The 70,188-nt window shown below is 40.2% G+C and overlaps 4 protein-coding genes across 5 annotated transcripts; 2 read left to right on the top strand and 2 right to left on the bottom strand.

The window, feature by feature from the left end:
- Nucleotides 1–3,059: 3,059 nt before the first annotated feature.
- Nucleotides 3,060–3,596, top strand: LOC141677631 (uncharacterized). The gene has a single exon (XM_074483638.1). It carries the CDS (start codon nt 3,060–3,062, stop codon nt 3,594–3,596), a length of 537 nt encoding a protein of 178 aa, XP_074339739.1.
- Nucleotides 3,597–9,864: 6,268 nt separating this feature from the next.
- Nucleotides 9,865–15,709, top strand: LOC141676835 (NADH dehydrogenase [ubiquinone] 1 alpha subcomplex subunit 1). 2 transcript variants are annotated; one of them, XM_074482556.1, is made up of 4 exons: nt 9,865–10,117; nt 10,193–10,271; nt 11,522–11,606; nt 15,427–15,709. In XM_074482556.1, exons 1-3 carry the CDS (start codon nt 10,007–10,009, stop codon nt 11,587–11,589), a joined length of 258 nt encoding a protein of 85 aa, XP_074338657.1. In that variant the 5' UTR covers nt 9,865–10,006; the 3' UTR covers nt 11,590–11,606; nt 15,427–15,709. The 2 variants fall into 2 exon arrangements, with proteins under 2 accessions (XP_074338657.1, XP_074338658.1); XM_074482557.1 differs by lacking the exon at nt 11,522–11,606 and having other exon boundaries at nt 9,878–10,117.
- A 618-nt stretch (nt 15,710–16,327) lies between these two features.
- On the bottom strand, nt 16,328–19,339 carry LOC141676737 (protein SCARECROW-like). The gene is made up of 2 exons (XM_074482443.1): nt 17,345–19,339; nt 16,328–17,006 (listed from the first exon to the last, which is right to left on the bottom strand). Exons 1-2 carry the CDS (start codon nt 19,072–19,074, stop codon nt 16,565–16,567), a joined length of 2,172 nt encoding a protein of 723 aa, XP_074338544.1. The 5' UTR covers nt 19,075–19,339; the 3' UTR covers nt 16,328–16,564.
- A 12,229-nt stretch (nt 19,340–31,568) lies between these two features.
- Nucleotides 31,569–38,523, bottom strand: LOC141679110 (uncharacterized). The gene is made up of 2 exons (XM_074485599.1): nt 38,266–38,523; nt 31,569–32,040 (listed from the first exon to the last, which is right to left on the bottom strand). The coding sequence occupies exons 1-2, from the start codon at nt 38,502–38,504 to the stop codon at nt 31,833–31,835; spliced, it is 447 nt and encodes a 148-aa protein (XP_074341700.1). The 5' UTR covers nt 38,505–38,523; the 3' UTR covers nt 31,569–31,832.
- Between the last annotated feature and the right edge of the window lie 31,665 nt (nt 38,524–70,188).

Genomic DNA, 70,188 nt, shown 5'->3' with positions numbered 1-70,188 from the left:
AAAATTGATTTTGTTTAGCCTGACCGGGTGAATTATATATATTATTTTATTTTAACGAAAACCATTAGACATATTATAATTCTATTATGAATGTGTATTTATATGTGATTATGAATGTGTATTTATTTGTGAGAGTGTTTTATTTTAAAGGGTTTTGGTCCACACCCCAGGTGGTTGCCTGGTGCCCCGCATTGTTTCATTGCTGCAGACCTCCAGCAATGAGACATTGTGGGAGGTACCTACCACAATGAAATAATGCGGCAGGATTACTGTTTTTATTTAATTTCTAAAATAACAAAAAATTATATTTTAATAAATTAATTTTTTTCGATAATAACGGAGTTAGAAAATATATAATTAATTTTAACAACCATTTGTTCTATATTTTCTAATTTTATTACTACTTCCCATTTATTATCAATTGTATAATGAGTTAAAAATTTAAAAATAAATTAGATATATAATCGGAAAAATAATTAAAATATTAGTTTTAATGAAAAAAAATAAAAAACTGAGATAGTAACTGAAATGAATGAATGAATTATTGCAAGTATGATTGTTTATTGATCGAAATATGTCGTCTTCTCTAAAACTTTTTTGAGTAAATTCCAATCAAACTATTTTAATTTAAATTTTAAATACGTCAAAATTATATATAATAACACATTTGTACTCATTAATGAAGTTATGATGAATTAAATATTTTTATAAATATTTTTTAATTTTAAAAAAAACAAATGAGAACAAAATAATAATAAAAACCCTCCCGCAATGAGTCATTGCGGGAGGTGTTCAGTCCAGCCCCAACATATATAAAATTTTGCGGCGGGTGGTTAAAGAGCCACCTACAGCAATATTTCATTGCACTAGCCGCAATATTGCGAAGCAATGCTTTAGGTGGCGGAGGGTATTTTTTTTATTTGTTACGAAAAAATATTTAGCATTTCGGGGGCTGTGTTGTTTTATATTTTTTATAGCTAACGAAAATCGATAAAATTTCTTTTTTTTAGTTTTCCATATTTTCAATTTTTGGCATTATATTCGTTTACTATAAATTAAAAATTGATAAATTAAATTGGACAAGTACAAGAAAAATAAAAAAAAAACATAAAACTCACAATATTAAAAAAACATAAAACTCACAATATTCCGTTATAATACAAATTTGAAAATACTATTTCGAACAAATAATTAAAAATACTTTTTCACTCAAAAATTTTAAATTCAATATTAAATTTAAATATTTTATTTTAAAATATTAATTAAAAAATATCAAAATATAAGTTCGAAAAAATATTTAAAAATTTATTTTTAACAAAAAAAATAAATTAGAAAAATAAAGCGAGCAAAAATCGTTATATTTAAAACAACGTCCACCGGCAATGTTTCATTGCACTAGCCACAATGAAACAATGTTGTAGGTGGCAGAGAGTATTTTTTTTATTTGTTACGAAAAAATATTTAGCATTCCGGGGGCTGAGTTGTTTATATTTTTTTATAGCTAACGAAAAATAGATAAAATTCCATTTTTTTTAGTTTTCCATATTTTCAATTTTTAGCATTATATTCATTTACTATAAATTAAAAATTGATAAACTAAATTGGACAAGTATAAGAAAAATAAAAAAAAACATAAAACTCACAATATTAAAAAAAACATAAAACTCACAATATTCCGTTATAATAAAAATTCGAAAATACTTTTTCGAACACATAATTAAAAAATATTTTTCCACTCAAAAATTTTAAATTCAATATTAAATTTAAATATTTTAGTTTAAAATATTAATTCAAAAATATCAAAATATAAGTTCGAAAAAATATTTAAAAATTTATTTTTAACAAAAAAAAATAAATAAGGAAAATAAAGCGAGGAAGAACCGTTACATTTAAAGCAACGTCCTCCAACAATGTTTCATTGCACTAGCCGCAACGAAAGCAATGAAACAATGTTGTAGGTGGCAGAGGGTATTTTTTTTATTTGTTACGAAAAAATATTTAGTATTCTGGGGGCTGAGTTGTTTTATATTTTTTTTATAGCTAACGAAAAATCGATAAAATTTCATTTTTCTAGTTTTCCACTTTTTTAATTTATTAACAAAAAAATAAATTTGAAAAAAAATAAAGTGGGCAAACAGTGTCCTCCAGCAATTTTTCATAACAGTGTCCTCCAACAATGTTTCATTGCACTAGCTGCAATGAAACAATGTTGTAGGGGGTGACGCAATGTTTCAATGCGGCAGGTGGTTGCTAGAACCACCTGTGGCTGTGGAAGGACACCCTATTTTAAATATTATTATAATTACGGTGATTGTTGGAAATTGTCTATGTTAAGAACCAGGATCTGCTATGGAGTTAAGATCTGTCAAGAGTCATCAGGATGTGTAACCAATCAGGATCTATCTGACAGTCAGGATTTGTTAAGCCGTCAGGATCTGATACAATCAGGATATGCATGAGGATTTGAAAACTGGCAGGATATGATTGGATAAGTCACAACTACAGGATAAATCATAATCTGCTGATTTATAGCGTCGTAGTTGTTGATTTAAATATGTATATAAATTATATTGTAACATAACTTGTAATTGATAGAAATTGATTGTAGTTGTGTGATATATAAACACAGGTTAGGTTATCACTTTGTGTGTGCACAACTCGAGAATTCTATAACCTAGCAACTCTTAAAAATATTGTTCTTGAGAGAGTTTTGTAACAGTTTATTAAAGATCAATATAAAATGTTATTTGATTAAACTGTTTATTGTCATTCTTACTTTACTTCTTTAATCAATCATTTTATTTGATAATTGTATCTAACCCCCCTTAAACAATTATCATTACTGGGAAATAAGTGGTATCAGAACAGTCAAATTAACAGTTAATTTGAAAAGATCATATATGTATGGAAGTAAGTATAAAAACATGAAAATTCCTATCATAAAGAAAGCCGATTATTCTACATGAAGAGTAAATATGTTGATGTTCCTTGAGGCTATTGATGATGCATATGTTGACATCATCAACAAATGACCCCCTTATCCTGAGAAGGTTGTGTCCATGAAAACAACTGTTCCTGAACACTACATCAGGAAAGAGAAATCAGAATGGTCAGAACCTGAGAAGGCTGCTATGCTCAAGGATGTAAAAATCATGAATATTCTGCACAACAATTTGGATAATGTTATGTACAACAGGGTGATTGCCTGCACGACTGCGAAAGAGATATGGGATGCCTTGGAGACACAGTGCCAAGGTACAATGACAATAAAGAAGAATAGAAGAGTTGTTCCTGTACAAGAGTATGAGCAGTTTGATGCAACGGCTGATGAGTCATTTACTAACATTTATGATGGATTCCTAACACTTCTGAATGATCTATCATTGGTTGGAAAAGAATATGATAGGGAAGACTCAAACACCAAATTTCTGAGAGTTATCCCTGAAGAATGGAATACTCAAGCTTCTATAATCAGGCATCAATATGATCTTGATTTACTAACACCGGATGAAGTCTATGGAATGCTGAAAACCCATGACTTAACAAAGGAAGAACATGAAGGGTCAAAAGATGAAAGTTGTGGCTCTAAATGCTAAAACTCATAAAGGCAAGAAAAATATGGGTGAAAGGTCAAGAAGAAGGAACATTGTGGAAGAGTCAGATACTAATAAATCATCAAATCCGGATACAGATATTGACGAGGATTCTGAGATTGAATTAGATGATCCTCAAGTGGTTCAAATGGCTGCTATGCTGGTGAAAGGCTTTAGAATGATGAGGTTTGCAAAACCACAAAGGAAAAATGGTTTTAACATAAAGTACTCCAGTGATGGCAAAGGCAAATTCAGAAAGAATGACGGACAGTACTCCAAGGGAAGGAAGTTTTGATAAAGCTAAGATGACTTGTTACAACTGCAATGAAAAGGGACCTCTGGCTACTGAGTGTCCCAAGTCAACAGAAAATGCTTTGTTCACATTATACTCCAACAAAGACCGGATGGACTCATGAGGAACTGACAATGATGAAGAATGCTATGCAGTCATGGCAACTAATGGAGATGATATGTCAGGAACTGAAAAGGGAAACAGGAATAATTTGTTTGTATTGGATAGTGGCTATTCTACACATATGACTGGAAATAAATCCTTGTTGTCAGAATATGAGGAGAAGGCTGACCCAATGGTTTCCTATGATGATGCCAATATAGAAAAAACACTATGATATGGCAATATAATCATCGAATATGTTATCATCTCAAATGTAGCTCTGGTAGAAGGACTGAAGCATAATCTGTTGAGTATCAGTCAAATTATTAACAGAGGATTTTATGTTGTGTTTTATGATACTCACTATGAAGTAGTTCATAAAATCACAAAGAAAGTTATTTTCAAATGATACAGACATGGAAACATCTATGAAGTCAAACGTTATGCAAATACCGATGGACCTGAAACCTGTTTGATAAGGAAAGCATCAGTAGATGAAAGCTGGAACTGGTACAAGAAGCTTTCTCATCCCACCTTCAATAATCTTAACGAACTAGTGAAGAAAGATTTGGTGAGAGGTCTACCAAATATGTTTCACTCCCCCGATGGTTTATGTGATGCATGTCAACAAGCCAAAAAAAGAAGGACCTCACAAAAGCAAGCCAGAATCATCCATCAAAAAGCCATATCAATTGCTACATTTAGATCCCTTTAGCCCTGTGAATGTCATGTAAATCAACAAGAAAAGGTACACTCTAGTTGTTGATGAATATACTAGAATTACTTGGTATTTTTCTTGCATAGTAAGGATGAAACATCAAATATTCCCTTGAATCATTTGAGACTGATTAAAAATGGCACAAAATACAAAGTGCAAATTCTGAGAAGTGACAATGGGACTGAGTTCAAAAATAGCAAGATGGATGAGCTATGCATATACAAGGGAATTTCTCAACAATTTTCACCTCCTGGCACACCTCAACAAAATGGAGTTGTGAAAAGGAAGAATAAAACACTGATTGAAGCAGGAAGGACTATGCATGTATAATTGTTACAAAATTATGTAAGATAAAAATATGATATCATATTTTTTTGGATTTCGGGTTCGGATCGGGTTAGAAACGGATTTCAGATTTCGGGTCGGGTATCGGTTCGATATACCTAAAATCCAAATCCATATCCAAATTTTTTCGGGTCTAAAATTAATATCCAGATCCAGATCCAAACCCAAAAAATTGAGTTCGGGCAAAAATCAAACGAATCGGAACAGGTCGGGTATTCGTCGGGTCGGGTAATTTGCCATCCCTACGTTAAAGGAGTGAACATATGGATAGTTCGGTGATATGTGAGAGGCTTCTAGACTAGCCGGACATACTATGGAGTATAAATACTCCCTCCATCCCTCCTGGTTCTTTAGATTGAGGACGGGGGATCGACACACATTTTAAGGTCCCGTAAAGTATAGTTCCCTAAATAGTTTTAAATATTTTTTCCTTAAATAAAAATATAATGTTTAAATTTTTATATATAAAAAGAAAATTTTAAAAATAAATTATAAAACTATATTTTATAATAACCTTAAAATATATGTCAAATTTGAGAAAAAAAATATGCAAGAAAATGAGTGGGACGAAGGAAGTATATCTTTTTTTTTATTATTGTTAAAAAGAAGGTTGTTGGGCTATATATACGGGGAGTTGGAAGTGGGCTGAAGCTTAAAAATGGATTACATGTCATCTTGCATGAGCCTTGGGTGTAGAGCCGGCCACATGTGCAGGTTTGAACCGCTCATTCGGGACCGGTTCGTACGGAAACCATAAAAAATTCGGACCGAACCGGGCCGGTTCAAACCCGCCCAACTCGCTAAATTAGGTGAACCGAATACGAATTCTAATTTCAGAACCCGAAACGGCACGAGCCCGCACGTGCCTCACGTGCCAACGTCTTTCTCGTCTGATCTGTTTTCTGCGATGTCTGTGATTCTGTGACTGTAATTGCAACGTTAACTTGCAAGTTAACGTTACACTCCTCCACCTCCAACGACACTTTGATTTCCTTATAAATATATACATACAAATAGCACTTTTATTCACAATTTCTTCGACCTCAATTTCTGTTTCTCTCAATCTCAATTTCTCCGACCTCCAACTTCTTTCTCCGACTTCTTTCTCCTTTCTCCATCTACATTCTAAATTCATACATCCATAATCATACATTAAAATTTACACTTCACAAACATAACCCAACTCTCAACAATTCACGTTTATAATTCAATCCTCATTCGCAATTTTCAATTCAACAACAAAAATTCGAATATAAAATAAAGGTAACAGAAATAGACGAATAGGAAAATGGAACAGGGAAGATGGAACATTTCTTCTCAAGGTTCAACCCCGTCGGCTTCGATGCTCCCGCCTCGACCCGGATCCACGTTTAATACCGAAGAAGGTATTATTTTCCTGTTTATTTTAACTGAAAATTATGGGTTTCTGCTTCCGTGATGTTAGATTTTGTGTGCTTTTGATTGTATATATAAGGCGACGGCTTCTAGAGTTCTAGTTCTGGCTTCTGTTTCTATTCTATAGATTACATGTTTGGAAAAACTATTTTTAGGTCAACTGAATTCTGCTACTTTTATAAGTTTTTTCTCTATATATTAGGATAAATGTTATGCACTTGTTTATTCGTTTATTATAATATTTATTCATTTTGTAAATTCTTTTTTTAATTGATGATTGTAAATTCCTTTACTATTTTTATTCGTTTTTAAATTTCTGTAGGTGCTACGAGTTCGAGACAATCATCGCACGTGTGGACATATTTTTTGAATGAAGCTATGCCTGATAATTCGAATAGATTTAAAGTACATTGTTTGATTTGTGTACAAAATGGTAGACCACAACCACCATTTAGTTATGCTCGAGGGACCGGCACGGGAACACTAAGCCGACATTTGGAGAATATTCACTCTATTACGAAGGCGAGTCACGAAAGCGGAGAAGCACGAAGAGGTCCACAACAATCACAACTCAGTGGTTTTATGATATCAACGGGAGGTGGAGGTATGCCTTTTTTCTATAGTAGAGATAGAATGATAGAAAGTTTTGCTACTTTTGTTATACTAGACGAGTTACCATTTTCTCACGGTGAGAGTGATAATTTAGAATATATGATGAAAACTACGATAAATCCGGCATTTAGAAAAATTCCTAGAAATACACTAAAACGGCACACAATAACACAATATCATTGCGCTAGAGCACAATTAATTGATTTTTTTCGAGAATTTGATGGTATGGTTTCGTTAACTAGTGATTTTTGGAGTTCGAGTCAAGGTGAGCCTTATATATGTGTTACCGTTCATTGGATTGGTGTCGATTACATGTTACAAAAATGAATTATTGCATTTGATGTTATGGACGAATCACACACCGGTTATAATATTATGTCTAGAATTTTAGATACAATTAAAGAATTTAATTTGTTTAACAAGGTATTCACAATATCCTTAGATAATGCTGCTAATAACAACAAATGTATTAATTATATTGGGACCGAAATTCCTTTAGTTTTAGATGGAGTATTTTTACACATTAGATGTTGTGCTCACATAGTTAACTTAACGACTCAAGTAGGAATTCAACAAATAACTAATTTATTAGAACCTATTAGGAAGGTAATTAAGTATCTACGTTTGGCGGGTAAATATAGGTCTAGGTACAAGAAATTGTGTAAAGAAAATGGACTAAGGCCGAAAAAATGGGGTATCGATTGTCCTACAAGATGGAGTTCGACATATAAATTACTTGTGGAAACAATTAAATATAAACCCATTAATACCATCTTATATAATGACGATCCAATTCACCAATACGAAGGAGGAATTATTACCGAGGAAGATTGGGAATTAGCATCTACTGTACGTGACATACTTTATTATTTTGCGCATGCTACTAAAGTTTTTTCTTATGTTTATGAACCAAATGTACACCATTGTATCATTGGATGTGTTAGTATTGTTACTAGTTTAAAGGAATACGAAGAAAATGATAATTTTAGTGATATTATTAAGGATATGAAAATTAAATGGATTGAATACCTTACCGAATTTCCGTATATTTATGGTATTGCATGTATTCTTGATCTCAGTGTTAGGAAGGAAGGTTTAGAAAACATGTTAGAACATTATTATGCAGTGTTAGGAGTTTCATATAATCATGTTTTATATATAAATAATTGTTTAAATTTGTTATTTCGTCTTATAGATATGTATGCTCCAAAAACTCAAAGTACTATACCACCAAAGAGTAGTAATACTTCTAGTAGGTTTAGTAGTACCATTTCATCTATACTAACCAAAAAACAAAAATGTAGAATTTCCGAGTCATCTACCGTACCTTCTTCTGCCACTAGTATGGTTCACGAATTTTTTTCATATAGTTATGAGTTAAATGATGATTTTGATATACTAACATGGTGGAAGAATCATGAGTTACAATTTCCGGTTTTAGCAAAAATTGCAAAGGATATTTTAGTTGTCCTAGCTTTTACAATTGCGTCCGAGTCCGCTTTTAGTGCAGACAGAAGAGTGTTAAATGAGAAGCGATCCAGTCTTGCGCCAGACGTTGTAAAGATTTTAGTTTGCAAAAAAGATTGGGATCAAGCCGATAAAAGACAACAAGGAAGAAAAGAAGACTCCGACGATGACGACGAGCCATGGATGACAATGGATACTTCATCCGAATCGGGAACCTCAACTAGCGAACAACTTTAGAACAAATATTTAATGTAATTTTTTTTAAAGTTTTAATATCATTTGATTTGTAAATTTTTAATGTTTGATGCGGTTTGTTCCGTTTTTTTAGAGAGGAGTCCTCTCACATCATTTGTAATTTTTTTAAATTAATAAAATTTATAAGAGTTACCGTCCTCTTTTTAACCAAAAACTTTAAATAATAAAATTAATTGATTACAATTATAATATTTCGAATAAATTATGTGATATAATAGAAAATAATGTTACATTTTATTAATTATTTTTTAATAAACATTGATATACTAATTTCGAATTTTATATAGTAAAAAATATTTATTATACATCTTCAATACACGAATTTTCTATTAAAAAAATACAAGTGATTAAACTCTATTTATAGTTTCTCTGTGCTTGACTGCTTGCCGCTTGGACATCACATTCATGTTATGTGACATAGACATAATAGATTGCACATGGATGGATGTCGTGGCTACGTGGACCAACCTTGTCCAAAAGCTTAAATCTAACTCAACACGCACAGCCCGCACTCAACCCGCAAGGCCCGCACGGTTCAGCCCGCATGGCTCACGAGTCTAGTGTCGGTTACGAGTCCGTGTCTGTCAGTTCGAACCCGGCCCGACCCGATTCGTTCAACTTGCGTGTCGGTTCATTGTTCGCTGTTCGCGTGTTCAACCCGTAATCAACCCAGCCCGGACCGCATGGCCCGCACTAGTGGTCTCCTCTACTTCGGTGTCCTGAAAAAACTGTTTGTTGCATGAAATATTTTAATATTAATTATGTAAATGATATACTCCCTCCGTCCCACTGTTTACGTTACTATTAGGCACATATTTCGAAACTTCTATAAAATATAGTTTCATAATATTTTTTCAATATTTTTTAAGTAAAAGTTTAAACATAAAACTTTTATTCAAAAAAAAAATTAAAAAAATATTATGAAACTATACTTTAAATACGCATTGAAAAACGTGCCGAAAAGTAACGTAAACAATCCAGTGGGACGGAGGGAGTATATTTTATTATATATTAAAATATTACCGATTTTTAATCCGAATAATCATTTCAGTTAATTCCCAGTTTACCCATGTACAGATTAATTTTTACACACTGCTTCTAATACTATTATTTGGGTAAACAAAGCGAGTAAAGAGAGTAAGAAGGTGCAAGGCGGGGGAGTAATTTGAACAAAGCAAGTGGAAGTGGCAAGGCGTAGATTGTTGTTTCATCACCAAATCTGTGGATATGGCGGGTTGGGTGCTGTTGGAAGCGGCGTTGCCGTTGGGAATTATAGCCGGCATGCTTTGCATTGCTGGAAATGCCCAGTATTTCATCCACAAAGCAGCCCATGGCCGGGTATTTCCAGATCTATCCTAATCCTAATTCCCTATACATCTATTTTATTTGACCCCCCCCCTCTCTCTCTCTCAGCCCAAGCACATAGGCAATGATATGTGGGACGTTGCCATGGAAAGGCGTGACAAGAAGCTAATAGCTCCTCCCACTTCCGGTAATTCTCATTCCTCCCAATAACTGGAATTTATTACTATTTGCATTTTTACAATTGGTTTATCTATACCCCTTTTCTAGAGTTATCCTCCAACTTAAATAAAACCCATCGCTCTCTATGTTCTAGTATACATAGCTGCTCAATTTTTACTTGTTTTTTTTATTGCAATTCTACTTGGGATGACTTGTTGCAGTTGGTTTTGACAAATAACCGAACCTTGTCAATAATTTTCTTTTGTAAAAAATTAGCAACCAAACTGAATCAAACATTATTGGTGCAATTAAGCTGGGTTTTGGTTTGAAATGACACAGTTTTGGTTTTGAAACCAAAGATATCAAGAATTTATAACTAGAAATGATGTTAAACAAAGTATACATAATGTAGTTATTAATATATCATTATTTTCAGAATGACAACCATATATTTATGGATAGTGTTGTATTATTATACAGTTAACAAGCACAATTTGAGGTAACATTAAGAAAAATTTGAAGTAACAATAAGAAAAACCCATCAGGCATTATATTTTAAGAATATTAAGTTATACAGTTAACAAGCACAATTTGAAGTAACATTAAGAAAAATTTGAAGTAACATTAAGAAAATTTTGAAGTAACAATAAGAAAAACCCATCAGGCATTATATTTTAAGAATATTAAGTCAGAATTGTTAGTCACTTTGTTATATTTGTTCAACCAAACAGAATCAATGCAAATCATAAATGAGCCTAAACGCGAATGAAGAATGAAGTGGTTGTTCTTGTAAATTGATAGATACAATTATACTAGTTTCATATATTGAAAAACCATCAATAAAATTCAATCAGTAGCTAACTGCATGGACTATACATGATTAAAAAAATTAAGATGTATTATTCTTATATATATATGTTTATATATATATGATACAAGTATATTAGAGCAAGTCCGGTGCTAAATCTAAAATGGCAATAGCGGTAAAGTAGTTTTTGGTCTTAAAAAACAACTAGTGCTCCAATGCATAGTTCTAAAATAGAACCAACTACCTTTAAGTGATATAGGACCAATGCATAAAATATTATTGTGTTTACCAACTATGCATTTATGCATTTATAAGAATACATATAGCTATGCATTGGAGTGGTGATTTTGCAAACTTAGTTCTATATTATAGCTAATAAACCAATTATAGCTATGCATTGGACTTGCTCATAGTCATAGTAGTACTGTAGTAGTATATTAGTATTTCAATTTTTGATGTTGCGAGGGAAGGAGCAAGAAGGGAGCTGACATACTTATCTCGTTCGGGAGCATGTATTATTGCCAAGTTTTCGTGGTGATTAGATTCCACACAATGGTCATGGGTTCGATTCCTGGGCCTTTTTGTGGAAACAACCTTTATGCTCACTCAATCTCATATGCTAATCTCATATGCTGCTGATGTGTTTGGTGGGGTGAATAAAATGCAGGGAAATGGAATAGATAAAATTAAAGAAAACTAATGGGGGTTGGAGGGAAATTTGTTATGATATGAATTGCAAAGAAAATGGGTGTGGTAAGAAATTGAGTGTTCTCTCTCAAGTTGGGGTAAGTTAGTTGGGGTAAGTTAGGGAAATGGAATAGATAAAATTAAAGAAAACTATTGGGGGTTGGAGGGAAATTTGTAATGATATGAATTGCGAAGAAAATGGGCGTGGTAAGGAATTGCGTGTTCTCTCTCAAGTTGGGGTAAGTTACGGTTAGAGTTGTAAGCGAACCGGACAGTTCGGTAAGCTCGCTCGAGTTCGCTCGAGTTCGTGCTCGATAAGCTCGGTTCGGTAGCTTACCGAACTCGAGTTCGAACCCCAATTTCTGTCCGAAATTTTTAACGAGTCGAACCGAACATTGTACACGTTCGACTCGAGTTCGACTCGAGTTCGACTCGAGTTCGTTCGACTCGAGTTCGACTCGAGTTCGTTCGACTTGAGTTCGACTCGAGTTCGTTCGACTCGAGTTCGTTCGACAAAAACACAGTATAACTCAACCAATTTAATTTAGAAACATATAAGAGATCTAATACACACAACTACAACCTACAAGATTCAGGGCTCGAGATGAAAAAACCATAAACTCAACGAAATTAAAAAAACCCAAAAGAACAAGAAGAAAGAAGAAGACTAAAACCCTACAAATTCTTAAACTTTTGTGCACAATAAATTGAAGATTGTTATATAGTCTTGAAAAGCTGAAGAAGATCTTTGTAGGCTATAGCCATCTCCGAGTATTGCAGTCTCGCCTCTCTCTCGTTTCGTATGTATCACCCAGAGAGCGTGTGTATATATCAAGATGGATTGATTGTTTTTGTTTGATTGCTCTGACTAGCAATGATGTACACTTCTGCCTGATAATTAAAATATTGGATTTGGGTCTATTGGTTTGGACTGACCACTCTGCATTTGGTTAGTCAAAGAAGCCCAAAGCTTATATGCCCCCTTTTCTTAACGAACTGTTCGAATTTTGTTCGAGCTCGGTTCGGTTCGAAAGGTTCGTGAACAACTCGTGTTCGGTTCGAGTTTTACCGAACTCGAGTTCGGACAAAGAAAAGTGTCCGAAAATGTTAACGAACATTGTTCGGTTCGTTAATTTTTTGCTCGTGTTCGTTAAAAGTTCGTCCGAATTCGTCCGAGTTCGGTTCGTTTACAGCCCTAGTTACGGTGTTTAAATTGTAGTTTAGGTCGTTACGAGTAAAATGTATGAAAGAATGAAAAATTTGAATATTTAGCAATTATACACTTCAAATCTCATTACATTCCCCCCAATTTCAAATTTAAGCCAACCAAACACAATATTAGGTTGTGTCCACTTGAACATAATGGAATAAGAAAGGAATGGAATTAAAAATTGTAAACAAAATTTTATTTAGAAAGAAATTAGGTGGAGATAGTGCACAAATACCAGGGAGTAAAATTTTTTAAGATGAAGATATATAGGGAAAATGACAAGGAGAATGGAACATTCTTCCTAAAACACGCGGGTTAAAATTCTAGTTTAAATTGTTTGGGGAGTTATGAAGTAAAGAGTAAAGATTATAAACATTGTTAGTAGTTATATTTCTACTCTTAATGAAAATAAAATGAATCCTGTGAAACTCTTTGCACTCTGACTATGTTTTGTATCTGTTTTTTTTTAAAGTATTGTTTGGGATTGTAATGTTCAGAACAAAGAAGAAGATTATTTGCGGTAATTTGCATTATAGTTTTTAAAGTATTCTTGGAGGGTAAAGTGAAGATTTAAACTCATGTACTTTAGCTATGAGAGGGGAAGAAAGAGGCTTGACTGCTAGATTAAATTATCATTTATCAGTAATTCTTTATAATGATCAGTTTGAAAATAATCAAGACTGTTTTCACAAATATAAAAGACCTGGTATTGATGATGCATTTAATTTTTATCTATTTTCTAAATTGTGTATGAACATGTCAATTTTAGCTTTGGATTATAAATCATATACAATTACTTATTATTAATATGTTACATATTAATAAAGAAAATATTGATGTATTATGCATTTGTATGATGTATTTGACATTAAAATCATTTGACAGGTGTATGATTTCCATTAGGATATATAATAATTAAACTATGCTAAATCTCAGGTAATCTTCGTTAATAAATGAAGAGTATTATTTTTGTCTTTATTTCCAACATTTGTTTTCATATTCTTTACCTTTTTTCTTCTTTCTAGATAAATTGAAAGAAACTAAAACTTGAACTACTGATGCAGAGCGTGGAAAATTAAATTTAGTTAAGTATTTTATGCTAATATTTTAAATTCAAGTATATTTTTTTAATAATTATTTGTGTCATCTAATTAGGATTATTTTACAGTTTGGCTCATAGTTTAGATAAGTTGGGTGGTTTAATATGAGTTGTAGGCTTATAGCTATATGAGCATGTCACATGTGCCTATAACCTTTTAACAACTATGACCCTGGCCTATTACTTCGTGCTTTTGGCATTTTAACGGCGATGACCCTAGCATTCCGGGTCTTAGTGTACTTGTCATGCGTGGTCTATTAGGTTATCATTTATTAGCCTTTCTAATTCTCTCTGCATGGAAAGCCTTAAGCATTGGAAGGTAATAGTTCTTTAAAATTCAAAATATATATTTTTGACAATTTAGTAAAGTATGGTTTCGCAGTTGTTTTTTTAGACTTATGTCTCGTTGGAGCTCGTCATATATTTATATACAATATGTAAAAGCATGATAGTGTTGCCTAGCAATTATTTTCTATAAACATCAGTTAGCAAGTTAGCCATTTAACCTTTAAATATATTTTTAGTTTACTAAAATTATGTACTTTGAAAATTTTATTAATAAATTTAATATGTTGGTGTTGGTAAGATTCCGATCGATAAGTGAAAATATCAATTTAATGATACATTTTCACTTAAACCATCCTAAATGCATGAATGTATACTCTTATTCACCCCTTATTAATTTTATACAATTTTTTCAAGAAGGGTAATTTTGGAAAAATATCAATAAAATTTACTTCCATCTCATATCATATGTCTTTTTTTGACCACTATGTGGTCAAATTGCCAAAATCTTGACCAATAAATAAGACAAATTTATGTATTTTTGTTATAAATTGAAAAATACATTTCAAAGAGCTAATTATACAAGTTTTGAAATTTATTTATTTATATATTAAGTGTATGTAGTCAAAATTTAAATAATTTGACCAGAAATTAGTTAAGACAAGACAATATAATATGAGATGGAAGGAGTACATTGGAAGTTGAAAGTGGAAATCTCTCAGAAGAGACTATTATTGTGCGACGGAGGGAGTATATTGTAGCATACATGTTAATAGTATAGACTGTTTGTACACTGTTCAAAAGCTAAGAAGCACAGACTCAGATATGGCGACACGGGACACGGGGAATCGCCAAACCTCGGAGAGTTTTGGATACGGGACTCGTCAAAAATAAATAAATAAATAAATAAGTATTCTTGATAAGAGGTGTATATGTACTCAGCCAAGTTGGGGCCGAATCCCCAAGCCGGGCGAGTCGGACTCGCATACGGCATCGAAAACGAAGAGTCCATGCTTCCGAGCGTGCATAAGAGGATATATAAACGTCAGTTAAACATAAGGCATACTGATTATTTATTTAATATTTTAATGCAGGAATCATAGGTGCTTGAATGGACACAGGGGACGTCTATGTTTCTTCTGGCGGTGTTTGAATTCCGCAGGATATTTTCTGCAAATATACTCGATGATTTTTGGTGTTTTAAATACAATAAAATAAATATGATCTCGAGTCATTGTAACAGGAAATAGGCTTTTCTGCATGCATGGTCTCACAGTCATGTTTTACTATTTAACTGCCGGAACATGGACAATCAAATCATGTTATACTATTGAATTCCGAAATATATACTAGCATAAGATGTGTTCTCGATCCTCACCAGATTCCAGAGTTTCTGCCATTGACATGTATTTGTATGCAATTTTGCCTGCACTAGAAAACCTCAACAAAACTTGAACACTGAAAGTGTATTCTCAAGATTGCATAAAAAAATATGAACCTTAGATTTTGTGCATCCTGGGGTCCATATAAAGTTCTACTTATGCAAGTCATTCTCATTCAAGCTCTGTCTTTTATGAAAACGCTACTGATTTTACTCAAAAATAGATAAATGAATAGCCACGACCCACGAGTTGTATATTGAAGTCGTGGGAATACATTAATTTAGTCACCGAGGTATATGCAAAAATATTGATAAACTAATTTACAAAGAGATGCTTTGATTATAACATTAAACTCAACAAATGTAAATCTTTATCAGGGCTATGAATAGAAAACATGTAGACATAATTACCTGGGATTTTGGCATCTAATGAACATTCATAGAGTTATTTATTGTGCAGATCATTCTCATCCAGGCTCGTCTTCTACGAAAACTTTACTCCAGATTTCACTCAATATAATATAAATGAATAGCCACGAGTTTTATATGGAAGTCTGTAGTCTGTAAGAGCTTGATTACGGGGAACAACTGAACAAGAGAGCCTTTTCAATAATCATACTAATTCATAAGTATATCAATAATGGTTAACAAGATTCAGCAATCTAAAGATTAGTACGTAATTTTTTTTAATTCTGTGTGTCTTAAGAAGATGAACTAGGGGTGGGGGGCTGCTGAGTAGAGCAGATTAGAAAATGAATCTCTTGCAACATAAATTGATCAAAAGATTCCTACACAAAAAAAAACTAATTTGCTGTTGATGTCATTAACTTACAGTGGTTAAATTATAAAAATTAGTTATAGAGTGGTTTCCAAGCAGAAGCAGTAAGCAAGCAAAGATCTTTCCAACCAAGTTTGAGAGTGCCGTTATCCTCAACCAAGGTGTAACCATCAGAAGGGAACATCCCGAGCAAGAGAGTGGCCTGTGCGGCAGCATTCCCAGCCAAAGAGATTCCCTTAAATCCAGATTGCTGAAGCTTCTCCCTCCAGTTGTTGAATCTTAACTCGCCACGGCCACTCCTTGAAGGACCCCCAACGGCTAGCACGTTCTTTATCTCCCTCGACAGCAACTGCTGCTCCACCACATGCCTCTCCTCGCTTTCCTCCCCATAGCTTGCCCCGAGCGAGTCAAACAATGCAGAGAAGTAATGTATGGCCTCCACAAACCTTCCTAAGAAGGAATCGGCTGTGTGACTCAGGTCTTGCTCTACCACTGTCACTACTTTTGGGGCCAACCTGCAGACAATACGCGCACCACATGAACAACTGAACAAGTGATATTCACTACAGTTTCTGATGCTAAGTGATATTTCCCCATGCCATTACATGTATTAATCTTCTATTACATTAATAGGTTTGAAGTAATTCACAAATCAGGAGTGCACCCTCAAAGATTGATTAGTTTAAAATTTCGCAAGAGACCTCCATCTGAGGATCCTCTTGCTGCTCACAACATAAACGAATCCAGAATAGTTAACTAGGACAAACCTAAACATTTAGAGTTATATATTCAACGCCCAATTGGTGCAAAATGCAGACAAGAATCGGATCAAAGGTATAGTAACATTAATTACCTTTGCAAGAGCCAAAGCGTGTTTGCATCGGAGCCTGTGACATCGTAGAGTGAATGCTGCAACCAGTGAACCGCAACTGCCTCCTTTTTACTCACGTTAATTCTTTCAGGATCTAGATTTCCAACTTTATCGGCAACTGGGGAGAACTCAAATGGCAGTCCTAACTTATCAGCAAAGTCCGACAAACGCTTACCAGTAGCTTCTAAAGCCTCCATACAAGTACCAAAACCTGTGAGTCGAACGGAGGGAGGTCCCCCAGGGCGAGAAGCCAGGATATGAAAGAGACCCGGCCATTGGAGGCCTTGCATAATGTCAAGGTCAATGATATGCACCCTATCCTCCCTCTCAAATGCTTCCTGAATGGCCTGGTTTGCAGTGAAGTGTGAGAACTTTACGAAGGGGCTTATACCGTTAAAAACCTGGAAGGCTGAGGCCATTTTCTGGCCATGAGGAGGCACCGCCGTTGTGGGAAGAGAAGCGTAGATTCCTAAGCATGAGCTAACTAACCTGGCTGACATTGCCTCTGAGAAGTAAGCACCCACCCTTTGAGCTGACGTCCCAAAAGGTGTGGATAGTTCCGAAATTTCCAATAGCATTGTATTGGCCTCCTCAAAATTATCTGCAGATACAGCCTCCGCACACTGCAGGAGTAGCTTCAGCAGGTGCAGACCTTCTTCATCCCTCTTCAGTTGTCGTATCTCTTCTTTTTTCTTCTCTCTTACTATGGATGCATCATCCATAAGCCGTGACGCATCAGCTGCTGCCGGAGGAGGAGGTGGCAGCATCTCCTGCTTTCGGTGCTGGGATTCCTCGTGCATATTAATTTGGTTGGACAGCATCACGGGATTAATACGGTCATTAGGCATTACTGCAGTAGTGTTAGCCGCGGGTTGGGGAAGTCCCCAATTATTGTAATGGTTGGCAGTAGCAGCAGCAGCAGCAATGTTATCGACATCCCCAGGATAAACCGCAAGAGCAGTTGATGAGGAACCCTGGCCATGTTGAAATTGGGGCTGCCCAGCAGTTGCTTTACAAGTAGTTTGAAGATTGTGGAAGTGTGCATATTGAGAGTTTGATGAAGTTTCCGTTTGCTTTGGTATCATGATTAGATAGTCTGGATCCGTGGTGGTCAAAGTGCGGAGTCTAGTCTCAAGCAGTGCAGCAAGGCCGGGATTGCAGGGGCTTATAATTTCCCTAACATTTTGGATGAGCTGTGGTATAGACACAGGAGATGAAGTGTGAATGAGATCCTTGATGACGCCATCTATCCATGTCATGGAGGCGCTGCTGTTACTACTAGCATCTTGGATTCCAATTGAAGTATGAGTAGTTGGCTGCGCCTGCTGCTGCTGCACCGGCGGAAACAAGGGTAGACCAGAAAAAACACAAACGGAAGGCGAAGCAGATTGATGAGATGATGAGCAGTCCATTGCAGTATTACTAGAAGCCGGGTGGGTGTTGATGGTAGAAGAAGATAACATCACGGTGGTGGTGGTGGTGGAGTAGTTGGCAATGCGTGGGTGGTTAAAACAATTGGTATTATTATTACTATTACTATTACTACTGCTATTGCTAGTATTATTATTTACGACTTCCCTGCCTTGGAGGCTAGTAGATAAAATCCCCATCCCTGCTGCATCCATATTTGCTCGGCGGCTTAAAAATCTATTGTCGACGCATTCATCACCAGTTTCAACATGGATCTCGGAAACTGACCTTTTTCTCACCATTGATAATTTTATTTATTTTTTATGATAAATCTCGGATGCAAAAATGCAATGCCGGAGGAAGGAAGGTATAGTAATAGGAGTAACAAAAAGGCTGACACAAGATTAAATGTTTAAAAGACGTTACACTTTTACACGCCAACCCAGCTCGAGAAAAAGTTTTCACTGTTCAGAATGCCAATGTACGTTTGTCTCGGCTTAAAAAAGTAAGAGCGGAACATACATATGATGTTATATACATGCATACACAGTTGCACACATTTATATATTTATTTATATTTTTGTTCACTGCCAAGCCAGAATCCGCCAGCCAGAACTCGAAACCCAATGTATCTCTCTCCATCTCTCTCCATTTCCTATAAAAGTTATATGTATTTATATATATGGTTCCAAGCTAAAGGACCAAGAGATAGAGTCAAAGGGAGGGGGTCCATAACAAAGAAAATAAGAGACATAAAAACACTCTACAAACAAACAAAGGAGTTAGTAAATTGGGCAGTACGAAAAAGGTAAGATGATGATGCCCTCTGAAAGCAAAATGTCAAACGCTACGTTGCATCCTCCTTGGGAAATTAATTGGATTGACAGCTCCTTCTCCCCCCTCTACCTCGACAATCACACCCAGACTCCCCCCTGCAAATCTTTTAAAGGCCCTTTTCTTCCCCGTGCTACTTTGAAATCCATTGTTGTTTTTCCTGGCCTCCCCATTTGATAGGGATAAATAAATTATGATTATATAATTAAATACTGCATTAATTGTATAAGCTGTGGGCTGCTAGGCCCAATAAAAAGATATATGAAACTCAGACCAGAAAGGTTAAGCCTGATGGACCAGATCAGGCCTGATGGAATAAAAAAAGGCCCAAAAGCCCTAATTATTAATTAATTTCGTAATTAATTAATAAGGGAAAAATCAGCTATTGAGAAGAGTCCCGGTAAGGATATAAATCCTTATAGATTAGCCTCAAGGGGACCTAAAAGGATAAGGAATCAGCTTCCTACTTCCTAGGACTCCTAAGTCTATCCTAATTCAGAGGCTTGTCCACCAAGTCTCCTATACCAAGTCCAATTCAAGGACTCCCACATCTATATAAGGGGCCTCACCCCACAAATCAGAACTACGTTTTTTGGCTTGATTCTCTAATTCACAGAGATACGTAGGCATCTCGTAAAGGCAGATTGAGTCACGAAACACGAGAGCAGCCATTAAAGGCCTTGAGCTCCCGAATCTTAGTATTAAACACAGCAAGTAATAACCTTGATTTCTTATCCATAACATTTGGCGCCGTCTGTGGGAAAGCAATAACAACCATGGCGAGAACACAGAGAACAATTGGAGCTCTAGAGAAAAGAACACCATCAGAGACAACCCAGGTGATTTCATCAACCGTAGAGGTTCCTCCCCATTCAACTTATGCATCTACTCAGGGGGAAGCCCAGACAGGGGCAACTCAACCTCAGCCACAAGGGACAACTCCCCCGACTATTCAAGGTACGAATCCTCAAGTTCAGCAAGTACATATACCTGTGAATTCTCGACCCGTCGGGTATGAATATTCAACTGTTGTTACTACTAACCCCCCTTATGGGATGCCCCTTCACCCTGAGGTTGGAGGAAGCGGATATGCTGGGCGAAGCGAAGCACGAGGGCGGTCGCCCCCCTATATACGAGGTTTGGATCCTATCCCTGAGGATCGGGAATTTTCTGGTCCATACACTGAGAGAGACTCCGAATCTTCGGATGATGAAGTGGCCCCGAGAAGGAGGCGCCCTGGAAAAGAGCCAATAGCCGATGGAAGGCAACGCCCCCAAAGCACCCCAGGGGCGAATCCCCAAGAAGTGCAGGAAAAGATCAGGGCTCATGAGGCTGAAATCCAAAGACTGAGGCGTGATTTGGAGGCTCACCAAGCCACCAGACCCCACATACCTCCTAGGGGGAGAAATCCTCCTCCTATCATAGACCTGGATGGTCCGGTAAGAAGAAGGGCTGCTGTCCCAAGAACTGATCCGAGCAATCTCCTTCCCCTTGGAGATCCTGATGATCCAACTCCACCCTTCACAGAAGAGATAATGAATGCCCATGTCTCAAGGAAATTCAAGATGCCCACTATCAAAGCCTATGATGGCACGGGAGACCCCGCTAATCATGTTAGGACATTCTCTAATGCACTGCTGCTGCAACCCGTGAATGATGCTATAAAATGTCGGGCCTTCCCTCAAACCCTGTCTGGTATGGCTCAAAGATGGTACAGTCGCCTACCCCCAAATTCTATTGGATCATTCAGAGAACTAAGTCAGGCTTTTATTAAGCAATTCATTAGTGGAAGAGTCCATGAGAAAAGTTCAGCATCTCTTATGAGTCTTGTGCAAGGAGCTAAGGAATCCTTAAGAGATTACCTGAATCGTTTTACAAAGGAGGCTTTAAAAGTCCCAGATCTTGATGATAAGGTAGCCATGATAGCATTGCAACAAGGAACTAGGGATGAGTTTTTTAAGATGTCTTTGGCCAAACGACCCCCTGAGAGCATGTTGCAGCTCCAAGAGAGGGCAGGGAAGTATATCAAGGTTGAAGAAAGTATGAGGAAGACCGTAGTAAGTAATGAGCCCACTGGAGGCAAGAAACGAAAAACTGATTTGGAGTATATCGCTAAGGACAAATATCCTAGAACCGAACAAAACCCTGATTCAACCCCCAAGAAGGGAGGACCTGGGCAAAAGTTCACTGAATACGCTAAGTTGAATGCTCCCAGAAGTCAGATTTTGATGGAGATTGAGAAAGACAGAGATATTCGCTGGCCTAAGCCCTTGAAGGCTGATCCCGCCAAGCTAGATAGGGGCAAGTATTGCAGGTTTCACAAAGATGTTGGCCATGACACCGATGAGTGTAGGCAATTGAAAGATGAAATTGAGTTTTTGATTCGAAAAGGAAGATTGAATAAGTATACTGGAGATGGAGGGGACATAAATAATAATGGAAGGAAGAACTTTGAAGATCGTAGGAGGGACCAAGATGATCAGGGGCGGAATCCCCAACCTAGAGGACCAGTTATAAACACCATTTATGGAGGGCCGAGACCTCAAGGGCCTGTGATAAACACGATCTTTGGAGGTCCAACTGCTGCTGGATTGTCCAAAAATTCCAGAAAGGCATATACTAGAGAGGTTATGCATATTGTTGGAGAAGCCCCGAAGAGGGCCAGGACAGAAGTAACATTGGCTTTTGATGATTCCGACCTAGAGGGTGTGAAGTTTCCCCATGACGACCCGCTGGTCATAACACCAATAATAGGAAATAGCCCGGTTAAGAGGGTCCTTGTGGATAATGGTGCTTCTGTGGATATCTTGCTCCACGACACCTTTCTAAGGATGGGGTATAACGACTCCCAGTTAACACCAACCGACATGCCGATATATGGATTTGCTGGAGTAGAATGTCCTGTGGAAGGGATAATCAAGTTGCCAACCACCATAGGTACGGAGCCAAGGCAAGCAACGCAGATGCTGGATTTCATAGTGGTAAAGGCTAGTTCAACTTATAATGCTATCATGGGGAGAACAGGGATACATGCCTTCAAGGCAGTCCCCTCTTCCTACCATTCAGTCATGAAGTTTCCCACCCGAAACGGGATTGGAGAAGAGAGAGTAGATCAAAAAATGGCTAGAAGCTGTTATGTGGCCTCTTTGAGGGCAGACGGAGTCGGGGGGCAGGTTCTTCCTATTGAAGATATGGATGTTCGAGAAAATGATGAGAATAGAGGAAGGCCAGCAGAAGAATTGGTTTCGGTTCCTTTAGATCTCAAGAATCCTGAGAGGATGACTTTCATTGGAGCCACATTAGAGGAGCCCCTTAGAGGGAAGTTAGTGAAATTTTTGCAAGAAAATAGTGATGTGTTTGCATGGTCAGCAGCTGATATGCCAGGCATAGACCCGGAGTTAATTACTCACAAGCTAAACGTGGATCCAAGTCGGAAGACAGTGAAACAAAAGAAAAGAAATTTTGCCCCGGAAAGACAAGAGGCTATAAAGCAGGAAGTGGAAAAGCTCTTAGAGGCTGGTTTCATTGAGGAGATTCAATTTCCGGAGTGGTTAGCAAACCCTGTAATGGTGAAGAAGGCTAATGGAAAGTGGAGGATGTGTATAGACTTCACCGATCTGAATGATGCATGCCCCAAAGACTGTTTTCCGCTGCCTAGAATTGATACTTTGATTGATGCCACCGCTGGACATGAGATGCTGAGTTTCATGGATGGGTTTAGCGGATACAACCAGATCAAAATGCATAAGGATGACATTCCAAAGGTATCATTTATCACTGACTTTGGTGTTTATTGTTATCTTGTTATGGCGTTTGGTCTCAAGAATGCAGGAGCCACCTATCAAAGGTTGGTGAATAAAATTTTTAAGGATCTTATTTGGAAGACTATGGAAGTCTATGTTGATGACATGCTAGTCAAGAGTCTAGTAAAGACTGATCATATAACCCATTTGAGGGAAGCTTTTGAGGTCCTGAGGTACCACAAGATGATGTTGAATCCCACGAAGTGTGCTTTCGGAGTAGGATCTGGAAAATTCTTGGGATTGATGGTCTCAAAGAGGGGAATTGAGGCTAACCCCGATAAAATAAAGGCAATCCTGGACATGGAACCCCCAAAAACTGTCAAGGATGTTCAGAAACTCACAGGAAGGGTTGCTGCGCTAGGACGATTCATCTCCAAGTCAGGAGACAAGTGCTTGTCATTCTTCAAGTCATTAAAGAACATTAAAGACTTTATATGGAGTGAGGAAAATCAGAAGGCATTTGAAGAGTTAAAGAAGTATATGGGCCAGGCCCCGTTGTTGGCCAAGCCAGTTCTGAGTGAAGTTTTATTCTTGTACTTGGCTGTTTCAGAAAGCGCCTTGAGCGCGGTGTTGGTTAAGGAGGAACTGAAAGTCCAGAAACCCGTATACTATGTCAGCAAAATTTTGCATGGTGCTGAGTTGAATTATTCAGCCATTGAGAAATTCGCTTTAGCCTTGGTAATGGCTTCAAGAAAGCTGCGTCCTTATTTTCAAGCTCACCAAATTGAAGTGCTAACAAATCAGCCACTGAGAAATATCATTCACAGTCCCAAGGCAAGTGGGAGACTGATTAAGTGGGCAATAGAGTTGGGAGAGTTCGATCTCAAGTATAAGCCACGTACGGCCATAAAAGCCCAGACACTAGCTGACTTCGTGGTGGAATGTACCATACCCAACCAAGAAGTCGGGGGGCAGGAAGATACCATACCTCAAGACAAGGGAGTCGACAATGGGGACAAGGAGAAAAAATATTGGGTTCTCTATTTTGATGGAGCATCAAAAACAAATTCCAGTGGAGCAGGGTTGGTTTTGCAAAGCCCTGATGGATTCTTAATTGAGTATGCCATGAAGCTAGACTTCCCAACCACAAACAATGAGGCAGAGTATGAAGCCCTGATTGCTGGCCTTGGTCTAGCTGGGACACTTAGAGTCAAAAACTTAAAGGTCCGTGGAGACTCGAAGCTGATCATATCCCAGGTAAAGGGAGAATTTGAGGCAAGAGATGATACGATGGCTAAGTATGTTCGCCTAGTAAGGGCTGTGATGACCCAATTTAATGAATGCCATGTTGAACACATTCCAAGGGAAGAAAATGCTAAAGCAGATGCGCTATCAAAGTTTGCTTCATCTGAGATTGAAGAAAGTTCAGGGAGTGTGTACTTCCGTGTTTTGAAGACACGAAGCATAGATGTTAAGCTTGTGGCTCCCGTAGGCTTGGGGACGTCATGGATTGATCCCATCAAGGCTCACATTCAGACCGGTTGGTTGCCAAATGATGCAACTGAAGCACGGAAGTTAACTGTTCGGGCACTAAGGTACTCTTTGATAGATGGGATTCTTTACAAAAGATCTTTCGTGGTTCCCTACTTGAGGTGTCTCAGGCCCGATGAGGCACGCTTGGCTCTTGAAGAAGTGCATGAAGGTATTTGTGGACAACACTTGGGGGGCAGGGCCTTGGCTCATAAGATAACCCGTTTAGGCTTCTATTGGCCAGAAATGATGGCTGATGCCAAAGAATATGTAAAGAAGTGTGATCGCTGTCAGAAACATGCACCAGTGGCCAGACAACCCCCCGAGATGCTGACCTCTATCAACTCACCTATTCCCTTTGCTATGTGGGGGATGGATATTCTAGGGCCTTTTCCTATGGCCACAGCACAAAGGAAGTTTCTGATTGTAGCCATTGATTATTTCACTAAGTGGATTGAAGCCAAGCCCTTGGCCAAAATCACAACTAAACAGGTTGCACAATTCTTGTGGGAAAACATTATGTGCCGATATGGAATTCCCCGTATCCTCGTCACTGACAATGGAACACAATTCAACAACGAGGAATTCAAGAAGTATTGCGAAGAAAATGAAATTGAGTTACGGTTCACCTCTGTGGCTCACCCGCAAGCCAATGGGCAAGCGGAGGTAGCAAATCGGATAATCCTGGATGGACTAAAGAAGAGAATCGAAAAGTCAAGAAATAATTGGGTGGATGAGATACTTCCCATATTATGGGCCTATAGGACTACCTGTAGAGTCACGACAAATGCAACTCCTTTCATGTTGGCATATGGGGCAGAAGCAGTAGTTCCCGTGGAGATATCACATTCCTCTCCAAGGATTCAGGCTTTTGATGAAAAAGAAAATGAGGAAGGGCAGAAGTTAGCCCTGGATTTAATCGATGAAGTGCGAGATGAAGCACACGCAAAGATAGTAGAATATCAGAAAAAGGCTTCATTCTACTACAACCTAAGGGTTAAAGAGAGGTTTTTCAAACAAGGTGACCTAGTCTTGAGAAAAATAGAGGCTTCTGGTGTCGGACAGAAAGGAAAGCTTGCCCCAAATTGGGAAGGGCTGTATAGAGTCAAGAGCGTTCAGGGTAGAGGAACCTACAAGCTGGAGACTATGGATGGTTTCGAAGTCCCGAGAACTTGGCACGCACAAAACCTGAAGGTTTACTACGTGTAAGATGGTCGAAGTACGATTCTCACTTGTCATTATGACAAGTAGGTTTAAAAGCACCTTGAAGCTTTGTTTGCATAGTATTTTTCTTTTTTAGCTATTATAGATCAGGGTCGGACCCATATTATGTAAGGTTTTGGAAAACCAGACTTGAAATTGAAGAGTTCGAAATTATTTCAACCTATGGATGTTTGAGTTGTGATAATACTTGTGTGGCCCATTAAGCCAAGTTTGAATATTAAAGTATCGGAAAAATGAAGGAGAGAATGCAAATAAGGAAAGTAGCATAGCCCCGCAGGGTAATAAGTTTTAATACAAACAAAAGTCCAGACATAAATTAAGGATAAAATTACAAAATAGAAAAACTACTCCTCCATGCGGGAGCCTTCATTCTCTTTCTCCTTATCAGCGCTTTCAGCGTCCTTCGCAGGAGAAGCGGGAGGAGAAGCAGTGTTAGGATCCAAGATGCGATCATCTGGCTGAGGAGAGTCGAAGAGAGCGTCTATGCTGTCCTCTGACTCAGCCTGCTCAGGACTTATAAAGTCCTTAGGGTCGACTAAGCCCGGGTACTTCTCAGAAACAGCCTTCACGGCCGCATCCCATCCCTGAGTGAACTGTAGGGAGTAAAGACCCTCATCATGAATCTCCATGAGATTCTTAAACTTGTCAGAATCCATGTAGTCATCAATGAGCTTATCCTTATCGATCCTAAGTTTCACCAGCTCGGAATGAGCCTTAGCCAGCTCCTCTTTCTTCGTGTCTAGCTTCTTCTCTAGGACCTTGGCTCTCTCCTCCCACTTCTTCATCTCCTTTTCAAAAACATCAGAGTTACCCTTCCAAGATCTAGCCTGATGTAGGGCCGCCTGGAAATAGGTATTACTCTGCAAAGAAATATGTATGAGTTGGCGCAAATTTATTGGGATACAAGAAAAGTTGAAATTCACAAAAGGAAGAGAAGAAAAAAGAAAATTACCGCAGCTTGGGCTTGAGAGCCCAGAAGCTCAATAGTCTCGACATCACTCCCCGTAACAATGTCAGTGAAATCATGGGGAGTGATGGAATGGTACGACCAATCCTTGGCATGTTTGGTGGATCCAACCACCGTATCGCTCCTCCTGAAGCCCCAGTTAGGCCTGAAGGAATGTGCCTTAAGTGGAGGATCCACATCGTCCCCCAGCTCGACCACCGGGACGTGGGGCTTAAGGAAAGTAGGACCGTCAGGTTTGCTCCTGGGATCCCTGTTTAACTTGGCCCTCTTCTGGCGGCCAGATTCCCCCTCCTTGGGCCTATTGACGTTATTAATAGCCTCACAAGCTGAAAGGAAAAGCAGAAGGAATGTTAAAATCCAGAAAAAAGAAAAAGTACGGTTAAAGAGAAGGAAAAATAATTTCGCAGGTATAAGTTTACCCTTATCACTGGCCTGGGAGAGACCAACTTTCTTCAAGGAAAACTCCTCTAAAAGGGTCCAGGTGTCTGTTTTCCCATCGTCTGAAATTAAGGCTTGGTAGGCCACCTCCTCCTCATCAGTTAATCTGATGCTACCAGGACTACCATCTGATACTTTGCAAAATGGCCTACGGAAGAGTGTGGCCCAATCACCCCCAGCCCAGGTCAGCCTAACAAACTCATCCCTCCATTTAGGGTTGTTCTCGACTATAGAGTTACTATCAAAGATATGGGGAATTTTGGGCCGTTGGCGAATTAAAACCCAGCCCGGCTGACTCATGGAACTATTATAGAATTGGAAAACTTTCCTAAAGACTGCTACGGAAAGAGGAAAGCTATTCCTGAGACAAAGGACCATAAAACAGATAATGTTCCTCCAGGCGTTAGGAGGGAGTTGACAAGGGTTGATTCGTACATCGGCTAGTAAACGAGGAATAAATTCGTGAAATGGGAACCTAAGACCTGCGGTCAGGGCTCCTCGATAAATGAACAGGGTATCCCCCTCCCAATTACAAGTCCTATCCCCAGGGGCGGCTGGAGTGATCCTAAGGTGGGGTGGAAGTCTGTACAGGGTATTCATAGACTCTATCCTACCATCTAACTCATGAAAAGTGTTACCATGATTATACGAATCTAACTCAGACAGAGAAGGATATTCATCACCTCTCGAGTTAATCATATCAATGAGGGAAGTATATGGAGATTGAATTTGGATGTTTGTACCTCTCTTAGAGACATTCATCTTCTGCAAACGAGCTAGGTCACGGTCCGCCATTAATATGCTTCGGTTGAAGGCTTGAAACCCAGAAATACTTGAGAATGGAGGAGCTGCGGTGGCTTTGGTCGCCGGAAATCGCCTTCAAAAGGGAGAACTTTAGAGAAAAATGTGGGATGAAATGAGAAGTGGGAAGTGAAGTGAGGATTCTCACTCCACACTACACTTATATAGGCGAAAAGCTCGGAATACGAGGCGTTTTTAGGCCCATTTAGCCAGGCCCAACCTAAAGGCCCATCTACAAGAAGTATCAGGAACAATCTAGAAGCTTCTGTGGAATTTAAAAAGTCAAAAATCGACCAGAACCTTAATATGGTTCGATCAGAGTCCTGATCGACAGAGAAGAGAGTCCTGATCGATATCTTATTCGAACAGGAGGGAAGAAATCTCCTAAGATCGATCAGAGTCCTGATCGACAGAGAAGAGAGTCCTGATTGATATGCTATTCGAACAGGAGGGAAGAAATCCCCTAAGATCGATCAGAGTCCTGATCGACACAGAAGAGAGTCTTGATCGATATCTTATTCGAACAGGAGGGAAGAAATCCCCTAAGATCGATCAGAGTCCTGATCGACGGAGAACAGAGTCCTGATCGATATTCCATTCGATCAGAATGGTCGAGAGCCATTTAATTCGTTCAGAGTCCTGATCGAAATCGATCAGGAATCCTGGTCGATTAAGCCCGTGTAGCAATCGACTAGGGTGTCACTTTGAAGGCCAATTCGGTCAGAATCCTGATCGAAATCGATCAGGAATCCTGTCGACCAGAGTGTAAGATCCTGAGCTAATTCGATCAGGATCCTGATCGATTTTGGCTGCATCCTGATCGATTTTGTCTGCATCCTGATCGATTTCGAATGCATCCTGATCGATTTCGAATGCATTCTGATCGATTTTAAGCCAGAAAATTAAGGATAAATCCCGGGAAATTAGGGAAAAATCCAGAAAATTAAGGATAAGTCCCGGGAAATTAGGGAAAAATCCAGAAAATTAAGGATAAGTCCCGGGAAATTAGGGAAAAATCCAGAAAATTAAGGATAAGTCCCGGGAAATTAGGGAAAATCCAGAAAATTAAGGATAAGTCCCGGGAAATTAGGGAAAAATCCAGAAAATTAAGGATAAGTCCCGGGAAATTAGGGAAAAATCCAGAAAATTAAGGATAAGTCCCGGGAAATTAGGGAAAAATCCAGAAAATTAAGGACAAATCCCTGGAAATTAGGGAAAATCCAGAAAATTAAGGATAAGTCCCGGGAAATTAGGGAAAAATCCAGAAAATTAAGGATAAGACCCGGGAAATAAGGAAAAAATCCAGAAAATAAGGAAAAAATCCCGGAAATAAGGGAAAAATTCCTGGAAATTAAGATAATTCCTGAATAAAAGGAAAAATTCATTGTAAATGTGTAGGTCGCTCCACACTTTACGGAAAAATGAAACCCTGTAAGGGAACAAATAGACTTAACTTCTACGAAACCTAATCAATGTTTCCCAAAAGTTGGGGGGCAAATGATAGGGATAAATAAATTATGATTGTATAATTAAATACTGCATTAATTGTATAAGCTGTGGGCTGCTAGGCCCAATAAAAAGATATATGAAACTCAGACCAGAAAGGTTAAGCCTGATGGACCAGATCAGGCCTGATGGAATAAAAAAAGGCCCAAAAGCCCTAATTATTAATTAATTTCGTAATTAATTAATAAGGGAAAAATCAGCTATTGAGAAGAGTCCCGGTAAGGATATAAATCCTTATAGATTAGCCTCAAGGGGACCTAAAAGGATAAGGAATCAGCTTCCTACTTCCTAGGACTCCTAAGTCTATCCTAATTCAGAGGCTTGTCCACCAAGTCTCCTATACCAAGTCCAATTCAAGGACTCCCACATCTATATAAGGGGCCTCACCCCACAAATCAGAACTACGTTTTTTGGCTTGATTCTCTAATTCACAGAGATACGTAGGCATCTCGTAAAGGCAGATTGAGTCACGAAACACGAGAGCAGCCATTAAAGGCCTTGAGCTCCCGAATCTTAGTATTAAACACAGCAAGTAATAACCTTGATTTCTTATCCATAACACCATTTTAGAACTACAAAAAAGTTGTTCCGTCCCGACCAATTCTTTACGTTTGTTTTGGACTTAGAAATATGTATGAAGTAGTGAAAAAAGAAAGAAAAGTGGGTGAAGTGGTGGCTCCCATTGATTTTTAATATATAAAAGAGATAGTGAAATAAAAGTAATGTGAAAAGGGAGAAAAACTGGGGAAGTGGCGGAACCCATTAATTATTTTTGGTAAGTTTTGAAATGTAAGAATTGGACGAGACATCGCTAAAAGAAAAGTGCAAAAAATGGTTGGGACAGAGAGATTATTAATAATCAGATGTTATATAAGTTTTATTTGATAAATTACTTCAAATCTCTTAAATTTAAATATTCATACAGGAGAATACTAAGATTTAAGATTTTTTTTTAATTTTATTTTCACCGATATTTTAGCAGTTGGAGTTTTTTTTTGAATCAATTTAGCAGTTAGAGTTGAATCCTATACCTACAAAATATCCACGAAAAGAAAAAATAATGATAAAATCTGGACGTTTAAAATATAAATCCGACACTCAAATCAATAATATTAGATAAATCTTAATAAGTACCCGATTGTTAAGAAACATAATCCTAAGAAACATATTTTAGGACTATAACCGATCAACTCCATTGGGATTAAATTCTATAATCCTAATAACAAGTCTTTTTGAAAGTTTAAAGCCAGTTCTGTGGTACTTACGGTTTTACAAATATTATTAGAAAAAATATATTTTTCAAATGAGAATATTAGGTATTTCAACTTTTTTTAAAGTAATAACGTGTCAAAATATATATATATATATATATATATATATATATTATATGAACTTCAAGGACTCTAATGAAATGAAATAGGAGACTCCATAGAACCTAAGGCCTGGTTGGGAACAACAGATTATTTCCGGAATCATCGATCACTAGAATATTACTCCCTCCATGCCCACACGCATTTTAAAATGAAGAAAAAGTATAGTTCTTTTAACCTTTTTTAAAATTTTTATTTTTCTGAATAAAAATTTAAACATTTTATTTTTATTCAGAATTTTTTTTTTTAAAAAAAGTTATATAACTATACTTTTTATTCAACTTAAAATGCGTGCCGAACACTCTCCCAGAAATGATAATAATTAGGAGGGACGGAGGGAATATAACATCCGTAAAGGTTTCCTAAAACTGCACCCAACTATATATAATAAGAACTTAAATATTAACACAAAAATCTCAACAATCAAATTTTGACAACTCATCAAATACGGATTTTTAGCAAGGATACATGCTAGAAAAACCAATTTACTAATTACCAATCACCACCGTCCAAACCTAAAGTAGAAGTCAATGGCAGTTTATTGTTACAAAAGCCGGAAGGCACTTACAAAGAAATAAGTGAAATATCAAAGTCAGGTATTCTAGCAGTTCTCTTTGAACCTTTTCGGCTAGTTCATAACGAGAATTTCACTTTTCTACCTTGTAATGCTTGTTTACAGCTTCGGTGACATCCCAAATTACCTTCATTCCTTTTGGAAACTCGACCAAATCACCGGCTCCTATTTCAAAGAATTCATCATGTCCATCACAGTACACCTTCACTTTCCCCTCCAGAAGAAACATTGTCTCCGTGGTAGTAAATGTCCATGGAAATTTGCTTGGCGAACATCCCCACCTATTATTATCAACAGAGTTATAGTTGACATATATTCACTAAAGAACGTGGCATCAAATGGCTTGATTGCTAAGATAATGGAAAGTAAAAGCAAACATCATAACTCATAAGAAAATTTAATAGAAATGTAAAATTATAGATCGACGCATGCAAGTTTCTTCTACCCCAAACTGCCTTTATTAGCAAAACACATACATCGACATATAAACTTCATCTTCTCTTAAGTTTTGGTCTATAAACTTGAAATTTTCAAACTCTAAACCCTGAACTCGACATCCATTACATAAAAAAGTTCACTACTAATGGAAAAGTTATATATACGCTGAAAGGTTTATCTAGCACCTGACATGGAGACACATGTGGAAATCTTGGATATGCATATCTGATTCACCCCATTTCTTTTAACATCTTTAACCCTTTTTCATATCCTCATCAAATTCTTCATCTCTTTTAGAGCACACAATTTCAATGTCATCCAAACATAGCAAGTGGCGTATGATTGAAGAGGAATCAAGTGCAATGAAGTAGTCAGAGCAAGTCAAATGGTGTTGCTATAATACGTATAACTATTGCTATATTTTGAAATCAAAAAGTGAATTTTGATGTTAAAATAGAACTTGTGCTCCAATGCCAATGGATAGTTTTAAAATAACACCAAACATTTCCAAATAAGGCTGTATTTCGATTATCTATCTTTAAATACACAATTATGTTTGCCACTATTATTTTGAATATCCATTTTTCTCCATCTACCATATTGCATGTGATAGAGCCCCAATCAGATACACGTATTCGAGGCGCAATAAAAGGGGTGGCTAGACTGTCTAATTGATATTACTAAATCAATTAGAAGATATGTAATATATATATGCTATTATTAATTAATAGGAATCTGGGAGAATAAATTAGTATCTTCTATATTTGGAAAATACTGATTGTGACACAATATATTGTCAAAAGAGGAGTTGAGAGAGACGGGCATAAATTGATTTGTATTGAGCTACTTATGCTCTAGGGAGAGTACCAGGTCTCTCGAATACCTGGGTATCTATCTTTCTGATATTATATTCAATAAAACACTCTTGAATCTCTGATATTCTTAGGCTATTGTTGGTTTTTGTTGCTGATATATATCAAAGGTTCTATCATTTGGCATCAGAGCGAGGTTATGACAAACACTAGAATGGATACGCGGGTGGAGTCAATGGAAAGTGAATTGAAAATCTTGAAGGAAGACATGAAACGGTTGCCTGTAGTGGAACAAGGGATTGCAACCTTGGTGGACCAATTTCAGCAGATGCGACGTGCACAAGAGGAACTTATGAAAGAACTGATAGGCAATGCAAAGTTGCTTGGAGAAAAAGGGTCGAAGTCAACAGAAATACCATCTTTTAACCAAGGAAGCAGCGCCAATGGCCGGGAGAAGGGATCTTGGGAGAGACCTGATTTTAGGGCTCGAAAAATTGAGTTGCCTATTTTTGAGGGTGAAGATCCAGATTCATGGACTTATAGGGCTGAACGTTTTTTTACTTTAAATCGTCTCAATAACGTTGAGAAATTGGAAGCGGCTGTTGTGTGTTTAGAGGGTGATGCTCTTAATTGGTTCAGATGGGAAGATAAGCGTAGGAAGATAACAAACTGGGAAGAATTGAAGTCCTTGTTACTGAGAAGGTTTCGTAACAATCAAGAAGGCTCTATGTATGACAGATTTCTTGGCCTGAAACAAGAAACTACGGTGAAGGAATATAGGAAGCAATTTGAGATGTTGGCTGCCTCATTGGAGCAGATATCAGAACGTGTTCTGGAGTCTACATTTGTAAAGGGGCTAAAATCAGATATTAAGGGAGAATTAAGGGTACTGGAGCCCAGTGGATTAGAAAAGACAATGGACCTGGCTCAAAAGGTTGAGGACAAAATTAACATTTATAAAGAACAGAAGAGAGGATTGGGTTTATTTAGGAATAACGGGCTAAATCCTAATAACCTCACCGGGGATGTTCCCAAGACCAACGAACGTGGGACTGTTATAGGAGAACGCCGTGGTGGATACCGACGTTTGACAGATGCGGAGCTACAAGCCAAACGTGCCAAAGGGTTATGTTACCGTTGTGATGAAAAGTACTCTATCGGCCATCGATGTAAGAAACCAGAGTTACAAGTGTTAGTGAAGCAAGAAGGAGAGTTGGAGGATAATGAAGAAATTGAAGAGATAAAAATCAAGGCCCACGATGTACAAACTGAAGCACAAACAGTGGAAGTATCCCTAAATTCAGTGGTTGGGCTAACTCCACCAAAGACTATGAAAATGACCGGCAACATTAATGGCCATAGTGGTGCTTCACACAACTTTATTACAACGGAGGTGGTTCAGAAATTGAATCTGTCCATTACTCCAACAGAAGCTTACGGGGTACAAATGGGGTCTGGACAAGCAATTCCAAGCGAAGGTGTTTGCAAAGGAGTGATGATTTCTTTACAGGGTATAGAGATTGTTGACGATTTCCTTCCGTTGGAGTTGGGAAGCACAGATGTAATCTTAGGAGTACAATGGCTTCTGGGTAACACATATCATAACTGGACAACACATACCATGAAGTTTACTATCGCAAGAAAAACTATCACGTTAAAAGGATACCCGACTTTACAAAAAACGCGAATATCTCTAAAGGCTATGTTACGAACTTTGAAACAAGAGGGAGCAGGTGTAATGGTGGAACTAGGAAGCTCGATTGTTAAGACTACCGAGGATGATGCATCAATTTCTTTGGAAATTACGGAGGTGTTGCAAAAGTTTGAAAAGGTTTTTCACATGCAGACAACTCTACCCCCAAGTAGAGGCCACGAGCACGCTATCATTTTACGAGACGGAGTGCCTCCAGTTAGTGTACGACCGTATCGTTTCCCTCAAATTCAGAAGGATGAGATTGAGAAGTTGGTGAAAGAAATGCTGGCAGCAGGGATTATACAACCAAGCAGCAGCCCCTTTTCGAGTCCAGTTCTATTGGTGAAGAAAAAAGACGGGAGTTGGCGTTTTTGCATAGACTATCGTGCTCTGAATAAAGAAACCGTGCCCGATAAATTTCCAATTCCAGTGATTGATGAATTGCTTGATGAGTTACACGGGGCTAATGTGTTTTCAAAATTGGATCTTAAATCTAGATACCATCAAATACGCGTGAGAGAGGAGGATGTGCATAAGACATCTTTTCGAACTCATGAGGGACATTATGAATTTCTTGTCATGCCTTTTGGACTTACTAATGCTCCAGCAACCTTCCAATCCTTGATGAACGAGGTGTTCAAACCATACCTCCGTCATTACTCTCAAACACCCTTTTAATGCGAAGAATATGGCTGAAGCATTTTTGAAATATGTTGTTAAGCTACATGGTGTGCCGCGTACTATTGTGTCTGACCGTGATAGAGTGTTTCTAAGCAATTTTTGGACAGAGTTGTTTCGGTTGCAAGGTACCGACCTTCGCCATAGCAAGGCTTACCATCCACAAACGGACGGCCAATCTGAGGTGGTAAATCGTTGTTTGGAAACTTATCTCCGGTGTTTTGCTTCTGGCCAGCCTCGTAAATGGGCAAAGTGGATTTCTTGGGCTGAGTATCGGTACAATACTAGCTTTCACAGCTCTCTAGGTTGTACTCCATTCAAGGTTCTTTATGGTCGAGATCCCCCTCCGCTGGTTCGTTATATAGAAGGTTCAACTGCAGTAATTGAGGTAGAATCTATGTTAGAAGAACGAGATGCATTACTTGATGATTTAAAAATGAATCTTCTCCTTGCACAACAAAAGATGAAACACTTAGCTGATACAAATCGTAGGGACGTCGAATATCAAGTTGGAGATGAAGTATATGTGAAAATTCGACCCTACCGACAGATTTCTTTGGCTGGACGCAAGAACGAGAAGCTAGATGCTCGTTACTATGGTCCATTTAAAGTCCTACAACGTGTGGGTCCAGTGGCGTATAAACTTAGTTTACCTCCTACTACTGCTGTGCACCCGGTATTTCATGTTTCTCAGCTGAAACAAGCCAAAGGCACAGCTCATTCTTCTCCCACTTTTCCACCACAGTTAGCAGCTGATTTGGAAATGATGGTTGAACCGGCTGCACTGTTGGACGTGAGGTCTGGAAGATTGCAAAATTCCCAGGAGCTGGAAGTGCTGATTGAATGGAAGAATCTTCCCTCTTTTGAAGCCACTTGGGAGAAGTTTGATGCAATCCAAAGTCAGTTTCCTGATTTTCACCTTGAGGACAAGGTGAAAGTTCTGCGAGGGGGTAATGATAGAGCCCCAATCAGATACACGTATTCGAGGCGCAATAAAAGGGGTGGCTAGACTGTCTAATTGATATTACTAAATCAATTAGAAGATATGTAATATATATATGCTATTATTAATTAATAGGAATCTGGGAGAATAAATTAGTATCTTCTATATTTGGAAAGTACTGATTGTGACACAATATATTGTCAAAAGAGGAGTTGAGAGAGACATGCAGAAATTGATTTGTATTGAGCTACTTATGCTCTAGGGAGAGTACCAGGTCTCTCGAATACCTGGGTATCTATCTTTCTGATATTATATTCAATAAAACACTCTTGAATCTCTGATATTCTTAGGCTATTGTTGGTTTTTGTTGCTGATATATATCAAAGGTTCTATCAGCATGCTTATGTGACAATTATAGCAACATATATAGTTGGTTCTATATTTTGCACCAACTATAGCATTTTGCTGTTTTGCATCCATGTTTAGCACTCCATTGGAGTAGAATTTTTCTCTTGGGTGCTATAATATAGAAATAGCACCCCGTTTAGCACAATCACTGGACTTGCTCTTAGAGATGCAAAAGACTTTTTCTGTATTCACATATGTAGTTCACTCCTCGAGAGAAAACCGCAGGGGTTGAAATCTGAATAGTTGATAGATTAACTAACCAGGACAACATGCAACTCAAGAGATCAATAGATGCTGTTAATATGCAAAATCCACTTTATTGTAAATTAGCCCATATTCGTATAGCTATATTTTGGTGTCATTTTGCTGATCATTTTGTGATCTTCTATATAAATATCTACCAATGAAAAGAAGAATATAAACAAATTAGATTATAGAAATCATGGAAAGGACAGATGTGGACTGCGGAGAACAAAGGACTGATGATAATGCATACAGACTCAACCTTGCCTAAATAATGCAGTATATGAAACTCTGTAACACTTAAATGTACAACAGATTCCAGAGCAAGTTTAATTAGATTGAAACTAAGAAAAACTTTTGGTTAACCTCACAGATTTGGTTCGAAGTTGAAAATAATCAGTTGTCGGGTGTTCAATATTTAAATCAGGGGAGTCTACAAGAAAATAGCTCACTTATTGTTAAAAATAAGTCCAAGATGTCTACTTTGTCACCATGTGAGCTGCCCCTTAGACCTACTTTAGCTCATCTTTAAATTTAACTTTGTTAGTCATGAAACTTTTTATGCAACAGGACCGAATTTAGGGTTATAAATTTAAATTTACAAGTTTATAGAACATATAGTACATAAACTTTAGAAGCCAATGTACGTGTTTAGCCTTCATCAAGTATGTGCAAATAGGGTGTGTTTTTTTTTCCTGAATTCAGGCTCATTGACCAATCAATAATCATGACATCTTCCAATCATCAGTTTCACGTTCACCACTAACGACCATTTACCAAAATGCTCTTCCTAAATAGATCCGACACCAGACTACAATTCAAAGGAAATCTCAGAACCCAAAACAGAGGACTGCCAGCTGCAAGTTATCCACAACATAAAACCCTAGGCCTTTTAGCTACTCTGCTATATTTCTAATTTCTTCCTAGACAAGCGTGCCGATTTCTTCCATCTAAGATTTAAAATTTAGATAACACATAATATATAAACGAATCACGGAAGGTTAGAGCAAAAGGTGTTCCATCCCTAAATTTAGAATCTGTAACTGATAAGAAAGAATCAGTTGGTGACGGAAGCGGGTGTCTATGTAGGGTATTAGCTTTGAACTACTTTTTGAGGGATGCTTCCTATTAGGATCAATTATAGCCACATTCAAATTTAAAATCAAGTTACACATAACTTAATTCGTCGTGTGTGTGAATTGGATGCAAATATACTAATCGAAATTTTATTAAAGATGTAATTATAAATATAAAATAAATAACAAGGTAGAGCAATTGATTAAGAACATACTTTGGCCAGGATTCAACACCTAGGTGAGCAAGCTTGGATTGAGGAGGATCTTTTTCAATCTTCACACCGAACTTCTCAGCGATGCTGCTAGTGCTAGCCATATACACTGAATGTGGTGGTGAGCTAGAGCCGCAATACGAGTAATAATACAGGGCAGAGGCACACACTAGCACGGGTATCACTAACAAATTGGTTAAACTTGCACAACCATTTCTAAACTCTATTTTAAAACTTACCATTTCACCGAAACCACTTCTACCCCGTGCTCTTAACAATCGAATCTACCGGAACTCAAATATCTATATTTGTATTTTATCATATATCTATATTTGTATTTTATCATATTAACTTTTTTATGTAGGAAAATGCTAAACACCCCAAATATTTTCCCCAAATTTTCCCCAAATACTGATGTGTCAAGCTTGTAACTTGTAAGTTTCCTAATAATAATATGGACCACGCGTGCATAAATATGCGCCTCCAAATCAAAACCTGCCATGTGTATGCCAAATCATTTGGTATAAAATTTGGGGTATAAATTCGGGGCACCTACCACTACTCTTTTATTTATCCCTCTTAATCATAATTGTACGTGTTGTGAAAATTTGATTAATAAATTTAAGGTTCCTGAGATAATTTTCAAAAACCAGTAAGAGTATTTTTTATTAAGAATCGATGTTAAAAATAGAAACCGACGTCTAAACTACTTTTTTTTGATAAAAACATTTACCCTTCTTTGATAAAAACATCTCCGAAGAATATTCCCCCTCCTTCCAAATTTCATTCACCCGTCTCTCGACTTTCTCTCCCGCTGTCTGCTCCGTTCACGCTCAACTAGTCACTCACACTCTCGCTTCTCACTCACACTCTCTACTTATATATTCCTCTGTTTTGGTTTTCTATACTATATTAGGTTGTCGGGCCAACGTGGACTATTCTAGAACTTCTCGTGCCGCCTCAATTTTTACTTCATACCTCGTTTACTATCCCCTAGGAGAATTATTCGGAAATCGAATTCCAATCGTTTCAGCTCTGATTCACTTCCAGATGATACCGAATGGACGCGAATGCAATTTCATAATATGAAAAGATATCCAAAAAACGGGCAACCTCAATTTTTGCTCCATACCTCTGTTAGTGTAGGTGCCCTAGAGGCAATACATTATTCTTTTAAATCTTTATGTCAGTTGATCATTCAATAAATGTATTTATTATGACCTTAATTACTGCGATATTTTGTTAGCATAATAAATGTCCATAGAGTCATGATACAAATTGTATAGTTTAAGTACATGACTTGAACTTGAGATTATATAATATATCATATTCTTAAAGGTCCCTAGTCGAGTATTATTATATAGGACAATAATAATACATAGATAGACTAGTATGTTGTTTGACAAGATAACCACATCTCATTGGTTATAAGTATGGGAATACTAAAGTCAATACATGGGTACATGTGAGAGTACATGGTACTGGACAGACCCACAGTGAGATTCTTCATGTTTAATAAAGTCATAAGAATGACTCACAATGATAATGGTGTAATGATCCTTTGACTTGAAATCATTATATTTCTATACGAGGATTAATATACTTTGACTACATTAAAAATTACTTTTGATCGGGTGATGATAAAAGTGGACATCGGGTATATCATGAGTCGTATGAGAAATATGAATGATAGATAAAGGATTTAACCCTCCTATAATTAGGAGAGATGTTATTGGCCTCTTGATTGAATGAGATTATAAAAGCATGGCCATGCTCAAATAATGATTTGTCTTGATAATCTACTCATGGATCAAGTAAACCCGGATTAAATGTTGAAGAGGATGACTAAATACATGCCTCGAGTTTAATCTATAATATGTATGGTTAAAGGGATTATATTACACGAAAAACATTAATCACGAAAGGTTTTATCTAATCACGATTTAATTATTATTTAATTGGGTAACAATGATGTATTACTAGATACCGCTCATTGTTTATAATTTTATTAGAGAATAAAATTATTGCCAATTAAATAATAGCCTATAGGGTCGCACAAATAGAGCACTTAATGGAATAGTTAATTTAAATTATGGATTTAAATTAATTGATGATTATTTGAATTTTATTATAATTAAGTAAGACTTAATTGAGATAATATAAATTCGAATTAAAAGGAATGTTTTTGCCCATAATAATTAAGTATGACTTAGTTATTAATTAAATAATAGAAATTCATTTTTATTATTTAATCCAATACCTACTAGGGTTGGGCTTTGCTGTTATGGGCCTTTTAAACCAGCCATTATAAATACATAATGATAGGTTAAAGAGGTTATGACGTTTTTTGAGAAAACCCTAGCAGCAAAGAGAGGCAGAGGCAATTCAGATCGTCAAGAAGGAGGACATCCATTCTGTAGTCAAGTTCGTGAGACGTTCTTGAAGGTGCTCGTGTGGATACCATAGAGGAGTTTCTCCGAGAGGTAGACACAAAGCGTGATAGCTAGGATCTCCGTTGAGTTCGTGAAAGTTAAGCTCTTGAAAGGTATGATTCGTTATCTTCATAATCTGCCCATAATTATACATGGATCCTGTTTTTGGGTTTCGAAATTTTTATTTTATTTACGTTTATTCGCTGCGTTTAATGCCTTCAGAACCCAACAACCTCGTGTACTACCCCCAAAGAAGATTATTCGGAAATCGAGTTCCATTCGTTTCAGTTTCGATTCACTTCCGGACGACCCAAAATGGACGCGAATGCAATTTCATAAATACATACGGACAAATTATGAAAAGAAATCCAAAAAACGGGCCACCTCAATTTTTGCTCCATACCTCGTATACTACCCCCTACGAGGATTATTCAGAAACCGAGTTCCATTCGTTTCAGCTTTGATTCACTTCCGAAAGAGTCCGAATGGACGCGAATGCAATTTCATAAATCCAAAGGGACAAATTATGAAAAGATATCCAAAAAATGGGCTGCCTCAATTTTTGCTGCATACCTCGTATACTACCCCCTACGAGGATTACTCGGATACCGAGTTCCATTAGTTTCAAATCCGATTCACTTTTGGAAGAGGCCGAATGACGCGAATGCAAATTCAGAAATCCATAGGGACAAATTATGAAAAGAAATCCAAAAAATGGGCCGCCTCAATTTTTGCTCCATACCTCGTTGTTATGGATAAAAAACTAAGGTTATTATTTGCTGTATTTATTACTAAGATTCGGGAGCTCAAGGCCTTTAATGGCTGCTCTCGTGTATCGTAGCTTAATTCTGCCTTTACGAGATGCCTACGTATCTCTGTGAATTAGAGAATCAAGCCAAAAAACGTAGTTCTGATTTGTGGGGTGAGGCCCCTTATATAGATGTTGGGAGTCCTTGAATTGGACTTGGTATAGGAGACCTGGTAGGCAAGTCTCATAATTAGAATAGACTTAGGAGTCCTAGGAAGTAGGAAGCTGTTTCCTTATCCTTTTAGGTCCCCTTGAGGCTAATCTATAAGGATTTATATCCTTATCGGGACTCTTCTCAATAGCTGATTTTTCCCTTATTAATTAATTACGAAATTAATTAATAATCAGGGCTTCTGGGCCTTTTTTATTCCACCAGGCCTGATCTGGTCCATCAGGCTTAACCTTTCTGGTCTGAATATCATACATCTTCTTATTGGGCCTAGCAGCCCATTAATTATAAAATCAGGACTTATTTATCCCAATCATTTGCCCCCCAACTTTTGGGAAACATTGATTAGGTTTCACAGAAGTTAAATCTATTCGTTCCCTTACAGGGTTTCATTTTTGCGTAAAGTGTGGAGCGACCTATACATTTACAATGAATCTTCCTTTTATTCAGGAATCATCTTAATTTCCAGGAATTTTTCCCTAATTTTCTGGAATTTTCCTTAATTTTTTGGATTTTCCCTAATTTACTGGGATTTATCCTTAATTTCTGGATTTTCCCTAATTTCTGGGATTTATCCTTTAATTTTCTGGATTTTTCCCTAATTTCTGGGATTTATCCTTTAATTTTCTGGATTTATTCCTTATTTCTGAAAATATTAACATTTTTCAGAAAATATTTAAGGAATTTCCTTATTTTTCTGGATTTTTCCCCTAATTTCTGGGATTTATCCTTTAATTTTCTGGATTTATTCCTTATTTATGAAAATATTAACATTTTTCAGAAAATATTTAAGGAATTTCCTTATTTTTCTGGATTTTTTCCCTAATTTCTGGGATTTATCCTTTAATTTTCTGGATTTATTCCTTATTTCTGAAAATATTAACATTTTTCAGAAAATATTTAAGGAATTTCCTTGGATTTTTTCCCTAATTTCTAATTAAATGATCAGAAAAATAGAACTTTTGCTGCTCAATACATCCTAGGCGTTGTTGATCCACGCCTAGGAGACAGTTTCCTAACAACGTCTAGGAAATTTGCGTCCTGGGCGTTGTTGGAGGCTGATGCTTTCTGGGCATTGTTGATCCACGCCTAGGAGACGGTTTCCTAACAACGTCTAGGAAACTTGCGTCCTGGGCGTTGTTGGAGGCTGATGCATTCATAGATCTTAGACGTCGTGCACCCACGCCTAGGAGACAGTTTTTTAACAACGTCTAGGAAACTTGCGTCCTGGGCGTTGTTGGAGACAGATGCTTCCTGGGCGTTGTTGATCCACGCCTAGGAGCCACACTCCTCACAACGGCTAGGGACAATGCATCCTGGGCGTTGTTGAGGACAGATGCTTCCTGGGCGTTGTTGTACCACGCCTAGGAGCCACACTTCTAACAACGGCTAGGGACGATGCATCCTGGGCGTTGTTGAGGACAGATGCTTCCTAGGCGTTGTTGTACCACGCCTAGGAGCCACACTTCTAACAACGGCTAGGGACGATGCATCCTGGGCGTTGTTGAGGACAGATGCTTCCTGGGCGTTGTTGTACCACGCCTAGGAGCCACACTTCTAACAACGGCTTGGGATAATGTACCCTGGGCGTTGTTGAGGTTGTTCGAGCCTTGATTCATTCAATGAACTTTGATTTTAAATCTTTTCAAAATTAAAATCTTATGGGCTTTCCGCCTTTTTCTTAGGCCTAGGCCCGTTTGTGCATCTTTGAGCTCCTCTATATAAGAGGTGGAGTGTGAGTTCATTTCTCACACTTCACTTTCACAAAAATTTCTAAACTTCAACTCTGTAATTAGTCTCTCAAGAATCGCCACCTCCAAGCGATTTCCGGCTTTCTACTCCGCCGCTTTCTGGGCTTATTTTGAAGATTCCGTTTGAATCTTCATCTTCTTCACTTACTTTCAAGAGCTTCCTGGGTTTTTGTCTTCATCCATGGCGGATTCTGATTCATCTCACTCCCATGTCCCCCAAGCTGTTGTCCGTCCCTCTAGGGCCAGTCGAGGTAAAAAATCTCTTGTACATTCCTCAGTTATTTCTCTTAGGGATCTTTTAACCGAATACGGGCAAGCCTTTCCTAACATGTTACACTTAGATGCATATAATTATCCTTCTAGATTTGGTCCAGATCAAGTAGGTACCATAGCCCGCCTTTTTGGCATTTCTCACCCTTATAGGGCCGAGGCTCCAGGCCCAAATGATAGGGCCTGCTACCGAAAACCTGGGGCCATTCGGGTCTATAAGGAAACCTTCTATGCTGGTTTTCGCCTACCTCCTCATCCTTTTGTTTTTCGCCTTTTGGCTGAGGCCCGAGTCTGTCCGACCCAACTCACACCCAACTCTTGGCGTTTTATTCACTGTTATATGGCCCAATCTCGTAAACACGGTTTTGAGCCAAATGTTTGTGTCTTTCGTTATTTATTTAAATTTGTAAATGCTTCTGAGGACCAAGGATGGGTCAAAATAGTTCATAGATCCTTGGCTAGTTCCTGCTTTATTTCTGGAACCAATCCCGACTCGTATCCAACATGGAAGAGTGAGTGGTTTTATGTATTTCTGGATTCCGAGGAGGGTTGGGACCATTTTTTCAGGCCCAACTTCTCAAAAAGTATAGACGGGTCTTTAAGAGACCTAAAATTGGGGATAGATGAGGATGCGGCCATCAAGGCCATTACTGCTGATAACTTGCATCATTGCGCTCTCATCCTTTCAGAGGGTAATTTGCAAGGTTTAGGTCTAAGTGACCTTGGTCCCGAGGGTATTTCTTTCCCCTTTTTGTTCCATTTTCTCCATTCTCTATTTGTCCTTTTTCTTACGTGCTCGTATTTGCCTGCAGATAGGGGCCACTTTGGACACGATCTTCAAGAAGCGGGAGGCCCGTGCCGCCAAGGGCTCTGCTGTTGAGACCCACCGCGACAAGTGGGTTAGGATTGGTGATGGCCCTTCAGTCACAGTTCAGGAGGCCGTCCCTACCTTTTTATCCCAGAGGCCTCCTAGCCTTGATGAAGATACCTCTCCCTTCACCGTCACTTGGGGCCTTCAGAGGAGGGACACGGTGGTAGGGAGTTCCGAGGCTGCCGCCGTTTGGTCTCAGAGTGTGATCACGCCTCGTGACAGGGCTGAGATCGTAGAGTCTTCTGATGACCTACAGATTGAGCATCTGGGTGCTCAGGCCGTGGCTTCTGTAAGCCTCTTCCTTTTTTAACTGTTTTTTTTAATTACTTACTGTACTTTGATATGTTCGTGCAGATGAATACCTATCTCCAGGCTGCCCTTCACAATTTGAAGGATGTGAGGACCAGCCTAACTATTGCTGAGAGGGACAGGGATAGGTACCTCAAGGCTTCCAAGGCCAACTTCACTCGTTTCCGTGAGGTAGAGAAGGAGCTGGCGGATGAGAAGGAGAAAGTTCGTAAGCTGGAGCTGGATGCTCAAAGGGCCCGAGCTGAGGTGATAGCTGAGTATAAGGCATCTCAGGACTTTCAGGATGTCCTAAATGCTGAGTACGATGCTAACTTCCCGGAGACCTTTTCTAGCTGTTGGGAGCAGATAGTAGAGGAGATCGGGAAGAAGATTCTGGAGGTGACTCTCACTGCCTATCCAGTCCCTGATATTTCTGGGAAAGAGCCTCTTCTTGATGATATCCCTCTTTCTCCTATTCTTGCTTCTTCTGCTGAGGCCGCAGCTGTTTCTCCTCGAGGTGCTGATCCTGTTCCAGTTCCTTCTTCTGCCGCCGATGAAGGAAACATCGATGATGACTTCTTCAAGGATCTTTGAGTATTTTGTTTTTCTTGTTTGGCCCATTGTGGCTTTCTATGTATTGATTTAATCATATTCAGAACTTATTACCCTTCGGGGCTTATATTTTATATGTTGCTTTTCTTGCCTCTTTCTGTTTTGACTTTACAATCTTAATATGCATTTGAATCTTAAACATCCTTGGATTGAAATAATTTCAAACTCTTTAATATGAAGTCTGGTTTTTCAAAACCTTACATAGCATGGGTTCGACCCTAATCAATAATAACTAGACAATGTAAATTCTACTGGAATATAAAATCCTACGCAAGCAAAGCTTCCAGGTGCTTTTAAACCTACTTGTCACAATGACAAGTGAGAATCGTACTTCGCCTATCTTACACGTAGTAAACCTTCAGGTTTTGTGCGTGCCAGGTCCTCGGGATTTCAAAACCATCCATAGTTTCCAGCTTGTAGGTTCCTCTACCCTGAACGCTCTTGACTCTGTACGGCCCTTCCCAATTTGGGGCTAGCTTTCCTTTCTGTCCGACACCAGAAGCCTCTATTTTTCTCAAGACTAGATCACCTTATTTGAAAAACCTCTCTTTAACCCTTAGGTTGTAGTAGAACGAAGCCCTTTTCTGATACTCTACTATCTTTGCATGTGCCTTATCTCGCACTTCATCAATTAAGTCCAGCGCCAACCTTTGCCCTTCCTCATTTTCCCCAGCATTGAAAGCTTGAATTCTTGGAGAAGAATGTGATATCTCCACGGGAACCACTGCTTCTGCCCCATATGCCAACATGAAGGGAGTTGCTCCAGTCGTGACTCTACAGGTAGTCCTATAGGCCCATAGTATTGGAAGTATCTCATCCACCCAATTATTTCTTGACTTCTCGATCCTCTTCCGTAGTCCATCCAGGATTATCCGATTTGCTACCTCCGCTTGCCCATTGGCTTGCGGGTGAGCCACAGAGGTGAACCGTAACTCAATTTCATTTTCTTCACAATACTTCTTGAATTCCTCATTGTTGAATTGTGTTCCATTGTCAGTGACGAGGATACGGGGAATCCCATATCGGCACATAATGTTTTCCCACAGGAATTGTGCAACCTGCTTAGTTGTGATTTTGGCCAAGGGCTTGGCTTCAATCCACTTAGTGAAATAATCAATGGCTACAATCAGAAACTTCCTTTGTGCTGTGGCCATAGGGAAAGGCCCTAGAATATCCATCCCCCACATAGCAAAGGGGATTGGGGAGTTGATAGAGGTCAGCATCTCGGGGGGTTGTCTAACAACTGGTGCATGCTTCTGACAGCGATCACACTTCTTCACATATTCTTTGGCATCAGCCATCATTTCTGGCCAATAGAAGCCTAAACGGGTTATCTTATGAGCCAAGGCCCTGCCCCCCAGGTGTTGCCCATAAATACCTTCATGCACTTCCTCAAGAGCCAAGCGTGCCTTATCGGGCCTGAGACACCTTAAGTAAGGAACCACGAAAGATCTTTTATACAGAATCCCATCTATCAAAGAGTACCTTAGTGCTCGAATAGTTAACTTCCGTGATTCAGTTGCATCACTTGGCAACCAACCGGTCTGAATGTGAGCCTTGATGGGATCAATCCATGACGTCCCCAGGCCTATGGGAGCCACAAGCTTAACATCTATGCTTCGCGTCTTCAATGCACGGAAGTATACACTTCCTGAACTTTCTTCTATCTCAGATGAAGCAAACTTTGATAGCGCATTTGCCTTAGCATTTTCTTCCCTTGGAATGTGTTCAACATGGCATTCATTAAATTGAGTCATCACAGCCCTTACTAGGCGTACATACTTAGCCATCGTATCATCCCTTGCCTCAAATTCTCCCTTTACCTGGGATATGATAAGCTTTGAGTCTCCGCGAACCTTTAAGTTTTTGACTCTAAGTGTCCCAGCTAGACCAAGGCCAGCTATCAGGCTTCATATTCTGCCTCATTATTTGTGGTTGGGAAGTCTAGCTTCATAGCATACTCAATTAAGAACCCATCAGGGCTTTGCAAAACCAACCCTGCTCCACTGGAGTTTGTTTTTGATGCTCCATCAAAATAGAGAACCCAATACTCTTTATCATCCTTCTCTTTGCTTTCATTATCGACTCCCTTGTCTTGAGGTATGGCATCTTCCTGCCCCCCGACTTCTTGGTTGGGTATGGTACATTCCACCACGAAGTCAGCTAGTGCCTGGGCTTTTATGGCCGTACGTGGCTTATACTTGAGATCGAACTCTCCCAACTCTATTGCCCACTTAATTAATCTCCCACTTGCCTTGGGACTGTGAATGATATTTCTCAGTGGCTGATTCGTTAGCACCTCAATCCGATGAGCCTGAAAGTAAGGACACAGTTTTCTTGAAGCCATTACCAAGGCTAGAGCGAATTTCTCAATAGTTGAATAATTCAACACAGCGCCATGCAAAATTTTGCTGACATAGTATACGGGTTTCTGGACCTTCAGTTCCTCCTTAACCAACACCGCGCTCAAGGCGCTCTCTGAAACAACCAAGTACAAGAATAAAACTTCATTCAGAACTGGCTTGGCCAACAACGGGGCCTGGCCCATATACTTCTTTAACTCTTCAAATGCCTTCTGATTTTCCTCACTCCATACAAAGCCTTTGATGCTCTTTAGTGACTTGAAAAATGACAAGCACTTGTCTCCTGATTTGGAGATGAATCGTCCTAGCGCAGCAACCCTTCCTGTGAGCTTCTGAACATCCTTGATGGTTTTTGGTGGTTCCATGTCCAGGATCGCCTTTATTTTATCGGGGTTAGCCTCAATTCCTCTTTTTGAGACCATCAATCCCAAGAATTTTCCAGATCCTACTCCGAAAGCACACTTCGTAGGATTCAACATCATCTTGTGGTACCTCAGGACCTCAAAAGCTTCCCTTAAATGGGCTATATGATCAGTCTTTACTAGACTCTTGACTAACATATCATCAACATAAACTTCCATAGTCTTACCAATAAGATCCTTAAAAATTTTATTCACCAACCTTTGATAGGTGGCTCCTGCATTCTTGAGACCAAACGCCATAACAAGATAACAATAAACACCAAAGTCAGTGATAAATGATACCTTTGGAATGTCATCCTTATGCATTTTGATCTGGCTGTATCCGCTAAATCCATCCATGAAACTCAGCATCTCATGTCCAACAGTGGCATCAATCAAAGTATCAATTCTAGGCAGCGGAAAACAGTCTTTGGGGCATGCATCATTCAAATCAGTGAAGTCTATACACATCCTCTACTTTCCATTAGCCTTCTTCACCATTACAGGGTTTGCTAACCACTCCGGAAATTGAATCTCCTCAATGAAACCAGCCTCTAAGAGCTTTTCTACTTCCTATTTTATAGCCTCTTGTCTTTCCGGGGAAAAATTTCTTTTCTTTTGTTTCACTGTCTTCCGGCTTGGATCCACGTTTAGCTTGTGAGTAATTAACTCCGGGTCTATGCCTGGTGTTATGGATAAAAAACCAAGGTTATTACTTGCTGTATTTAATACTAAGATTCGGGAGCTCAAGGCCTTTAATGGCTGCTCTCGTGTTTCGTGACTCAATCTGCCTTTACGAGATGCCTACGTATCTCTGTGAATTAGAGAATCAAGCCAAAAAATGTAGTTCTGATTGGTGGGGGTGAGACCCCTTATATAGATGTTGGGAGTCCTTGAATTGGACTTGGTATAGGAGACTTGGTGGGCAAGTCTCATAATTAGAATGGACTTTGGAGTCCTAGATAGTAGGAAACTGATTCCTTATCCTTTTAGGTCCCCTTGAGGCTAATCTCCAAGGATTTATATCCTTATCGGGACTCTTTTCAACATCTGATTTGTCCCTTATTAATTAATTATGAAATTAATTAATAATCAGGGCTTTTGGGCCTTTTTTATTCCATCAGGCCTGATCTGGTCCATCAGGCTTAACCTTTCTGGTCTGAGTATCATATATCTTTTTATTGGGCCTGGCAGCCCACAGTTTGTACAATTAATGCAGTATTTAATTATACAAACATAATTTATTTATCCTTATCATTTGCCCCCCAACTTTTGGGAAACATTGATTAGGTTTCGCAGAAGTTAAGTCTATTTGTTCCCTTACAGGGTTTCGTTTTTCCGTAAAGTGTGGAGCGACCTACACATTTACAACGAATTTTTCCTTTTATTCAGGAATTATCTTAATTTCCAGGAATTTTTCCCTTATTTCCGGGATTTTTCCCTTATTTTCTGGAATTTTTCCCTAATTTTCTGGGATTTTCCCTAATTTTCTGGGATTTTCCCCTAATTTTCTGGAATTTTCTGGGATTTTTCCTTATTTTCTGGAATTTTCCCTAATTTTCTGGGATTTTTCCTTATTTTCTGGAATTTTCTGGGATTTTTCCTTATTTTCTGGAATTTTCAAATTTCCAGCCCTTTTTTCGACCAGGATCCAGGTCGAAATTTCGACCAGGATCCTGGTCGAAAAATGGGGCCAGCCTTGTCATCCTGGTCGAAGGAATTCGACTAGGATCCACGACCTGGAATTCGACCAGGATCCTAATCGAAATTTCGACCTGGATCTAGGACCTGGAATTCGACCAGGATCCTAGTCGAAAATTCGACCTGGATCGAGGTCGAAAATTCAACCCTTTTTTTTTATAAGCCTATCGACTAGGATTTCGACTAGGATTCTATTCGATATTTTGACCTGAATCCTGTTCGAAAATTCTTTGGTTTTCTTGCTTCCTGGTTGAAGGATTTCGACTAGGATCCACCACCTGGAATTCGACCAGGATCCTAGTCGAACTTTGACCTGGGTTTTTAATCCCTATTTTTTGAAAGATGCTTGGTTTTATTCGACCTCATTCCTGGTCGAAGCTTCGACCTCAATTCAGTTCCGTTATTCCAGCTATTTTCGGGTGTCGGCTCGAAAGATTTCGGGCAGGATTCACGACCTGGAATTCGACCTGGATTCTGGTCTTTTTTACCCGCTATTTTCGGGTGTCTGCTCAAAAGATTTCGGGCAGGATTCACGACCTGGATTTCGACCTGGATTCTGGTCTTTTTTACCCGCTATTTTCGGGTGTCTGCTCGAAAGATTTCGGGCAGGATTCACGACCTGGATTTCGACCTGGTTCCTGGTCTTCCACTAGCCTTCTTTATTTAGCTTTAATTTAGGGTATTGTATTTTCCAAATCCTAATTGGATTTGGGCCTAGCCTTTTTTGTTGGGCCTTATTAAATTTTTCTGAGCCTCTATTATTGGGCTTTTCCAAATCTTATTGGGCCTCTTTTATTGGGCCTTTTCAAATCTTATTGGGCCTCTTTTATTGGGCCTTTTCAAATCTTATTGGGCCTCTTTTTATTGATCTGGGCTTAATACACCCTGTTAAGAATGCTCTAGAATTCCTTGGAATATTCTGGAATATTCTTTTTTCTGGGCTTTTTCTTATGGGCTTTTGTCCTCAATGGGCTTTTCGTCCCTTCAACTTCCTTTTCCTCTTATATAAAGGAATGAGGAAAGGCTATTACTCCTCACTTTCTCATTTCCTAGTTTTCTTCTTCATCTTCCTGCTAAGATTCTCAGAGGAATAACAGCAAGTCGGAGCTCAAAGCCTTTTTTCAGGAGCGCTTCTTCAGGTAAGATTCCTCCCTTTGCTTTTCATTATTTTTCCATTGTGTGCCATTTTAAGATAGCCTATTTACGTGCCTCATACTTTTTTTCAGATGGCTGACAAAAGAATGACTCGTTTGGCCAAGATGAACGTGGCTAGAAAGTCCAATGATTTTCCTATTCGATCGAGGTATACTTCCTTAATCGACATGATCAACACTCGAGGGGACGAGTATCCGTCTGATGCGCATCTGGACGCGCACGATCATATCAGTGCTTTACGGGATCCCAAGGAGCTGGAAAAGTTGAGCAGCTGCTTCAAAATCAAGGAGCCTTTTAAGCTGGTTCTTGCGGGTCCGGCCGACAGGGCCTGTCAGTGGAAGAAGGACGCGCTATGCGTCTATAGGGATACTCTGAGGGCAGGTATTAGACTCCCTTTTCATCCATTCATTCCTTTGCTACTGGCTGATGTGGGCATCAGCCCTTGCCAACTTCCCCCTAATTCCTGGAGGTTGATTCTGTGTTATCTGTCGCAATGCGCCAAGCACAACGTCCCCACATCTGTTGCTGTCTTCAGGAAGATTTTTCAGTTTAAAAACAGCCCTGATAAAAGTCCGGGTTGGGTTTCTATCAACCAGCGCCCCACTATCCCCCATATCGTAAATGGGAAGTCCATCCCTGACAACAACTTGGGGTGGAAGAAAGATTTTTTGTTTGTTATTTGGGAAGGTGGAGATTGGGGCTCCCTGTTTCGATCATCCTTTGGGCTGGCCGTAGACGGGAGCCCGAATGACATAACTTTGTCTGAGGAGGAGGCTAGAGGTTTCAACCTCCTTACGCAAGACAACGGCACTTCCCATTGTTGGGACCTTATCCGGGAGACCGTCCTGGTAGAATGCGGCCTTTCGCCCGTTAATAAGAAAAGTAAGTTCCCTTTCTTATCTCCTTTATTTCCTGCACTTTTATTTCATTGATTTTCAACTGACTTTGTTTGTTGCAGTGGCTGAGAAGATTGAGGAGGCTACCAAGCCGAAGGACCTGGAGACAACCAGGATGAAGAGGGCCGGGAAGATCTTTAAGGACCCTCGACTGGGTGACCGCTTCCCGGAGTTCCTTCTTCAGGCGACGGAGCCAGATGAGGAAGGCCCCAGCCAAGTTCTGCGCACCAAGCAGAGGCCAGGTGCCTACTTTCAACCTGCTTGGGGGATCCGGGGCAAGGACTCAATTGTAGGCAGCACGACCCTGTCCAAGGAATGGTCTAAGCATTCCATTTCCCCGGTGGATTATCAAGATTTTGTCCTTCAACAGGACTTGGAGGGGAATGAGCTGTTTGGAGCCCAAGCTCTGGCGACGGTATGTACTTTACTTATGCTTTTTACAATTCTCTTTTCTTTCTTTTCTAAACCTTTGCTGTTTTCTCCTGCAGGCTAACGCCCATTTTCAAGGGGCTATTCACCAAGCCAAGGCTTGGAAGGTTGGCCTGGAAGATGCCAACAAGAAGTTGGAGGAGGCCAATCAAAAAATTGAGGCCCTTGAAGCTCAATTGGCCTCTTCCACTTCTGACCTGGAGACGGCCCGGGCTGAAAATGTCATCTTGAAGGCGCAGAAGGAAAAAGCCTTTGATGGCTGGATGAACACTCAAGAATTCAAAGACTTGATGGTGGAGCATGACGCCCTTCTTCATCCTGTTAGCTATAAGGAAGGCTGGGACGCTGCTGTGGAGGCCATCCAGGATGAGTTTCCCGAGGTCCTTGAGCAGTTGCCCTTTCCTTGCCCAGTGCGGGTTCCAGAGCTTGGAGGTGTTACTGAAAAGCTTGCTGGTATGATCAAGGATGGAGAGGAGGAAGATTCCCCTGAGGAGGAATTCGAGCCTGTTGCTAAGAAGGCCAGGGTGGAAGAATCTCCCAAAGCAGCGCCTCAACAGCCATCATCTTCTGCCGAGGGAACTTCTACAGGGACTTCGGAGGGGACGACCGAGACGTCCGAAGAAACGACTGAAACTTCCGAAGAGACTTCGGATAGTGGTTCTGAGGAATCTCATCCTTCCAAGGCCTAGCTTTTTGTATATCTTCTTTTTGAACTTTATTTATATCAGAACTTGTTACCCTTTGGGGTTATGTTTTATACGTTGCTTTTCTTGCCTTTTTCTGTTTTATCTTTACAATCTTAATATGCATTTGAACCTTAAACATCCTTAGATAGAAATAATTTCAAACTCTTTAATATGAAGTCTGGTTTTCCAAAACCTTACATAGCATGGGTTCGACCCTAATCAACAATAACTAGACAATGTAAATTCTACTGGAATATAAAATCCTATGCAAGCAAAGCTTCAAGGTGCTTTTAAACCTACTTGTCAATGACAAGTGAGAATCGTACTTCTCCTATCTTACACATAGTAAACCTTCAGGTTTTGTGCGTGCCAGGTCCTCGGGACTTCAAAACCTTCCATAGTTTCCAGCTTGTAGGTTCCTCTACCCTGAACGCTCTTGACTCTGTACGGCCCTTCCCAATTCGGGGCAAGCTTTCCTTTCTGTCCAACACCAGAAGCCTCTATTTTTCTCAAGACTAGATCTCCTTGTTTAAAAAATCTCTCTTTAACCCTTAGGTTGTAATAGAATGAAGCCTTTTTCCGATATTCTACTATCTTTACATGTGCCTCATCTCGAACTTCATCAATTAGATCCAGGGCTAACCTCTGCCCTTCCTCATTTTCTACAGCATTGAAAGTCTGAATCCTTGGAGAGGAATGCGATATCTCCACGGGAACTACTGCTTCTGCCCCATATGCCAACATGAAAGGAGTTGCTCCTGTCGTGACTCTACAGGTAGTCCTATAGGCCCATAATATTGGAAGTATCTCATCCACCCAATTATTTCTTGACTTCTCGATCCTCTTTTTTAGTCCATCCAGGATTATCCGATTTGCTACCTCTGCTTGCCCATTGGCTTGCGGGTGAGCCACAGAGGTGAATCGTAACTCAATTTCATTTTCTTCACAATACTTCTTGAATTCCTCATTGTTGAATTGTGTTCCATTGTCAGTGACGAGGATACGGGGAATTCCATATCGGCACATAATGTTTTCCCACAGGAATTGTGCAACCTGCTTAGTTGTGATTTTGGCCAAGGGTTTGGCTTCGATCCACTTGGTGAAATAATCAATGACTACAATCAGAAATTTCCTTTGTGCCGTGGCCATAGGAAAAGGCCCTAGAATATCCATCCCCCACATGGCAAAGGGAATAGGCGAGTTGATAGAGGTCAGCATCTCGGGGGTTTGTCTAACAACTGGTGCATGCTTCTGACAGCGATCACACTTCTTCACATATTCTTTGGCATCAGCCATCATTTCTGGCCAATAGAAGCCTAAACGGGTTATTTTATGAGCCAAGGCCCTGCCCCCCAGGTGTTGTCCACAAATACCTTCATGCACTTCTTCAAGAGCCAAGCGTGCCTCATCGGGCCCGAGACACCTCAGGTAAGGAACCACGAAAGATCTTTTATATAGAATCCCATCTATCAAAGAGTACCTTAGTGCTCGAATAGTTAACTTCCGTGCCTCAATTGCATCGCTTGGCAACCAACCGGTCTGAATGTGAGCCTTGATGGGATCAATCCATGACGTCCCCAAGCCTACGGGAGCCACAAGCTTAACATCTATGCTTCGTGTCTTCAAAACACGGAAGTACACACTTCCTGAACTTTCTTCAATCTCAGATGAAGCAAACTTTGATAGCGCATCTGCTTTAGCATTTTCTTCCCTTGGAATGTGTTCAACATGGCATTCATTAAATTGGGTCATCACAGCCCTTACTAGGCGAACATACTTAGCCATCGTATCATCCCTTGCCTTAAATTCTCCCTTTACCTGGGATATGATCAGCTTCGACTCTCCACGGACCTTTAAGTTTTTGACTCTAAGTGTCCCAGCTAGACCAAGGCCAGCAATCAGGGCTTCATACTCTGCCTCATTGTTTGTTGTTGGGAAGTCTAGCTTCATGGCATACTCAATTAAGAATCCATCAGGGCTTTGCAAAACCAACCCTGCTCCACTGGAATTTGTTTTTGATGCTCCATCAAAATAGAGAACCCAATATTCTTTCTCCTTGTCCCGACTCCCTTGTCTTGAGGTATGGTATCTTCCTGCCCCCCGACTTCTTGGTTGGGTATGGTACATTCCACCAGGAAGTCAGCTAGTGCCTGGGCTTTTATGGCCGTACGTGGCTTATACTTGAGATCGAACTCTCCCAACTCTATTGCCCACTTAATCAGTCTCCCACTTGCCTTGGGACTGTGAATGATATTTCTCAGTGGCTGATTTGTTAGCACTTCAATTTGGTGAGCTTGAAAATAAGGACGCAGCTTTCTTGAAGCCATTACCAAGGCTAAAGCGAATTTCTCAATGGCTGAATAATTCAACTCAGCACCATGCAAAATTTTGCTGACATAGTATACGGGTTTCTGGACTTTCAGTTCCTCCTCAACCAACACGGCGCTCAAGGCGCTCTCTGAAACAGCCAAGTACAAAAATAAAACTTCATTCAGAACTGGCTTGGCCAACAACGGGGCCTGGCCCATATACTTCTTTAACTCTTCAAATGCCTTCTGATTTTCCTCATTCCATACAAAGTCTTTGATGTTCTTCAGTGACTTGAAAAATGACAAGCACTTGTCTCCTGACTTGGAGATGAATCGTCCTAACGTAACAACCCTTCCTGTGAGCTTCTGAACATCCTTGACAGTTTTGGGGGGTTCCATGTCCAGGATCGCCTTTATTTTATCGGGATTTGCCTCAATTCCCCTCTTCGAGACCATCAATCCCAAGAATTTTCCAGATCCTACTCCGAAAGCACACTTCGTCGGATTCAACATCATCTTGTGGTACCTCAGGACCTCAAAAGCTTCCCTTAAATGGGCTATATGATCAGTCTTTACTAGACTCTTGACTAACATATCATCAACATAGACTTCCATAGTCTTACCAATAAGATCCTTAAAAATTCTATTCACCAACCTTTGATAGGTGGCTCCTGCATTCTTGAGACCAAACGCCATAACAAGATAACAATAAACACCAAAGTCAGTGATAAATGATACCTTTGGAATGTCATCCTTATACATTTTGATCTGGTTGTATCCACTAAACCCATCCATGAAACTCAGCATCTCATGTCCAGCGGTAGCATCAATCAAAGTATCAATTCTAGGCAGCGGAAAACAGTCTTTGGGGCATGCATCATTCAGATCGGTGAAGTCTATACACATCCTCCACTTTCCATTAGCCTTCTTCACCATTACAGGGTTTGCTAACCACTCCGGAAATTGAATCTCCTCAATGAATCCAGCCTCTAAGAGCTTTTCCACTTCCTGCTTTATAGCCTCTTGTCTTTCCGGGGCAAAATTTTTTTTCTTTTGTTTCACTGTCTTCCGGCTTGGATCTACGTTTAGCTTGTGAGTAATTAACTCCGGGTCTATGCCTGGCATATCAGCTGCTGACCATGCAAACACATCACTATTTTCTTGCAAAAATTTCACTAACTTCCCTTTAAGGGGCTCCTCTAATGTGGCTCCAATGAAAGTCGTCCTCTCAGGATTCTCGGGGTATAAAGGAACCGAGACCTATTCTTCTGCTGGCCTTCCTCTATTCTCATCATTTTCTCGAACATCCATATCTTCAATAGGAAGAACCTGCCCCCGACTCCATCTGCCCTCAAAGAGGCCACATAACAGCTTCTAGCCATTTTTTGATCTCCTCTCTCTTCTCCAATCCCGTTTCGGGTGGGAAACTTCATGACTGAATGGTAGGAAGAGGGGACTGCCTTGAAGGCATGTATCCCTGTTCTCCCCATGATAGCATTATAAGTTGAACTAGCCTTTACCACTACGAAATCCAGCATCTGCGTTGCTTGCCTTGGCTCCGTACTTATGGTGGTTGGCAACTTGATTATCCCTTCCACAGGACATTCTACTCCAGTAAATCCATATATCGGCATGTCGGTTGGTGTTAACTGGGAGTCGTTATACCCCATCCTTAGAAAGGTGTCGTGGAGCAAGATATCCACAGAAGTACCATTATCCACAAGGACCCTCTTAACCGGGCTATTTCCTATTATTGGTGTTATGACCAGCGGGTCGTCATGGGGAAACTTCACACCCTCTAGGTCGGAATCATCAAAAGCCAATGTTACTTCTGTCCTGGCCCTCTTCGGGGCTTCTCCAACAATATGCATAACCTCTCTAGTATATGCCTTTCTGGAATTTTTGGACAATCCAACAGCAGTTGGACCTCCAAAGATCGTGTTTATCACAGGCCCTCGAGGTCTCGGCCCTCCATAAATGGTGTTTATAACTGGTCCTCTAGGCTGGGGGTTTCGCCCCTGATCGTCTTGGTCCCTCCTACGATCTTCAAAGTTCTTCCTTCCATTATTATTTCTGTCCCCTCCATCTCCAGTATACTTGTTCAATCTTCCTTTTCGAATCAAAAACTCAATTTCATCTTTTAATTGCCTACACTCATCGGTGTCATGGCCAACATCTTTGTGAAACCTGTAATACTTGCCCTTATCTAGCTTGGCGGGATCAGCCTTCAAGGGCTTAGGCCAGCGAATATCTCTGTCTTTCTCAATCTCCATCAAAATCTGACTTCTGGGAGCATTCAACTTAGCGTATTCAGTGAACTTTTGCCCAGGTCCTCCCTTCTTGGGGGTTGAATCAGGGTTTTGTTCGGTTCTAGGATATTTGTCCTTAGCGATATACTCCAAATCAGTTTTTTGTTTCTTGCCTCCAGTGGGCTCATTACTTACTACGGTCTTCCTCATACTTTCTTCAACCTTGATATACTTCCCTGCCCTCTCTTGGAGCTGCAACATGCTCTCAGGGGGTCGTTTGGCCAAAGACATCTTGAAAAACTCATCCCTAGTTCCTTGTTGCAGTGCTATCATGGCTACCTTATCATCAAGGTCTGGGACTTTTAAAGCCTCCTTTGTAAAACGATTCAGGTAATCTCTTAAGGATTCCTTAGCTCCCTGCACAAGACTCATAAGAGATGCTGAACTTTTCTCATGGACTCTTCCACTGATGAATTGCTTAATAAAAGCCTGACTTAATTCTCTGAATGATCCAATAGAATTTGGGGGTAGGCGACTGTACCATCTTTGAGCCATACCCGACAGGGTTTGAGGAAAGGCCCGACATTTTATAGCATCGTTCACGGGTTGCAGCAGCAGTGCATTAGAGAATGTCCTAACATGATTAGCGGGGTCTCCCGTGCCATCATAGGCTTTGATAGTGGGCATCTTGAATTTCCTTGAGATATGGGCATTCATTATCTCTTCTGTGAAGGGTGGAGTTGGATCATCAGGATCTCCAAGGGGAAGGAGATTGCTTGGATCAGTTCTTGGGACAACAGCCCTTCTTCTTACCGGACCATCCAGGTCTATGATAGGAGGAGGATTTCTCCCCCTAGGAGGTATGTGGGTTCTGGTGGCTTGGTGAGCCTCCAAGTCACGCCTCAGCCTTTGGATTTCAGCTTCATGAGCCCTGATCTTTTCCTGCACTTCTTGGGGATTCGCCCCTGGGGTGCTTTGGGGGCGTTGCCTTCCATCGGCCATTGGCTCTTTTCCAGGACGCCTCCTTCTCGGGGCCACTTCATCATCTGAGGATTCGGAGTCTCTCTCAGTGTATGGACCAGAAAATTCCCGATCCTCAGGGATAGGATCCAAACCTCGTATATAGGGGGGCGACCGCCCTCGTGCTTCGCTTCGCCCAGCATATCCGCTTCCTCCAACCTCAGGATGAAGGGGCATCCCATAAGGGGGGTTATTAGTAACAATAATTGAATATTCATACCCGACGGGTCGAGAATTCACAGGTATATGTATTTGTTGAACTTGAGGATTCGTACCTTGAATAGTCGGGGGAGTTGTCCCTTGTGGCTGAGGATAAGTTGCCCCTGTCTGGGCTTCCCCCTGAGTAGATGCATAAGTTGAATGGGGAGGAACCTCCACGGTTGATGAAATCACCTGGGTTGCCTCTAATGGTGTTCCTTCCTCTAGAGCTCCAATTGTTCTCCGTGTTCTCGCCATGGTTGTTGTTGTGTTTCCCACAGACGGCGCCAAATGTTATGGATAAAAAACCAAGGTTATTACTTACTGTATTTAATACTAAGATTCGGGAGCTCAAGGCCTTTAATGGCTGCTCTCGTGTTTCGTGACTCAATCTGCCTTTACGAGATGCCTACGTATCTCTGTGAATTAGAGAATCAAGCCAAAAAACGTAGTTCTGATTGGTGGGGGTGAGACCCCTTATATAGATGTTAGGAGTCCTTGAATTGGACTTGGTATAGGAGACTTGGTGGGCAAGTCTCATAATTAGAATGGACTTTGGAGTCCTAGATAGTAGGAAACTGATTCCTTATCCTTTTAGGTCCCCTTGAGGCTAATCTCCAAGGATTTATATCCTTATCGGGACTCTTTTCAACATCTGATTTGTCCCTTATTAATTAATTACGAAATTAATTAATAATCAGGGCTTTTGGGCCTTTTTTATTCCATCAGGCCTGATCTGGTCCATCAGGCTTAACCTTTCTGGTCTGAGTAACATATATCTTTTTATTGGGCCTGGCAGCCCACAGTTTGTACAATTAATGCAGTATTTAATTATACAAACATAATTTATTTATCCCTATCACCTGGCATATCAGCTGCTGACCATGCAAACACATCACTATTTTCTTGCAAAAATTTCACTAACTTCCCTCTAAGGGGCTCCTCTAATGTGGCTCCAATAAAAGTCATCCTCTCAAGATTCTTGGGGTCTAAAGGAACCGAAACCAATTCTTCTGCCGGCCTTCCTCTATCCTCATCATTTTCTCGAACATCCATATCTTCAATAGGAAGAACCTGCCCCCGACTCCATCTGCCCTCAAAGAGGCCACATAACAGCTTTTAGCCATTTTTTGATCTCCTCTCTCTTCTCCAATCCCGTTCTGGGTGGGAAACTTCATAACTGAATGGTAGGAAGAGGGGACTGCCTTGAAGGCATGTATCCCTGTTCTCCCCATGATAGCATTATAAGTTGAACTAGCCTTTACCACCACGAAATCCAGCATCTGCGTTGCTTGCCTTGGCTCCGTACCTATGGTGGTTGGCAATTTGATTATCCCTTTCACAGGACATTCTACTCCAGCAAATCCATATATCGGCATGTCGGTTGGTGTCAACTGGGAGTCGTTATACCCCATCCTTAGAAAGGTGTCGTGAAGCAAGATATCCACAGAAGCACCATTATCCACAAGGACCCTCTTAACCGGGCTATTTCCTATTATCGGTGTTATAACGAGCGGGTCGTCATGGGGAAACTTCACGCCCTCTAGGTCGGAATCATCAAAAGCCAATGTTACTTCTGTCCTGGACCTCTTCGGGGCTTCGCCAACAATATGCATAACCTCCCTGGTGTATGCCTTTCTGGAATTTTTGGACAATCCAGCAGCAGTTGGACCTCCAAAGATCGTGTTTATCACAGGTCCTCGAGGGCGTCGTGGTCCTCCAAAAATTGCATTTATAACCGGCCCTCTAGGTTGGGGATTCCGCCCCTGATCGTCTTGGTCCCTCCTACGATCTTCAAAGTTCTTCCTTCCATTATTGTTTCTGTCCCCTCCATCTCCAGTATACTTGTTCAACCTTCCTTTTTGAATCAAAAACTCGATTTCATCTTTCAATTGCCTATACTCATCGGTGTCATGGCCAACATCCTTGTGAAACCTGCAATACTTGCTCTTATCTAGCTTGGCGGGATCATCCTTCAAGGGCTTAGGCCAGCGAATATCTCTATCTTTCTCAATCTCCATCAAAATTTGACTTCTAGGAGCACTCAGCTTAGCGTATTCAGTGAACTTTTGCCCAGGTCCTCCCTTCTTGGGGGTTGAATCAGGGTTTTGTTCGGTTCTAGGATATTTGTCCTTAGCGATATACTCCAGATCAGTTTTTCGCTTCTTGCCTCCAGTGGGCTCATTACTTACTACGGTCTTCCTCATGCTTTCTTCAACCTTGATATACTTCCCTGCCCTCTCTTGGAGTTGCAACATATTTTCAGGGGGTCGTTTGGCCAAGGACATTTTGAAAAACTCATCCCTAGTTCCTTATTGCAGTGCTATCATGGCTACCTTATCATCAAGGTCTGGGACTTTTAAAGCCTCCTTTGTAAAATGATTCAGGTAATCCCTCAAGGATTCCTTAGCTCCCTGCACAAGACTCATAAGAGATGCTGAACTTTTCTCATGGACTCTTCCATTGATGAATTGCTTAATAAAAGCCTGACTTAATTCTCTGAATGATCCAATAGAGTTTGGGGGCAAGCGACTGTACCATCTTTGAGCCATACCCGACAGGGTTTGAGGGAAGGCCCTACACTTTATAACATCATTCACGGGTTGCAGCAGTAGTGCATTAGAGAATGTCCTAACATGATTAGCGGGGTCACCCGTGCCATCATAGGCTTTGATAGTGGGCATCTTGAATTTTCTTGAAATATGGGCATTCATTATTTCTTCTGTGAAAGGTGGAGTTGGATCATCAGGATCTCCAAGGGGAAGGAGATTGCTTGGATCAGTTCTTGGGACAGCAGCCCTTCTTCTTACCGGACCATCCAGGTCTATGATAGGAGGAGGATTTCTCCCCTAGGAGGTATGTGGGGTCTGGTGGCCTGGTGAGCCTCCAAATCACGCCTCAGCCTTTGGATTTCAGCCTCATGAGCCCTGATCCTTTCCTGCACTTCTTGGGGATTCGCCCCTGGGGTGCTTTGGGGGCGTTGCCTTCCATTGGCCATTGGCTCTTTTCCAGGATGCCTCCTTCTCGGGGCCACTTCATCATCTGAACATTCGTAGTCTCTCTCAGTGTATGGACCAGAAAATTCCCGATCCTCAGGGATAGGGCCCAAACCTCGTATATAGGGGGGCGACCGCCCTCGTGCTTCGCTTCGCCCAGCATATCCGCTTCCTCCAACCTCAGGGTGAAGGGGCATCCCATAAGGGGGGTTAGTAGTAACAATAGTTGAATATTCATACCCGACGGGTCGAGAATTCACAGGTATATGCATTTGTTGAACTTGAGGATTCGTACCTTGAATCAGGGGAGTTGTCCCTTGTAGCTGGGGTTGAGTTGCCCCTGTCTGGGCTTCCTCCTGAGTAGATGCATAAGTTGAATGGGGAGGAACCTCCACGGTTGATGAAATCGCCTGGGTTGATGTTCCTTCCTCTAGAGCTCCAATTGTTCTCCGTGTTCTCGCCATGGTTGTTGTTGTGCTTCCCACAGACGGCGCCAAATATTATGGATAAAAAACTAAGGTTATTATTTGCTGTATTTATTACTAAGATTCGGGAGCTCAAGGCCTTTAATGGTTGCTCTCGTGTATCGTAGCTTAATTCTGCCTTTACGAGATGCCTACGTATCTCTGTGAATTAGAGAATCAAGCCAAAAAACGTAGTTCTGATTTGTGGGGTGAGGCCCCTTATATAGATGTTGGGAGTCCTTGAATTGGACTTGGTATAGGAGACCTGGTGGGCAAGTCTCATAATTAGAATAGACTTAGGAGTCCTAGGAAGTTGGAAGCTGATTCCTTATCCTTTTAGGTCCCCTTGAGGCTAATCTATAAGGATTTATATCCTTATCGGGACTCTTCTCAATAGCTGATTTTTCCCTTATTAATTAATTATGAAATTAATTAATAATCAGGGCTTCTGGGCCTTTTTTATTCCACCAGGCCTGATCTGGTCCATCAGGATTAACCTTTCTGGTCTGAATATCATACATCTTCTTATTGGGCCTAGCAGCCCATTAATTATAAAATCAGGACTTATTTATCCCTATCACTCGTGTACTACCCCCTACGAGGATTATTCAGAAACCGAGTTCCATTCGTTTCAGCTCCGATTCACTCCCGGACGACCCCGAATGGACGCGAATGCAATTTCATAAATCCATAGGGACAAATAATGAAAAGATATCCAAAAAATGGGCCGCCTCAATTTTTGCTCCATATCTCGTGTAATACCCCATACGAGGATTATTCGGAAACCGAGTTCCATTCGTTTCAGCTCCGATTCACTTTATGACGACCCCGAATGGACGCGAATACAATTTCATAAATCCATAGGGACAAATTATGAAAAGATATCCAAAAAATGGGCCGCCACAATTTTTGTTCCATAACTCGTGTAATACCCCATACGAGGATTATTCGAAACCGAGTTCCATTCCTTTCAGCTCCGATTCAATTCCAGATGACCCCGAATAGGGGCGATGCAATTTCATAAATATTAAGGGACAAATTATGAAAATAAATCAAAAAAATGGGCCGCCTCAATTTTTGTTCAAGACCTCGTGTACTACCCCCTATGAGGATTATTCGGAAATCGAGTTCCATTCGTTTCAGCTCCGATGCACTCCCGGACGACCCCGAATGGACGCGAATGCAATTTCATAAATCCATAGGGATAAATTATGAAAAGAAATCCAAAAATGGGCCGCCTCAATTTTTTCTCCATACCTCATGTACCACCCCCAAGAGGATTATTCGGAAATCGAGTTCCATTAGTTTCAGCTCCGATTCACTCCCGGACGACCCCGAATGGACGCCAATGCAATTTCATAAATCCATAGGGACAAATTATGAAAAGAAATCGAAAAAACGGGTCGCCTCAATTTTTGTTCAAGACCTCGTGTACTACCCCCTACGAGGATTATTCGGAAACCGAGTTTTATTCGTTTCAGCTCCGATGCACTCCCGGACGACCCCGAATGGACGCGAATGAAATTTCATAAATCCATAGGGACAAATTATGAAAAGAAATCGAAAAAACGGGCTGCCTCAATTTTTGCTCCAGACCTCGTGTACTACACCCTACGAGGATTATTCGGAAACCGAATTCCGTTCGTTTCAGCTCCGATTCACTCCTGGACGACCCCGAATGGACGCGAATGCAATTTCATAAATCCACATGGACAAATTATGAAAAGAAATCGAAAAAACGGGCCGCCTTAATTTTTGCTCCGCCTTAATTTTTGCTTCAGACCTCGTGTACTACCCCTTACGAGGATTATTCGGAAATCGAGTTCCATTCGTTTCAGCTCCGATTCACTCCCAAACAACCCCGAATGGACGCCAATGCAATTTCATAAATCCATAGGTACAAATTATGAAAAGAAATGGAAAAAGCGGGCTGCCTCAATTTTTGCTCCAGACCTCGTGTACTACCCCCTACGAGGATTATTCAGAAACCGAGTTCCATTCGTTTCAGCTCCGATTCACTCCCGGACGACCCCGAATGGACGCCAATGCAATTTCATAAATCCATAGGGACAAATTATGAAAAGAAATCGAAAAAATGGGTCGCCTTAATTTTTGCTCCAGACCTCGTGTACTACGCCCTACGAGGATTATTCGGAAACCGAGTTCCATTCGTTTCAGCTCCGATTCACTCCCGGACGACCCCGAATGGACGCGAATGCAATTTCATAAATACATAGGGACAAGTTATGAAAAGAAATCGAAAAAATGGGCCGCCTTAATTTTTGCTACAGACCTCGTGTACTACCCCCTACGAGGATTATTCGGAAACCGAGTTCCATTCGTTTCAGCTCCGATTCACTCCCGGACGACCCCAAATGGACGCGAATGAAATTTCATAAATCCACAGGGACAAATTATGAAAAGAAATCGAAAAAACCGGACGCCTCAATTTTTGTTCAAGACCTCGTGTACTACCCCCTACGAGGATTATTTGGAAACCGAGTTCCATTCGTTTCAGCTCCGATGCACTCCCGGACGACCCCGAATGGACGCGAATGCGATTTCATAAATCCATAGGGACAAATTATGAAAAGAAATCGAAAAAACTGGCCGCCTCAATTTTTGCTCCAGACCTCGACACTACGCCCTACGAGGATTATTTGGAAACCGAGTTCCATTCGTTTCAGCTCTGATTCACTCCCGGACGACCCCGAATGGACGCCAATGCAATTTCATAAATCAATAGGGACAAATTATGAAAAGAAATGGAAAAAGCGGGCTGCCTCAATTTTTGCTCCAGACCTCGTGTACTATCCCCTACGAGGATTATTCGGAAATCGAGTTCCATTCGTTTCAGCTCCGATTCACTCCCAAACGACCCCGAATGGACGCCAATGCAATTTCATAAATCCATAGGGACAAATTTTGAAAAGAAATCGAAAAAATGGGCCGCCTCAATTTTTGTTCAAAACCTCGTGTACTACCCCCTACGAGGATTATTCGGAAACCGAGTTCCATTCGTTTCAGCTCCGATTCACTCCCGGACGACCCCGAATGGACGCGAATGCAATTTCATAAATCCATAGGGACAAATTATGAATAGAAATGGAAAAAATGGGCTGCCTCAATTTTTTCTCCAGACCTCGTGTACTACCCCGTACGAGGATTATTCGGAAATCGAGTTCCATTCATTTCAGCTCCGATTCACTCCCGGACGACCCCGAATGGACGCGAATGCAATTTCATAAATCCATAGGGATAAATTATGAAAAGAAATCGAAAAAATGGGCCGCCTCAATTTTTGCTCCAGACCTTGTGTACTACACCCTACGAGGATTATTCGGAAACCGAATTCCATTTGTTTCTGCTCCGATTCACTCCTAGACGACCCCGAATGGACGCGAATGCAATTTCATAAATCCATAGGGACAAATTATGAATAGAAATGGAAAAAATGGGCTGCCTCAATTTTTTCTCCAGACCTCGTGTACTACCCCCTACGAGGATTATTCGGAAACCGAGTTCCATTCTTTTCAGCTCCGATTCACTCCCGGACGACCCCGAATGGACGCGGATGAAATTTCATAAATCCACAGGGATAAATTATGAAAAGAAATAGAAAAAACGGGCCGCCTCAATTTTTGTTCAAGACCTCGTGTACTACCCCCTACAAGGATTATTCGGAAACCGAGTTCCATTCGTTTCAGCTCCGATGCACTCCCGGACAACCCCGAATGGACGCGAATGCAATTTCATAAATCCATAGGGATAAATTATGAAAAGAAATCGAAAAAACTGGCCGCCTCAATTTTTGCTCCAGACCTCGTGTACTACGCCCTACGAGGATTATTTGGAAACCGAGTTCCATTCGTTTCAGCTCTGATTCACTCCCGGACGACCCCGAATGGACGCCAATGCAATTTCATAAATCAATATGGACAAATTATGAAAAGAAATGGAAAAAGCGGGCTGCCTCAATTTTTGCTCCAGACCTCGTGTACTACCACCTACGAGGATTATTCGGAAATCGTGTTCCATTCGTTTCAGCTCCGATTCACTCCCAAACGACCCCGAATGGACGCCAATGCAATTTGATAAATCCATAGGGACAAATTATGAAAAGAAATCGAAAAAATGGGCCGCCTCAATTTTTGTTCAAAACCTCGTGTACTACCCCCTACGAGGATTATTCGGAAACCGAGTTCCATTCGTTTCAGCTCCGATGCACTCCCGGACGACCCCGAATGGACGTGAATGCAATTTCATAAATCCATAGGGACAAATTATGAAAAGAAATGGAAAAAGCGGGCTGCCTCAATTTTTGCTCCAGACCTCGTGTACTACCCCCTACGAGGATTATTCGGAAACCGAGTTCCCTTCGTTTCAGCTCCGATTCACTCCCGGACGACCCCGAATGGACGCCAATGCAATTTCATAAATCCATAGGGACAAATTATGAAAAGAAATAAAAAAAACGGGTCACCTTAATTTTTGCTCCAGACCTCGTGTACTACCTCCTTCGAGGATTATTCGGAAACCGAGTTCCATTCGTTTCAGCTCCGATTCACTCCCGGACGACCCCGAATGGACGCGGATGCAATTTCATAAATCCATAGGGACAAATTATGAAAAGAAATCGAAAAAATGGGCCGCCTCAATTTTTGTTCAAGACCTCGTGTACTACCCCCTACGAGGATAATTCGGAAACCGAGTTCCATTCGTTTCAGCTCCGATGCACTCCCGGACGACCTCGAATGGCGCGAATGCAATTTCATAAATACATAGGGAAAATTATGAAAAAAAATTGAAAAAACGGGCCACCTCAATTTTTGCTCTAGACCTCGTGTACTACCCCCTACGAGGATTATTCGAAAACCGAGTTCCATTCGTTTCAGCTCCGATTCACTCCCGGACGACCCCGAATGGACGGCAATGCAATTTCATAAATCCATAGGGACAAATTATGATAAGAAATCCAAAAAATGGGGCGCCTTAATTTTTGCTCCAGACCTCGTGTACTACCCCCTACGAGGATTATTCGGAAACCGAGTTCCATTCGTTTCAGCTCCGATTCACTCCCAGACGACCCCGAATGGACGCGAATGCAATTTCATAAATCCATAGGGACAAATTATGAAAAGAAATTGAAAAGCCGGGACACCTTAATTTTTGCTCCAGACCTCGTGTACTACGCCCTAGGAGGATTATTCGGAAACCGAGTTCCATTCGTTTCAGCTCCGATTCACTCCCGGACGACCCCGAATGGACGCGAATGCAATTTCATAAATACATAGGGACAAATTATGAAAAGAAATCGAAAAAATGGGCCGCCTTAATTATTGCTACAGACCTCGTGTACTACCCCCTACGAGGATTATTCGGAAACCGAGTTCCATTCGTTTCAGCTCCGATTCACTCCCGGACGACCCCGAATGGACGCGAATGAAATTTCATAAATCCATAGGGACAAATTATGAAAAGAAATCGAAAAAACAGGCCGCCTCAATTTTTGTTCAAGACCTCGTGTACTACCCCTACGAGGATTATTCGGAAACCGAGTTCCATTCGTTTCAGCTTCGATGCACTCCCGGACGACCCCGAATGGACGCGAATGCAATTTCATAAATCCATAGGGACAAATTATGAAAAGAAATCGAAAAAACTGGCCACCTCAATTTTTTGCTCCAGACCTCGTGTACTACGCCCTACGAGGATTATTTGGAAACCGAGTTCCATTCGTTTCAGCTCCGATTCAATCCCGGACGACCCCGAATGGACGCGAATGCAATTTCATAAATACATAGGGACAAGTTATGAAAAGAAATCGAAAAAACGGGCCGCCTTAATTTTTGCTACAGACCTCGTGTACTACCCCCTACGAGGATTATTCGGAAACCGAGTTCCATTCGTTTCAGCTCCGATTCACTCCCGGACGACCCCGAATGGACGCGAATGAAATTTCATAAATCCACAGGGACAAATTATGAAAAGAAATCGAAAAAACGGGCCGCCTCAATTTTTGTTCAAGACCTCGTGTACTACCCCCTACGAGGATTATTCGGAAACCGAGTTCCATTCGTTTCAGCTCCTATGCACTCCCGGACGACCCCGAATGGACGCGAATGCGATTTCATAAATCCATAGGGACAAATTATGAAAAGAAATCGAAAAAACTGGCCGCCTCAATTTTTGCTCCAGACCTCGACACTACGCCCTACGAGGATTATTTGGAAACCGAGTTCCATTCGTTTCAGCTCTGATTCACTCCCGGACGACCCCGAATGGACGCCAATGCAATTTCATAAATCAATAGGGACAAATTATGAAAAGAAATGGAAAAAGCGGGCTGCCTCAATTTTTGCTCCAGACCTCGTGTACTATCCCCTACGAGGATTATTCGGAAATCGAGTTCCATTCATTTCAGCTCCGATTCACTCCCAAACGACCCCGAATGGACGCCAATGCAATTTCATAAATCCATAGGGACAAATTATGAAAAGAAATCGAAAAAAGGGGCCGCCTCAATTTTTGTTCAAAACCTCGTGTACTACCCCCTACGAGGATTATTCGGAAACCGAGTTCCATTCGTTTCAGCTCCGATTCACTCCCGGACGACCCCGAATGGACGCGAATGCAATTTCATAAATCCATAGGGACAAATTATGAATAGAAATGGAAAAAAATGGGCTGCCTCAATTTTTTCACCAGACCTCGTGTACTACCCCGTACGAGGATTATTCGGAAATCGAGTTCCATTCATTTCAGCTCTGATTCACTCCCGGACGACCCCGAATGGACGCGAATGCAATTTCATAAATCCATAGGGACAAATTATGAAAAGAAATCGAAAAAATGGGCCGCCTCAATTTTTGCTCCAGACCTTGTGTACTACACCCTACGAGGATTATTCGGAAACCGAATTCCATTTGTTTCTGCTCCGATTCACTCCTAGACGACCCCGAATGGACGCGAATGCAATTTCATAAATCCATAGGGACAAATTATGAATTGAAATGGAAAAAATGGGCGGCCTCAATTTTTTCTCCAGACCTCGTGTACTACCCCCTACGAGGATTATTCGGAAACCGAGTTCCATTCGTTTCAGCTCCGATTCACTCCCGGACGACCCCGAATGGACGCGGATGAAATTTCATAAATCCACAGGGACAAATTATGAAAAGAAATAGAAAAAACGGGCCGCCTCAATTTTTGTTCAAGACCTCATGTACTACCCCCTACAAGGATTATTCGGAAACCGAGTTCCATTCGTTTCAGCTCCGATGCACTCCCGGACAACCCCGAATGGACGCGAATGCAATTTCATAAATCCATAGGGATAAATTATGAAAAGAAATCGAAAAAACTGGCCGCCTCAATTTTTGCTCCAGACCTCGTGTACTACGCCCTACGAGAATTATTTGGAAACCGAGTTCCATTCATTTCAGCTCTGATTCACTCCCGGACGACCCCGAATGGACGCCAATACAATTTCATAAATCAATAGGGACAAATTATGAAAAGAAATGGAAAAAGCGGGCTGCCTCAATTTTTGCTCCAGACCTCGTGTACTACCCCCTACGAGGATTATTCGGAAATCGAGTTCCATTCGTTTCAGCTCCGATTCACTCCCAAACGACCCCGAATGGACGCCAATGCAATTTGATAAATCCATAGGGACAAATCATGAAAAGAAATCGAAAAAATGGGCCGCCTCAATTTTTGTTCAAAACCTATTGTACTACCCCCTACGAGGATTATTCGGAAACCGAGTTCCATTCGTTTCAGCTCCGATGCACTCCCGGACAACCCCGAATGGACGCGAATGCAATTTCATAAATCCATAGGGACAAATTATGAA

The sequence above is a fragment of the Apium graveolens genome, chromosome 8, assembly GCF_009905375.1.
Source record: "Apium graveolens cultivar Ventura chromosome 8, ASM990537v1, whole genome shotgun sequence".
Taxonomy (NCBI): Eukaryota; Viridiplantae; Streptophyta; class Magnoliopsida; order Apiales; family Apiaceae; genus Apium; species Apium graveolens.
The sequence above is the reverse complement of the archived record's forward strand: the minus strand, read 5'-3'. Positions and strand labels throughout refer to the sequence as shown.

What these genes read in the sequence shown, in the direction of transcription:
- LOC141677631 (XM_074483638.1), top strand. Translation starts at nt 3,060, where the DNA reads ATGAAAACAACTGTTCCTGAACACTACATCAGGAAAGAGAAATCAGAA.
- LOC141676835 (XM_074482556.1), top strand. Translation starts at nt 10,007, where the DNA reads ATGGCGGGTTGGGTGCTGTTGGAAGCGGCGTTGCCGTTGGGAATTATA. An exon ending in ACAAAGCAGCCCATGGCCGG is followed by an intron (nt 10,118 to 10,192) that starts GTATTTCCAGAT and finishes TCTCTCTCTCAG; the next exon opens with CCCAAGCACATAGGCAATGA. An exon ending in AATAGCTCCTCCCACTTCCG is followed by an intron (nt 10,272 to 11,521) that starts GTAATTCTCATT and finishes TTGCGAGGGAAG; the next exon opens with GAGCAAGAAGGGAGCTGACA.
- LOC141676737 (XM_074482443.1), bottom strand. Translation starts at nt 19,074, where the DNA reads ATGGTGAGAAAAAGGTCAGTTTCCGAGATCCATGTTGAAACTGGTGAT. An exon ending in ACGCTTTGGCTCTTGCAAAG is followed by an intron (nt 17,007 to 17,344) that starts GTAATTAATGTT and finishes TATTGTCTGCAG; the next exon opens with GTTGGCCCCAAAAGTAGTGA.
- LOC141679110 (XM_074485599.1), bottom strand. Translation starts at nt 38,504, where the DNA reads ATGGTAAGTTTTAAAATAGAGTTTAGAAATGGTTGTGCAAGTTTAACC. An exon ending in GGTGTTGAATCCTGGCCAAA is followed by an intron (nt 32,041 to 38,265) that starts GTATGTTCTTAA and finishes TGATAATAATAG; the next exon opens with GTGGGGATGTTCGCCAAGCA.